At 39.9% G+C, this 62,500-nt stretch overlaps 2 protein-coding genes across 2 annotated transcripts; both read left to right on the plus strand.

The window, feature by feature from the left end:
- Positions 1–7,525: 7,525 nt before the first annotated feature.
- On the plus strand, positions 7,526–8,626 carry LOC143033711 (serine/threonine-protein kinase pim-3-like). The gene has a single exon (XM_076199196.1). The coding sequence runs from the start codon at positions 7,526–7,528 to the stop codon at positions 8,624–8,626; it is 1,101 nt and encodes a 366-aa protein (XP_076055311.1).
- Positions 8,627–18,988: 10,362 nt separating this feature from the next.
- On the plus strand, positions 18,989–53,070 carry mus301 (mutagen-sensitive 301). The gene is made up of 20 exons (XM_076199986.1): positions 18,989–19,123; positions 26,957–28,005; positions 28,197–28,367; positions 28,487–28,665; positions 28,767–28,861; positions 29,150–29,325; positions 29,423–29,544; positions 32,815–32,898; positions 33,243–33,388; positions 33,504–33,631; positions 35,915–36,027; positions 38,713–38,853; positions 39,106–39,303; positions 39,704–39,878; positions 39,991–40,148; positions 40,690–40,785; positions 40,879–41,052; positions 49,669–49,779; positions 51,285–51,419; positions 52,889–53,070. The coding sequence occupies exons 1-20, from the start codon at positions 19,113–19,115 to the stop codon at positions 52,943–52,945; spliced, it is 3,519 nt and encodes a 1,172-aa protein (XP_076056101.1). The 5' UTR covers positions 18,989–19,112; the 3' UTR covers positions 52,946–53,070.
- The last annotated feature ends 9,430 nt before the right edge of the window (positions 53,071–62,500 follow it).

Here is a 62,500-nt window from a genome sequence, read left to right on the forward strand (position 1 = left end):
ATGTTCCACAACAAAACCAAGAAAGAATATACATAAAGAACTGGTACAACAAAAAATGTAGTGAAGCCAAGGATAAAAAAGACAAAGCCTGGAAAAAATGGAAAAAGGACAAAAAAAGGAGCAAATGGCAAACATACATCAAACTAAGAAATGATTATGTAAAGATACGCAGAGAAGAAAGGAGAAATTATGAAAAGGAAATAATAGAGAAATGCAAGGAACTATTTTACAGATATGTGAACGGTAAACTAAAAAAACAAACAAGAAATAGAAAAGTTGCGCCAGAAGAACAAGAAATGGGAGAAGTTATTAGCAACCACTTCAAATCGGTTTTCACAATTGAGAACACACCTATCTGCGAGGGAATAGAGAGACAGAAATCCTCCCAATTAAGAAAATGACTGTAACAAAGAAGGAAATCAGCGACCAAATAACAAAAAAACCTTGATGTCAGAAAATCGCATGGTCCGGATGGAATTGCAAATTGGATATTGAAGGAATGCGTAGAGGAATTAACAAGACTGGAAACATGCAAACATAGTACCAATATACAAAGGAGGAAAATAGGAAAATCCAACTAACTACAGACCGGTCTCCCTAACAAGCACAGTAGCTAAAATATGTGAAAAAATGATCAAAAGTAGATGGGTTAAACACTTGGAAGAAAAATCTATACTAAACCCAAGCCAATTTGGATTTAGACAAGGAAGATCATGTACAATAAACCTAATCTGCTTCTACTCGAGACTAATAGATACAGTATAATAGATGAGAGGGATGGATGGGCAGACTGTGCCTATCTAGACCTACAAAAGGCATTTGACAAAGTACCACACAAGAAATTAATAAGAAAATTAGAATCAATAGGTGGCATCGCAGGTAAATTATTAGAATGGATGGAAGATTTCCTGACTGGGAGAAAAATGAGAGTAGTAATTAGAGACAAATACTCGAAATGGGAAGAAATGATAAGTGGTGTTCCACAAGGGTCAGTGCTGGCTCCAATCATGTTTGCCATATACATAAACGACATGGATGAAGGAGTTGAATGTTATATGAATTTCTTCGCAGATGACGCAAAAATATTAAAGAAAGTAAGAACAGAAGAGGACTGTGATTCATTACAATCAGACCTGGACAAAATCTGGAAATGGACTCAAAAGTGGGAAGTGAACTTCAATATCAAGAAGTGTAGCATAATGGAGTTTGGAAAAAGCAAAAACAGAATTTCAAAAAATTACAAAATTGGCGAAGAAGAAATAAAAAAAGTGCACTCGGAAAGGGACCTTGGAGTATTAATCAGCAAAGACATGACACCGGATAAACATATAAACAAAATAGTCGGTGAAACCTACAACCTATTAAGGTCAATGAAAGTGGCATTTGACTACTTGGATGAAGAAATTATTAAAAAGATACTAGTTGCATTGATTAGACCAAAGCTGGAATATGCAGCGACACTATGGACACCCAGTACTAAAATGAATACAAGGAAATTAGAAGGAATACAGAGATCAACAACAAAGTTGGCACCAGCTCTTTCCAATTTAACATATGAACAAAGATTATCGAAATTGGAACTACCAACACTAGAGCAGAGAAGAGAAAGAGGTGATCTACTGACTATATTTAGAACCAAGAAAGGAATGGAAATCCTTGACAGGAATGATTTACTAAAAAATGACAATGAAAAAACAAGAGGTCATGAAAAGAAACTCAAAAAGGATAACTATAGAGGAGATCGGAAAAAGAATAGCTTCCCACACAGAGTGCTGGATATATGGAATAACCTAGATAAAGAAACAGTGTGTGCAAATACTATTCAAGATTTTAAGGAAAAAAATTATGCTGAAAGATACAAAGACGGGGCACTACGAGCATAGCTCCCTCCCCGTGTAATACAACTAGGTAAATACACACACACACACAGTCGCTGCACTGCGACCCAGCACTCCAACTTTGGTAGGCAAGGAGCTTTGTATGTGTGTATGGCGGCCGTGAACGCTACCTCTGCGCCATCGAGTGATATATATATATATATATATATAGATAGATAGAGAGAGAGAGAGAGAGAGAGAGAGAGAGAGAGAGAGAGAGAGAGAGAGAGAGAGAGAGAGAGAGAGAGTGTATGTGTGTGTGTGTGTGTGTGTGTGTGTGTGTTTACCTAGTTGTACCTAGTTATATTTTACGGGAAGGGGAGCTATGCTCGTGGTGTCCCGTCTTCATATCTCATTTTATCTAAACTGTTGCTATGTGTGTGTGTGTGTGTGTGTGTGTGTGTGTGTGTGTGTGTGTGTGTGTGTGTGTGTGTGTGTGTGTGTGTGTGTGTGTGTGTGTGTGTGTGTGTGTGTGTGTGTGTGTGTGTGTGTGTGTGTGTGTGTGTGTGTGTGTGTGTGTGTGTGTGTGTGTGTGTGTGTGTGTGTGTTGTACCTAGTTGTATTTTACGGGAAGGGGAGCTATGCTCGTGGTGTCCCGTCTTCATATCTTCTTTTACAAAGGATGACAAAGGTGGAGCATGCCGACAGGAGACCTTTTGGTCCATATCTAGGTCGGATGCGAAAAAAATCATAATAATAATAAAATAATAAATAAAAACTATAATAATAAAACACATAAATAAATGCATAGGTATAGTTAAATAATAAACAAACAGGTAAATAGTAAATGATAATAAATTGACATATAACTAATAATAAATGAAAATCAGACAGACAAATGATAACAAAACAAAAACAAATAATATAAAATAAATTATAATCATTACAGCATCTTGCTTAGGTGTTTATCTATATGATTCTTAAAGCTTCGAACTGAACTACATTGCACTACCTGTGCAGGAAGTTTATTCCATTCATTAACTACACGGTTGGCAAAGTTGTTTCTACCTACTTCCAAATTGAATCTATTTCCGGACAGTTTGAGACCATTGTTTCTTGTCTGATTCTCATTCAATGTGAAAATTTTATCACTTTTGATGTTGTCAATTCCCTTTAAAATCTTAAAGACCTGTATCAAGTCACCTCTAAACTGTTGCTGTGTGTGTGTGTGTGTGTGTGTGTGTGTGTGTGTGTGTGTGTGTGTGTGTGTGTGTGTGTGTGTGTGTGTGTGTGTGTGTGTGTGTGTGTGTGTGTGTGTGTGTGTGTGTGTGTGTGTGTGCGTGTGTGTGTGTGTGTATTTACCTAGTTGTATTTACCTAGTTGTATTTTACGGGAAGGGGAGCTATGCTCGTGATGTCCCGTCTTCATATCTCATTTTATCTAAACTATTTTTAAATTCATGTATTGTTTTTGCACACACTACTTTCTCATCTAACTTGTTCCAACTGTCTATTATTCTGTGAGGAAAGCTGTTTTTTTTCACATCTCTTCTATAGCTGTCTTTCTTGATTTTCTTTCCGTGCCCTCTTGTATTTCTATCATCCCATTTTATCAGATTCTCTCTATCAATAATTTCTATGCCTTTCATGATTCTGTAAATAGCTATCAAATCTCCTCTCTCTTCTTTGCTCTAGTGTCTGTAGTTCAAGTTTTGCTAGTCTCTCTTCATATGATAGTTTTGAGAGTGTTGGTACCAATTTTGTAATTGCTCTTTGTATTCTTTCAAGTTCTTTTATACATTTTTTTTGTACTTGGTGACCACATCGTTGCAGCATATTCCAATCTTGGTCTTATCAGAGTGATTAGAATTTTCTTCACCATTTCTTCATCCAGGTATGTGAATGCCACTTTGATTGTTCTTATTAAATTATAAGTTTCTCCAAAAATCTTATTTATATGTTTCTCAGGTGACATATTATTCATAACAATGACTCCCAGGTCCTTCTCATTTTCTACTTTTTTTTATTCCTTCTTCTCCCAATTTATATTATCCTGTTATTCTGTTTTTGCTTTTTCCAAATTCCATTATACTAGAACTTTTTAGTGTTGAACTCCATCTCCCACTTCCTACTCCACTCCCATACTTTATTTAGATCACTTACAATCTTCTTCCGTGTTCACTTTTTTTAATAGTTTTGCATCATCTGCAAAGAAGCTCATATAACTTTCAATTTCTTCATCCATATCATTAATATATATAGCAAACATTATTGGGGCCAGAACTGTTCCTTGTGGAACATCATTTATTACGTCATCCCATCTTGAGTGCTTGTCTCTAATCACTACTCTCATTTTTCTTTCTAGCAAAAAGTCTTCCATCCATTTAAGCAGGTTGCCCTGTATTCCTCCTTCAGTTTCTAATTTCTTAAGCAACTTCTTATGTGGTACTTTGTCAAAGGCTTTTTTTAGGTAAAGAAATGCACAATCAGCCCATCCATCTCTTGTATTATATCTATTAGCCTTGAATAGAAAAATATTAAATTAGTGACGCATGATCGTCCTTGTCTGAATCCAAATTGTCTTGGATTAAGCACGCTGTTGTTGTTTTTTTTTCTAAGTATTTCACCCATTTACTTTTGATAATTCTTTCACAAATTTTTGCTATTGTACTTGTTAGAGAGACTGGTCTGTAATTGGTAGGGTCTTCTTTATTTCCTCCTTTATATATGGGTACTATATTTGCATTTTTCCAATCTCCTGGAACTTTTCCTTCTTTCAAGGAACTATTTATTATGCTATGTATTTTGTCTGCCAGTTCATTTCTGCATTCTTTCAAAATCCAGTTTGCTATTTCATCTGGTCCATGCGATTTTCTAACATCAAGATTACTCAAGTGTTTCATTATTTCATTCTTTGTTACTTCTATTTCTTTCATAGGGGGGACTTTCTCTTTCCATTCGATCTCTTCCGGTTGTATATTCTCCCTTGTAAACACTGATTTAAAATGCTTGTTCATAATTTCCGCCATTTCTATTTCCTCTGTGTTTTCAACTCCTCATTGTCTTAATTTCTCTAAGTCTTGTTTGTTTTTCAGTTTGTTGTTTACAAATCTGTAGAATAGTTTTGGTTGATCTTTACATTTTTCTATGACATCTTTTTCATATTTTCTCTTTTCCTCTCTGCATGATTGTACATATTCATTTCTATAACAAGTATATGTTTTCCATTTTTCAGGTCTTTTGTGTTTCTTCCATTTGGTCCAAGCTTTGTCTTTTTTGTCTTTTAACACTCTACAACTTTTGTTGTACCAGCACTTTACATATTCTTTTTCTTGTTTTTGTCTTGGGACATACTTTTCCACTCCTTTTTTTATAAATTTTTGTCAAAATATTCCATTTCTCTTCTACTGTTGTATCTTCTTTATGTATTCTTTCCCAGTTTTCATTTTGAAAGAATTCTCTTATTTTATCAAAATTTGTTTTTTCACACATCAATCTTCTTTTTCTATATTTTTCATTTCTTTTCATGTATTTTTCTCATTTAGTTCTAGCTCTATCAATATGTGGTCACTTTTACTTATTGGTGCCTGGTATTCTATCTTTACCACTATTTCAGGTTCTGATGTGATTATTAGGTCTAGTCTCGATGGTTCTTCTTAATTTCTATACCTAGTGTTCTCTTGGATCCATTGTGTCATTGTGTGGTCAATAATCATCTCAAGTAGAACATTTCTTCTCCACCCTTTACGGTCATCTCTTCCCAGCAGATTTCTTTGCAATTAAAGTCGCCCATCATAACTATTCTTCCTCCATCTTCCATTATCTTGTTTAGTGTTATTCTTGTGTCTTCTAACATACTTTTATGTTCACTCTCTTCCCACGAGGCTGTTTTTGGGGGCACGTAGTTTATTACAAACTTTCTGCTCCTCTTATTTCTGTCTTCTACTTCTATCATAATCATCTCTACTCTGTTCTTTCCATATGTGACACTCTTCACGTTTATATCCTTCTTAGTCAGGAACATAACTCCACCCCTTTGTTTTATCTCTCTGTTTCTAATCCAATAATTATATGCATTGTGTCCTATGCTGTTGGGTGGTAGTGGACCTTTTAATTTTGTCTCAACAATTCCCATTATGTCCGGATCTTTTTCCTTCAGATACTCGTTCAGTTCATTTAGTCCTGTTATTAATCCATCTATATTTGTGTCGGATACTCTTAACTTTCTGTTATTTCCATTGTATTCTCTGTTTCTTTTTTGTTTCTCTCTATTATGGTCCATTTCTTCAATTTCATATTCACTACTCTTCAGTAGAATTCTTGTTTTTCTGACTCCGTTCTGGTCCCTTTTTTTTGTTTGTTTTTTTCATTAGCTTCTTTCCTTTTCATTTTTTCTTCCTCTCTTTCCTCTTTTTGCTATTAACAATGTCCAGACCATTCGTAATTGTTATTTCGAACTATGTGTTCTTTTCATTATCTGCACTTCATGCATATTGATTCATTGTCAAATTAAATTATTGTTATTATTATTATTATTGCTATTATTATTATCTACTGTACAAGAGCCAAGGTTACGTAGTCTGAGGCACTTCTAACAACGTCTGGTGGGAAATTCTCACCACCATCCTGTTTGTGTGTGAGTGTTGTGTTGTGTGTGTGTGTGTGTGTGTGTGTGTGTGTGTGTGTGTGTGTGTGTGTGTGTGTGTGTGTGTGTGTGTGTGTGTGTGTGTGTGTGTGTGTGTGTGTGTGTGTGTGTGTGTGTGTGTGTGTGTGTGTGTGTGTGTGTGTGTGTGTGTGTGTGTGTGTGCATGTGTTGTGTGTGCATGTGTTGTGTGTGTAGGTGTGTATATGTGTGTGTATTCGTATGTGTGTGTATGTGTTGTGTGTGCATTCGTATGTCTATGTGTTGTGTGTGTATATGTGTTTGTGTGTGTGAGTGTGTGTATTCGTATATGTGCGTATGTGTTGTGTGTGTGTGCATGTGTGTGTACTTGTATGTGTGTGTATGTGTGTATATGTGTTTGTGTGTGTGTGTGTGTGTGTGTGTGTGTGTGTGTGTGTGTGTGTGTGTGTGTGTGTGTGTGTGTGTGTGTGTGTGTGTGTGTGTGTGTGTGTGTGTGTGTGTGTGTGTGTGTGTGTGTGTGTGTGTGTGTGTGTGTGTGTGTGTGTGTGTGTGTGTAATAAAAATAATAATAATCAACGGTTTATTGGGTATAGCAGTATTACTGCTGAAAATATACATCCTACAAGAGATGTATATATGAGAGAGAGAGAGAGAGAGAGAGAGAGAGAGAGAGAGAGACAGAGAGAGAGAGAAAGAAACAATTATTGGTTTGAAGGTTGGCAAGTTACCATATTTTTAGAGAATTTGTAAGTTGATGTTTGGGTGGAACTTTCTGACTGAATGGATTTTAATATAATTTGAAAACCTTGTGTGTGCACATTTTTTCTTTATGTGCGCGCGCACATGCCCACAGTTTAGAGGGAACGTTAGTAATTATCAACGAAGAAATACTTAAAGGACTTCTTCCTACACATAAATACACCAACGTTGACATCAACAGATACTTTCGGTTTGGTCAGAAATTTGCGTTCCGTGCCCACCGAAGGACGTAACCACGAGCGCGCTGATTGACCCAATCTGTGATGCGAACTTGGGTCACGTGATCGGTCGCGTCGACCTCCAGGGTCGAAGACATTTAGGGAGAGATGAACAGAGACGAGAACACCAATTGGAGAGACCGATTTCAGCTGCAGGAACCTCTCGGCGAGGGAGGCTACGGGTGTGTTTACCTGGCGAAGGACCTCGCCAGCAGCACAAAGGTTGCGATCAAGAAAGTCCCCCTCTCCGGCGTCGACACCTGGGGGTGGCGCCAAGGAACGAGAGTGCCCATAGAAGCCTCTCTCCTACACAAAGTCCAAGCCGTTCCTGGGGTCATCCAACTTTACGAATGTTTCGTTATAGAGGGCAACTTTTTCATGGCAATGGAATTTGTACCTCAAGCAACTTCGATATATGATCATATGGAAAAATGCGGCAAACTCCCCCTTCCACAGATCAAAAGGATCTTTAGTGACATCGTAAGGACAGTACAAAGATGTCTAAACGCAGGCGTTTCTCACAAGGACATCAAACCAGAGAACGTCTTGCTATACGAAGATCCAGGCTCAGGTGACTTTAAGATCAAGTTAATCGACTTTGGATGCGGGGAAATGATTAAAGGTTACAGGGGAACACACACTGGCGGAACATCGTTTTACTGGCCACCAGAGTACATCGCCAAAGGAGAGTTCCTCCACGTCCCGGCGACAGTATGGAGTCTCGGGACCCTCCTGTATTACCTGGTGTGCCACGACGACCCGTTCTACGACGACAGCGAGATCGAAAAGGGTCGCCCGCCTTTCCCCGAAGACCTTCCCCGGCAGTGCCGCGACCTGATCACCAAGTGCTTCGCCATGGACCCATGGGAGCGGCCCACCCTCCACGGCATCTTGGACCACCCGTGGCTGAAGGGTTTCGGCCGCTCCGAGGACGGGAACGAGCTCGAGCCGCCCGATCCTAAGCTCTTTCCGCAAGAAATCTTAAGGAAATTCGAGGAGCGAGAGACGAAACAGAACCCCCAGGCCCCAGTGAACAATACCAAAAGTGGCTTAGAAGAAGAAAGTAAAAAGCAAAGTGCACCACAAAAAGAGAAGAAGCACAGAAAGAAGTGGTGGATACCACTGATAAAAATGAAGCCCATTAGACTCGTCAAGAAGCCATTTAAGTTGCTAAAGAGGACGAATATATTTTGCCTGACAACTGAATGAAGTATCAGACTCCCTCGGCTCAATGTAGTATTCAGCTGAGAACTGATCATATATACAAAACGTACACCAGAAATGTGGAAAGCCAAATGGAAGGTTTCCTTAAAGTCATAATAAGGACAAGGATGAAAAACATCGGTCTAAAAGTGCCATACATAGTTACATAGAAAGGGCATACATATATGGGCTACCAGAATGAAGGTAGACACCCACATAATATCTAGAAAGACACGTAAAAGAGCCTAAGAACAAAAACGCTCTTTATGTCATGACAGTGACAGATCTGAAAGAAGCCTTCGTCAGAAAGAGCCATGAAGAGTTAAAAAGAGGGCAAGAAAAAGTTCAGTAAAGGAATTAGTCTTAAAGAGCCACGCACAGGGGGAGATCACTCTCCCCTCAGCTGAATAAAATCGCCTGACGGCATAACAGAAGAATTACAAGATATTTAGAACGCAGTCGGAGGCCTGACCTTGAGAGGGGCCCCTCTCAGCTGAATGAAATTGGCTGGTTAGGGCGTCGTTACTTGCGGCGAAGGTCGAGGTGGCGGTTCGAATCCTGCCACCGGCAAAGTTGAATCAAGGGCATGGTTCATTAAATTCCACACTACAAAGTCCTTTGTAAGGGGCACCGTCCTAGCCTTCCAGTATTGGGGAGTTTGTGACGTTAAACCATATTATCATAACATATATATATATATATATATATATATATATATATATATATATATATATATATATATATATATATATATATATATATATATATATATATATATATATGATGATGGTGGTAGTCCGTCGATTACGACGATGACAGCTTCTTCTCAGGTTTTCTGGCGAGGAGGTTCGTCAACGCCTGTTATGGGTTCGGAGGTGGCTTATTATGAGGCCAATTCTCGAACGGCAGACGCGGGGGCAGGGGAAATGTTCTTTGCTTGGAGGCTGTGATGACGTGGCCTTGCGCCTCGCTCTTGCCTTCCTGGCGTTTTCCCTGCGTTGGTCCTCAAAAACGGTCTGGGCCTGCAGGCTGATGGAACGCCACTGAGGTCTTCTGTCCAAAGCTTCGGTTTCAAGCTTATTTGGTGGAATGTTAGTATGGGTGAGGTGTGTCTTGACGCAGTCTTTAAAGCAATTGCGTGGTCTACCTGTGTTTCTCTTGCCCCACCTGAGAGGAAATAGCTGTGCGGGAATGGTTTTAAGTGGGAAAGTGGTTGCACGGGGGCAATCCTACTCTCTCGGCCTCGAGAACCAGGCTACGGAGGCCGTCACAACCAGGGGCTCCTTTAGCTGCAGTGGAAGACCACAACGCCTTCTGTGCCTTGCCGTGCTCTCAACGTTCCACGACGCCTGCAGTCGCCGCCTTAATGACCGTTGGGACAACAAATTGACCTCTTCCGCTCATTCTGCCGACGGCAGTCTTCACATGCAAGGGTAGGCATACCCTTAACAACTCACCGGAGAGTTTCAAACCCAACCGGTTACCCTCACCTTGTTTAGCCCGTCTGCCAAAACGGTTACCGGGGTGTGGCCGCTGCGCATGCTACAGCTTCTAGGAGCCAAGGGTGAGAGCTGGTTGTCAGGCGGGAACCAAGGTAGTCGGAGCTATCCTAAAGGGACATGGCAGCCCCTTCTACAGAGGTACTATCCCTACCTAAACCCCCCCCCATATATATATATATATTATATATATATATATATATATATATATATATATATATATATATATATATATATATATATACACATATACATACTGATGAGAAAAACGTAACCATACAGTAGGTTCAAATAAGCTGAACACTTAATGAGTGGGGTTCAATCTCAAATATATAAGATAACATTGTGGTCGCCAGACCAGATGCATGAGATGTGCAAGACAAGAGGAAAGGTGCCTATGGACTATGCAACTGCTGAGGAACGAAGCCCCAAAGCGAGGAGACACTTCAACTTGATTTTTCGGCTTCCACAGATCTGAAGTCTCGGCCTACCCGACCGTCATTTCTCTTTTTATCCATACCTTTTTATATTGTTCACTTGCTGCTAGCTTCCCTGTTTTTGCTAAGATATTCTCTGCTGTTGTTTGTGATCTGAATTTAATCTTAATTGGTCTGGTCTTATCTGTACTATACTTTCCGAGTCTTAACTTCTCTTCAAATTGTTTCATTATTTCAAGTTCATCTTCCTGAACTAATTCTAGTAATCTGCTTACTTTTTCATTTTCCTCATTGATTCTTGTGGTTCTATCTGGGTTATGTTTCTCTTCCATTCCTAATCTAATTATACATTTCTTTTTATCTGCTAAGTCTCTTACAATATTCTCCTTCTGTCTCATCGCTTTGATAACTGAGTCTTCAGTTTGTTCTTTCATTTGCTGTTTAATTATATCAGTAAATGCAACTTTACTATTTTCCTGTATCTTCTTCCACCCCTGTGCCTCTTTTGCTATTGTTTTTTTATTGTCTTTATTGTTCCTTTTTAATTCTTCATTCTCCTCTTTTACTTCTCTTAACTGTCTTTTTAGTTCTTCTATTTCATCAGTTAAGTTTTTGTTCGCCTTCTCTAGTTCTTCCAATCTTTCAACCCTTTCCGCAATTTTTTACATTCTACCGAACCTAATCTCCCAATGTTCGGTTATTTGTTTAAGTTTTTCCTCCAGTTTTGCCAGTCGGGGGAGGTTGGTATCCGCCCCCCCTCCCTCATTAAATCAATGGAAATCATTATCCTCACCTTCCATTGTGCTACGCTTATCTATGTTTCTAATCTTTACATTTTTTTTAGTCCCTTCATCGTCACTAAATTGCTCTGGCCCGCGCTTGTTTACATGGCGTCTGCCTGCCTGGACCAAGTCCTCTCCTTCCTCATTTCCTTCCATTTCCCTCAGTAATCCCTCCCCGTCTCCCTTTTCCTCACTTTCCCACTACACCACGAGCAATCCCCTTCCACGAATATTTCACTTTTTCTTCAGGATGTCAATCCTCGCCGTCCGTCTGACGTGTGTGTGTGTGTGTGTGTGTGTGTGTGTGTGTGTGTGTGTGTGTGTGTGTGTGTGTGTGTGTGTGTGTGTGTGTGTGTATGATTCACCATGGTCTTGGATCACGTGTTGGACTCGTGATGAGCAGCTATTTCCCTCCCGGAAGAGAGCTCAGACATCATATATGACCGATCTATGGGTAATGCTCTGTGTGTGTGTGTGTGTGTGTGTGTGTGTGTGTGTGTGTGTGTGTGTGTGTGTGTGTGTGTGTGTGTGTGTGTGTGTGTGTGTGTGTGTTCACATTGGTCTTTGATTCACGTGCTGGGCTCGTGAACGACAGCTATTTCCCTCCCGGAAGAGAGCTTAGAGCTCGTATGACCGATCTATGTGTAATGCTGTGACCTTACACGCACACACACACACCCAACTCCCCGCCCACGAGAATTGGAGTAACGACTCGAAGCGCAGCGATACTGAAATTATTTCAGCCATAGGCAGGATTCGAACCCGGACCGCCGTAGTGACAGTCGAGTTGTGTGTGTGTGTGTGTGTGTGTGTGTGTGTGTGTGTGTGTGTGTGTGTGTGTGTGTGTGTGTGTGTGTGTGTGTGTGTGTGTGTGTGTGTGTGTGTGTGTGTGTGTGTGTGTTTACCTAGTTGTAACTTGCGGGAAGGGGAGCTATGCTCGTGGTGTCCTGCCTTTGTATCTCGCAGTGTCTAGTTTACTTTTAAACTCATGAATGGTTTTTGCGCATACTGTTTCATTATCCAGTTTGTTCCAAGTGTCCACTACTCTATGTGGAAAACTGTTTTTCTTCAGTTCTCTTCTGTTGCTATGTTTTTTTATTTTCTTTCCATGTCCTCTTGTGTTTCTCTTGTCCCAGTTTAGTAACTCCTCTCTATCGAGTATCTCTGTGACTTTCATGATTCTATAGATGGTCAGTAGGTCACCTCTCTCTCTTCTTTGCTCCAGCGTCGGTAACTCCAGTTTAGCCAATCTCTCCTCATATGATAGGTTTGCAAGTGCAGGTGCCATTTTTGTTGCTGCTCTCTGGATTCTTTCTATTTTCTTTATATTCTTTTTGGTACTGGGTGACCACAATGTCGCCGCATACTCTAGTCTAGGCCTTATCAATGTAACCAATATTTTTTATCATGTCTTCGTCCAAGTATGCAAATGCCACTTTTATTGATCTTAGCAAATTTTGAGCCTCCCCGACAATGTTGTTAATCTGTTTATCACAGGACAAGTAATTTATGATAATTACCTCCAAATCTTTTTCGGATCCTGCCTTCTTTACCTCCTTGGTTCCAATTGTATATTTTCCTGATATTCTGTTTTTGCTTTTTCCAAACTCCATTATGCTACACTTCTTAGTATTAAACTCCACTTCCCATTTCTGACTCCAGTTCCATACCTTATTCAGGTCTTCTTGTAGTGCTTCACAGTCCTTATCAGTTTCTACTTTCCTTAACAGTTTGGCGTCGTCTGCAAAGAAGCTCATGTAACATTACACATCCTCGTCCGTGTCATTCACATAAATAGCAAACATTATTGGTGCCAATACAGATCCTTGTGGTACTCCACTGATCACCTCTTTCCAATCTGAATATTTTTCTCTGAGCACTACTCTCATCTTTCTACCAGTCAGGAAGTCCTCCATCCATTTTAGTAGGTTCCCTTGTATTCCTCCTATGTGTTCTAGTTTTTTTTTAGTAATTTTCTCTGTGGTACTTTGTCAAAAGCTTTTTGACAAAGTGTGTGTGTGTGTGTGTGTGTGTGTGTGTGTGTGTATGTGTGTGTGTGTGTGTGTGAGTGTGTGTGTGTGTGTGTGTGTGTGTGTGTGTGTGTGTGTTTACCTAGTTGTATTTTGATGTGTGTGTGTGTGTGTGTGTGTGTGTGTGTGTGTGTGTGTGTGTGTGTGTGTGTGTGTGTGTGTGTGTGTGTGTGTATTCACTTGGTCTTTTGGTCTTTTGGTCTTTTGGATCACGTGTTCGACTCGTGATCGACAGCTATTTCCCTCCTGGAAGAGAGCTCAGAGCTCGTAGGTCCGATCTATGGGTAATGCTATGACCTTTCACACACACACACACCCAACTCCCCGCCCACGAGAGTCAGAGTAACGACCCGAAGCGCAGCTGTACCGAAATTAATTTCGGCCCTGGGCAGAATTCGAACCAAGCACTACGCGCACCACCATGCTAGTAGTTCATCGTTCTACCAACTGCGCCACCGAGTCGTGTGTGTGTGTGTGTGTGTGTGTGTGTGTGTGTGTGTGTGTGTGTGTGTGTGTGTGTGTGTGTGTGTGTGTGTGTGTGTGTGTGTGTGTGTGTGTGTGTGTGTGTGTGTATTTACCTAGTTGTATTTACCTAGTTGTATTTTACGGGAAGGGGAGCTATGCTCGTGGGGTCCCGTCTTCATATCTCATTTTATCTAAACTATTTTTAAATTCATGTATTGTTTTTGCACACACCACTTTCTCATCTAACTTGTTCCAACTGTCTATTACTCTGTGAGGAAAGCTGTTCTTTTTCAAATCTCTTCTATAGCTGTCTTTTTTTATTTTCTTTCCGTGTCCTCTTGTATTTCTGTCATCCCATTTTATCAGATTCTCTCTATCAGTAATTTATATGCCTTTCATGATTCTGTAAATAGCTATCAAATCTCCTCTCTCTCTTCTTTGCTCTAGTGTCTGTAGTTTAAGTTTTTGTAGTCTCTCTTCATATGATAGTTTTGAGAGTGTTGGTGCAGTTTTGTGATTGCTCTTTGTATTCTTTCAAGTTTTTTTATACATTTTTTTGTACTTGGTGACCATATCGTTGCTGCATATTCCAATCTTGGTCTTATCAGGGTGATTAGGATTTTCCTCACCATTTCTTCATCCAGGTATGTAAATGCCACTTTGATTGTTCTTATTAAATTATAAGTTTCTCCAAAAATCTTATTTATATGTTTCTCAGGTGACATATTATTCATAACAATGACTCCCAGGTCCTTCTCATTTTCTACTTTTTTTATTCCTTCTTCTCCCAAATTATATGATCCTGTTATTCTGTTTTTGCTTTTTCCAAATTCCATTATACTACACTTTTTTGTATTGAACTCCATCTCCCACTTCCTACTCCATTCTTGTACTTTATTTAGATCTCTCTGTAGTGATTCACAATCTTCTTCAGTTTTCACTCTTTTCAGTAGTTTTGTATCATCTGCAAAGAAGCTCATATAGCTTTCAATTCCTTCATCCATATCATTAATATATATAGCAAACATTATTGGGGCCAGAACTGTTCCCTGCGGGACACCGCTTATTACTTCATTCCATTTTGAGTGCTGATCTCTTATCACTACTCTCATTTTTCTTTCTTGCAAAAAGTCTTCCATCCAATTTAGCAATTTACCTTGTATTCCTCCTTCATATTCTAATTTCTTAAGCAACTTCTTATGTGGTACTTTGTCAAAAGCTTTTTTTAGGTCTAGAAATGCACAATCAGCCCATCCATCTCTTTCTTGTATTATATCTATTAGCCTTGAATAGAAACATATTAAATTGGTGACGCATGATCGTCCTTGTCTGAATCCAAATTGCCTTGGATTTAGTACGTTGTTTTTTTCCAAGTATTTTACCCATCTACTTTTGATAATTCTTTCACAAATTTTTGCTATTGTACTTGTTAGAGAGACTGGTCTATAGTTGGTAGGTTCTTCTTTATTTCCTCCTTTATATATAGGTACTATATTTGCTTTTTTCCAATCTTCTGGAACTTTTCCTTCTTTTAAGGAACTGCTTATTATGCTATGTATTTTGTCTGCCAGTTCATTCCTGCATTCTTTCAGAATCCAGTTTGCTATTTCATCTGGCCCATGCGATTTTCTGACATCAAAATTACCCAAGTGTGTCAATATTTCATTCTTTGTTACTTCTATTTCTTCCATAGGGGGGACTTTTTCTTTCCACTCAATCTCTTCAGGTTGTATATTTTCCCTTGTAAACACTGATTTAAAATGTTTGTTCATAATTTCTGCCATTTCCATTTCCTCAGTGTATTCAACTCCTCCTTGTCTTAATTTCTCCAAGTCTTGTTTGTTTTTCAGTTTATTGTTTACAAATCTGTAGAATAGTTTTGGTTGATCTTTACACTTTTCTATAACATCTTTTTCATATTTTCTTTTTTCCTCTCTGCACTTTTGTACATATTCATTTCTATAACCAGTATATATTTTCCATTTTTCAGGTCTTCTGTCTTTTTTCCATCTGTTCCAGGCTTTGTCTCTTTTGTCTTTTAACTCCCTACAACTTTTGTTGTACCAGCATTTTACATATTCTTTTTCTTGTTTTTGTCTTGGGACATACTTTTCCACTCCTTTTTTGTAATTTTTTGTCAAAATATTCCATTTCTCTTCCACTGATGTTTCTTCTTTGTATATTTCTTCCCAGTTTTCTTGTTGGAAGAATTCTCTTATTTTATCAAAGTTTGTTTTTTCATACATCATTCTTCCTTTTCTATATTGTTCATTTCTTTTCATATATTTTTCTTCATTAAGTTCCAGTTCAATCAATATGTGGTCACTTTTACCTATTGGTGTTTTATATTCAATCTTGTCCACTATTCTAGGTTCAGATGTAATTATTAAGTCTAGCCTCGATGGTTCTTCTTCATTTCTATACCTAGTGTTCTCTTGTATCCATTGTGTCATTGAATGGTCAGTAATCATCTCAAGTAGAGCATTTCCCCATGAGTCATCACCACTCTTTACTGTCATTTCTTCCCAGCAGATTTCTTTGCAATTAAAGTCGCCCATCATAACTATTCTTCCTCCGTCTTCCATTATTTTAGTTAATGCTATCTTTGTGTCCTCTAACATACTTTTATATTCACTCTCCTCCCATGAGGCTGTTTTCGGAGACACATAATTGATCACAAATTTTCTGCTCTTCTTATCTCTGTCTTCCACTTCTATCATAATCATCTCTACTGTATTCTTTCCATATATGACACCTTTCACGTTTATATCCTTCTTAGTCAGGAACATAACTCCACCCCCTTGCTTTTTCTCTCTGTTTCTAATCCAATAATTGTATGCATCATGTCCTACACTGTTGGGTGGTAGTGGGCCTTTTAATTTTGTTTCTACAATTCCCATTATGTCCGGTTCTTTTTCTTTCAAATAATCATTCAGCTCATTCAATCCTGTTATTAATCCATCTATATTTGTGTAAGACACTCTTAGTTTTCTGCCACTTCCATTGTGTTCTCTGTTTCCCTTATGTTTTTCTTTTGTATGTCGAACTTCCTTAGTTTCATGTTCACTACTCTCCAATAGAATCTCTCTTTCTCTGACTCCGTTCTGTTCTCGTTTTTTGCCTTAGCTTCCAGTCTTTTCTGCTTTTCTTCCTCTCTTTCCTCTTTATTCATTTCTCTTTTTATCCATATCTTTTTGTATTGTTCACTTGTTGCTAGTTTCCCTGTTTTGGATAAGATATACTCTGCCGTTGTTTGTGACTTGAATTTAATCTTAATTGGTCTGGTCTTGTCTGTGCTATACTTTCCGAGTCTAAATTTCTCTTCGATTTGTTTCATAATTTCTGGTTCATCTTCCTGAACTGATTCTAGTAATTGGCTTACTTTTTCATTTTCCTCTTTGATTCTTGTGGTTCTATCTGTGTTGTGTTTCTCTTCCATTCCTAATATAATTATACATTTCTTCTTGTCTGCTAAATCCCTTACTATATTCTCCTTTTGTCTCATCACTTTAATAATTGAGTCTTCAGTATGTTCTTTCAATTGCTGTTTGACTATGTCAGTGAATGAAACCTTATTTCCTTCTTGGGTTTTCTTCCAATTTTTACTTTCTTTAGCTATCGTTTCTCTGTTTTCTTTACTATTCTTCTTCAATTCCTCATTCTCCACCTTTACCTCTCTTAACTGTCTTTTTAGGTCTTCTATTTCATCAGTTAAGTTTTTATTCGCCTTTTCCAGTTCTTCCAATCTTTCAACCCTTTGTAAAATGGTGTTCATATGACCTAACCTACTCTCCAAGTCCTCGATCACCTTATCAACCTTCTTCTCTAGTCTTGTCAGTTTGTGTCCCCCCCACTCTCTTTAAATCCCTTGAAAATATTCTCATCACTTTCTACTGTATTGTTCCTATCTATACTTCTAATCTTTACATTCTTATTAGACATTCCGTCGTCCTCCAGCTCGTCTTGTGGTCGTTTGTTTACTTTACGGCGGTCTGTTTGGACCAAGTCCTCTACTTCCTCATTACCTTCCATTTTCCCAGCAATCCCTCCCCTTCTCCTCTTTCCTTACTTTCCCACTACCCCACGAGCAATTTCCCCCCACCCTGTAAATACAAAAAGGCACTTCTCTTTGCGTTGGGATCCACAATCTGCACTTTTCTTCAGAACGTTCTTCAAGCCGTCCGTTCGTTGAAAGTGTGTGTGTGTGTGTGTGTGTGTGTGTGTGTGTGTGTGTGTGTGTGCTGTGAAATTTGCATAGATATCACTCACACTTAAATTTAGAATAGAAGAAAATAGAATACGAGGAATTTGCCACATTTCACTCAAGATCATCCTCGTAAAATATATTGACCATATATGTATTAGTCAAACTTGAGCTATAACATTAATCATTACCCAGCTAAAATTGTACTTTACAACATTTTCTGGAAACTACTGTATAGCCCAGCAACATTATATATATATATATATATATATATATATACATATACATATATATATATATACATATATTCATATATGTATATACACACATGTATATATATATAATATATATATATATGTATATATACATATATATATGTACATATACATATATGTGTATATATATATATATATATATATATACACACACACACACACACACACACACACACACACACACACACACATATATATATATATATATATATATATATATATATAGGTATATATATATGTATATATATATATATATATATATATATATATGAATTAACGTCTTTTCCACCTGTCTTAGCAATCTTGTATATGATAAGTGGAAAAAAGTGTTCAGTGCATGATAAAGGTAATATCTTTCAAAGTTATTTTCTTTCCAACATTTGATAATTTTATCATCAATTTATGTGTCAAGTAATATTTATGATATTTATTTTTATATGAAATTGTACATAATACATATGCTCAGAGTTCAGTTACAATTGTTTTATTTCCTTGTTCTATGTTGTTTTGATAAGAATAATAATTGTATTTAATAATATCAGAATATCTCTGTAGTAGTTTTTTTTATTATTTGTTTGAAGTATAAATGAATGTTCACTCAGAAATTCTTGAGTTGTGACTAGCGGAAACGCTCCTAAAATTTTCGCTAAAATCTAGCCATTCTTGTAAACAAGCTTCCAAACAAGTCTTCACGTTTAACTTTAAAAGCAAAGCAATGGCTAGCAGAAAGTTGAGAAACATTTTTGTTGTATGATGAAGAAAATGGTGGCTACTTCACTCACTGCAATAAAAGTAGGAAGATGACGCAAAGGTTAGTAAGATTATTAAAAAGAAGTTTACAGGTAATAGCAAACGACAGGTATCGTTGCATGTTCCTTGCTGTAGCGATATCCCTCCAATTTCATGTTTCTTGATTGTTTATTTGTTAAATTACGATGTCGTCAGTTAAGGTACTGAGAGGTTAGACCCTATAATTAGTGTGAAGGTACACCATAAATACAAAGTTGAAAGTAAGTTTACCCCGTAAATATTGACTACGTATAATTGTAGCTAATACACCAGTACAGAGACAGACTTACAGAGTTTGGTATTTATAAAGATGTTTGGCAGTCTCACTGATCCAGTCCTTACCTATATGTCATCGGATAGCTCGTATGATTCTGATTATTATAAACACCATAGGTAAGTACTGCAAGTTGATTAGTAATGTCAGTAGCAATTTATTTTAAATTGAGTGTCTTGTTGGGGGCTAAGCCTAATGTAAATGTTACTGTACACAATGAATGGAAATAAGCTCGCATACTTTTTTGTGTTATCCTCAGCAAGTGTAATAGTGATTTCGAACTATGTGTTTTTTTCTTTATCTGTATTTGATGTATTTGTTTTATTGCCACATAAACTTGTATTATATAATTATTATTACACTTGCATGTCAAAGAGACATTAACTAAGGGGTGGACAAGGCGGCATGGGATATAAGCCATGATAATAAGGCAAATTCATCGCAATATTTTGCCAGATATTCATCAAGTCCACAAAGAGCAAACACTCATCCATGCTTTCTTCACCCAGGTGGTACAGTAACAGTGCCATCTCCCACAGGATGACCAGTGTTGTCAGCTATGATATGCAGAACTTCCCCTTGATGCTTCAAGCATTGAGGAAGCTGGCAACAAATAGAAAATGATAGGATTTTTTTTTTTTTGGGGGGGGGAAACCTCTATAATTATCAGGTTAGGTTAGGTGTAGGTGTGCTATTCTACACTGCTAAGGGGAGAGAGTGGGGGAATATCGGATCAATTTTTGGTGGAAGGTAAGCTGAGAGTGGAGGATAGATGGAGAAAGAGGAAGGTAGGGAGGTGCTTAGAGTGAACTGCTTAAATGAGAAAGAAAAGGAGAAGTACAAGAAGTTTAGAGAGGAGTGGGAAGGAGTGAAGGATAGAGCAGAACCTAGGAGTGGAGGAATGGGGATGGTTCAGGGAGGGAGTCACAAGGTGTGCAAAGATGGTGTGTGGAGCAAGGAGGACAGGAGGAAAGAGAAGGAAAGTTAGTGGGTGGTGGGATGAAGAAGCAAAGAAAGTTGTAGAAGAGAAGAAATGAGCTTTCACCGATTGTTTACAAAATAGGACAAGGGAATCGTATGAGAGGTATAAATAAAAGAGAAGTCAAGCCTAAGATAAAGGAGGCAAAGAGGAGAGCAGATGTGAAATGGGGTAAGAGTATGAAATTTTTTTTTGAAAGTAATAAAAGATGTTTTGGAAAGAAATTAAAAGAGGAAGAGGAGGCGAATCAAGTAGAGAAGAAAAGGTAAAAGCTGCAGATGGAGAGATGATAATGGAAGAGAAGGCAGTGAGAGGAAGGTGGGCAGAGTATTTAAGGGAGTTGCTAAATGTGAAGGAGGATAGGGAGGGAAAGGTAGTTGCAGTGGGAAGCGCTAAGAAAATGACAGTGATGAGTGAGGAAAATGGAGGAGAAATAAGGAAGGATGAAATGAAGGCAGTTGTTAAGATGATGAGACCAGGTAAGGCACCTGGTCTGGATGGATGCCATGCAGAATGTCTGAAAAAAGTAGGTACAGTGATGGTGGACTGGCCAGTGAGGTTATTTAATGTGTGTTTAAGAGAGGGCAGAGTGCCTGTATAGTTCCACTTTACAAGAGAAAAGGGGGCAAGTGTGAGTGTAGTAGTTTCAGAGGGATCAGCTTGTTAAGTGTAGTTGTGAGGGCTTAGGAGAGGAACAGAGGGAGTAAATGATGAGAAACAGTGTGGGTTTAGGATAGGTAGAGGTTGCGTAGATCAGATTTTTGTGGTAAGACAGGTATGTGAGAAAGCTTTAGGAAAGGGTAAGGATGTTTTTTGGGCTTTTATGGATCTGGAAAAGGCTCATGACGGTAGACATGAAGGCACTGTAGGAGGTATTGTAGACATATGGGATAGAAGGAAAGCTTTTAAGAGTAGTCGAGAGTTTTTACGAGAGTAGTAGAACTTGTGTCAGGATTAGAAATGGAGAGAGTGAGTGGTTCGAGGTAAAGGTGGGACATCGTCAGGGATGTGTTATGTCACCCTGGCCATTCATTTCATACATGGATGGGGTAGGATATAATGTCAGTGAAGGCCAAAATGTAATTTTAGGAAGGGATACCGGACAGAATGTCAATGAAGGCCAAAATATCATGATAGGATGTAATGTCGCTAGAGGACGAAATGACACATTAGGATGTAATGTCACAATGGGATGTAATGACAGTGCAGGACAAAAGATCACGATGGGAAGTAATGATAGCGGAGAACAAAATATCACGATAGGATGTAATGATAATGGAGGAGAAAATATCACGGTAGGATATAATGTCAGTGAAGGACAAAATATAATTTTAGGAAGAGATTCCGGACAGAATGTCAATGAAGGCCAAAATATCAAGATAGGATGTAATGACAGTGGAAGACAAAAGATCACGATGGGATGTAATTATAGTGGAGGAAAAAATATCACGGTAGGATATAATGTCACTGGAGGACAAAATATAATTTTAGAAAGGGATGCTGGACATAATGTCACTGAACGACAGGAGGCCGGCATGAATCACGGTGACGTAGGGGGACAAAATGTTCAAAATAGATCGGATGACCGTAATCGACCAGATGTCCGTGATGGGGGAAATGTTAATTTTGATAGAAGAAATGTTAATGAGGCATTGAATGTCAATGAAGGACCAAATAATAATAATATAGAGCAAGGCATAAATAAAAAACAAAATGATAATATAAGACATGATATTGAAACTCAAAATGTGTCAAAAAGAAATAATCACGAGTTTCTTAAAACTATGTACTTTAATGCTCGTAGTATTAGGAACAAATTTCAAGAAATACAGGCGTATGTCAAAAGCGAAAATCTCGATATGATAGGAATAACTGAAACATGGTTAAATGGTACAGAGTTCGAAGCTGAATTTAATATTGCGGGATTTAAACACTTTCATCAGGATAGAAACCACAAGAAAGGTGGGGGTGTTCTATTGTATGTTAAAAACAATGTTCATGCTTGTGTTTTAGAGAAAGTGAAACAGGATGCATATGACAGTTTGTGGGTTGAGTTAACCCAAACAAATGGACAAAAAATGAATATAGGTGTAATATATAGGCCAAAGACATTATCATTAGCAGGTGACAAACTGTTATTTCAAGAACTGTCTAGTTTCTGCAACCGGGATTTATTGATAATGGGTGATTTTAATTTTACTGACATTGATTGGATGACCCTTGAACATGGCCATATAGGTAGTCGCTTGATTGATTCTCTTGGTGACAATTACTTAATTCAGCATGTAAAAGAGCCCACAAGATATGGAAACTTACTTGATCTATTGATCACTAGCCGCGAAAGCATGGTAACTGATGTAGAAGTCGGTGAATCTGTTGCAAATAGCGATCACAACTTAGTCAGATTCAAACTCCTAAACAATTTTAGAATAGATACTTGTGCTTCTAAAATACCCGATTTCAGTAAAGCTCAGTTCATAGAACTACGTCAGGAGATTCAGCTTACAGATTGGGAGGCAAAATTAAACGAAAGGCCTGTAGATCAGATGTGGGAAATATTTCAAAATACGCTCACTAAGATGATTCAAACTTACATTCCTTTTAAGGACAGACGTCCCCCAAATCAGGCTCGCCCAAAGTGGCTCGACAAAGAAACTGAAAAAAGTATTGCTAAAAAGAGACAGGCTTATAAGAAATATAAGTACTCGGAGGCATCTAATGACTATGAAAGTTATGTATCAATACAGAGAGATTTAAAAAAAAAAAACAATATAAAATGAACATCGCTGATAAATCCAAAGAGAATCCCAATGAATTCTATAGTTACATTAGAGATAAAAAGGTTGTTAGGAATCACATTGGTCCACTATTATCTGCTGACGGTCAACTTGAATATTCAAATGAAGGAATGTGTAATATCTTAAACAATTATTTTAGCTCGGTATTCGTAAACGAAACACCTCAAAGTGAATTCCAAACTGAAACCTATGAAAAGTCTAGGGTAAACTTACTACGGTAAATATAACAAAAGAAAAAATTAAAAGGTGTATAGACAAACTCAAAGTTAATAAAACACCAGGGCCTGACGGTTGGCATCCAAGAATCTTAAAGGAAATGAAAAATGAGATTGTTGTTCCATTAGAAATTATTTTCAAGAAATCCATCATATCCGGAGATGTCCCAAGAGAATGGAAGCTAGCTAACGTTACTCCCATATTCAAAAAAGGTGACAAAAAGAAACCAAATAACTATAGGCCTATAAATTTGACTTCAATCGTAGGAAAAATAATGGAAACTATCATCAGAGATGCTATCGAATATCATTTAGAAAGTAACCGTTTGATAAATGATAGCCAGCATGGTTTCAGACGGAAACGTTCTTGCGTGACTAACTTACTCGAATTCTACAACACAGTTATCTCAAATTATGACAAAAGAAACAATATAGATTTAATATATCTAGACTTTGCAAAAGCTTTTGATACCGTCCCACACGAAAGACTACTTACTAAATTAGCTTTGCATGGAATAAGTGGTAGCCTATTAGGTTGGACTAGTAATTGGTTGAAAGGTCGAAAACAGAGAGTTGTTTTAAATGGAAAAACTTCTGGATGGAAAAGTGTTGCAAGTGGAGTTCCTCAGGGTTCCGTTCTTGGGCCACTTCTATTCATAGTATATATAAATGATATAGACCATGGACTAAAATCTACTGTTTCCAAATTTGCTGATGATACAAAACTGTGCGGAGTGGCAAATGATCACTCAAACCAATTAGATATTCAAGAAGATTTAGATCAATTACAGCAATGGTCTGAAAAGTGGCTAATGAAATTTAACACAAGTAAATGCAAGGTAATGCACATAGGTAAAAATAACAGTAAGTACGATTACAAGTTATTTGGAAATTCGTTAACAAAAGTGGATAGTGAAAAAGATCTCGGCATAATTATCAGTAACGACCTCAAATCATCCAAGCAATGTATTTCAGCCTCTGAGAAAGCAAATAAGATTCTGGGATTGATTGCGCGATCTTTTGATTTCAAAAGTCCATCACTCATTAACAAGCTATATAAATCGTTAGTTCGTCCACATTTGGAATATGCTGTTTCCGTATGGTCACCGAATCTCATTAAAGACATTGACAGACTGGAAAAAGTACAACGGCGAGCCACAAAACTGATTCCAAATATCAAAAATAAATCATACGAAAATCGACTTAAGCACATGAATCTGTTTTCCCTAAAAAAGCGTAGACTCAGAGGTGACTTGATACAGGTCTTTAAGATTTTAAAGGGAATTGACAACATCAAAAGTGACCAAATTTTCACATTGAATGAGAATCAGACAAGAAACAATGGTCTCAAACTGTCCGGAAATAGATTCAATTTGGAAGTAGGTAGAAACAACTTTGCCAACCGTGTAGTTAATGAATGGAATAAACTTCCTGCACAGGTAGTGCAATGTAGTTCAGTTCGAAGCTTTAAGAATCATTTAGATAAATACCTAAGAAAGATGCTGTAATGATTATAATTTATGTTATATTATTTGTTTTTGTTTTGTTATCATTTGTCTGTCTGATTTTCATTTATTATTAGTTATATGTCAATTTATTATCATTTACTATTTACCTGTTTGTTTGTTATTCAACTATACCTATGCATTTATTTATGTGTTTTATTTGTTATTTACATTATTATATTTTTTATTTATTATTAATATGATTTTTTTTTTTGCATCCGACCTAGATATGGATCAAAAGGTCTCCTGTCGGCATGCTCCGCCTTTGTAATCCTTTGTAAATGCAAGGGTAGTGGGTCAGGGATATGAGATGATTAAAGAAAATGGAGAAAAGTGGGAGATAAGCCAGTTGTTGTTTGCTGAGACACTGCACTTATTGTAGGATCAGAGAAAGGATTGAGGAAGTCAGTGACAGAGTTTGAGAAGGCGTGCGAAAGAAGGAAGTTGAAGATAAATGTGGGTAAAAGTAAGGTGCTGAGATGTACAAGGGGAGAAAGTGGCTGTAGACTGGAAGTGAGTATTAAGGGAGAAAGACTGGAGGAAGTGGATAGTTTAAGATACATGCATGTGAATGTGGCAGGAAAGGGAGGAGTGGAGGTGGAGATAGAATGTAGATTGAGAGAAGTGAGTAAAGCCTTGGTGGATTAAGAAGTGTAATGAGAAATAGACACTAGGGAATGGATGCTAAGAGGAGATTGTATGAAAGAGTGTGCCGACAGCACTGTATGGGGCAGAAACATGGAACATAAGAGAGGAGTTTGAATGTGTTTGAGATGAGGTGCCTGAGCAAGTATGATAGGGGTTACTAGGCTGGATAGGGTGTGAAACAAGGAGATGAGGAGGAGAATGGGGGTGGAAAGGGGATTGGGAGATAGGGTTGATGAAAGAGTATTGGTTTGGACACATGGAAAGAATGAGTGAAGAAAGACTAGTAAAAGAGGTGTGGAAGGAGTGAACATGAGGGGGCGACCTAGGATGAGATGGATGGGGTAAAAGGGGCTTTGGGAAAGAGGGGAATGTCAGTTGAGGACAGAAGATGGGTGAATGGAGAAGGGTTGTGTATGGATGATGCTGTGATACTCGAGGTGGAATGGATGGGGGGTGAGGGAGTATGTGTGAGAAATAAATTGATGCAGCCCAAAGGGATTTCTCCCTGTCTTCTTTTCTGCATGAGAGGACAGAGAGGGGGGGTCACCGATTTTATGAAGCAGCCTTGCTGTGGATGTGCTGTGTCTTGCAACACTACCTCTGACCCAGGGCATTGGGCAAGATGCAGGGATGACCCATCATCCAGGAGCCAAGATAAGAGGGAGGGAGGGTGGTAAATGGCAGTGGAGTATGTTTGTTCCACTGCTACTAACACTTTCAGTAAGTCCAAGTCCATAGTCACTTACAATTTTCTTCACTTTCTTTTATCCACTTATATTTGTATATTATTCATCTGTTGGCCCCATGCCTCTTTCATCCTACTTAGCCAAGTTCCATTATTCAGTACAAAGGTGAATTAAACGTATTTTTCTTTTCTTCCAAATAATATTACACTTCTACAACTTAGTTGAGTAAGTGCACCATAGGACTCCCAGTTGGGATTTTTGTACATCCCACCAAGCCAAGTCTGCTTTGACATCACTATTTAATTCATCCAATAACTTTGAATGTTACAAATAAGTGCCACCCTATAAGGGCATGATTTTACCTCCGTGCACCAATAATTTCTCTCCTCCTCCACCCTTTTCTCCAATCAGAAAGGCTGTTATACTGTCTCAAGCAATACTGCTTACGTAAACACTTCTGTCACAAGCTTGAGTGGCTTAGTGTTTACATTTCGTCACAGCGCCAATATCAATACCCTAGCTGGTGTTTACAAACTTTAGGCGAGATTATGCAACTCAGCAAATTCCTCACCACTTACCCCTCTATCTACTTGTCTACCTCAATCTACTGGCCATTTACAGAGTATGTTGGGGATGGAATGGGTGAGAGTGGATTGTATGCATTTGTTTTTGACTACCTCCCTTGTAAAAGGGGAAAAACCTTTGGTATATGTATGTATTTTTTATTTATTTTATTTATTTATTTTTCAGATTTGAAAATGATCCAGAAAACAGACATAGAAGAGGCAAGCATAAGCTCAGACTGGGCCAGGGTCAGGCACTGAAACCATCTAACACAATGAGTGCTGAACAGGAAGCTGAGGATGGAAGTACATCCCCAGTTCTCCAGAGCAGAAGAAAAAACTTTGGTCAAAGTCTGAGGCTATCTCAAGCTTTTTGTTCATTAAGTACCCAGTCCCAACAATCCCATTCTCAGTCATCAGTAAGTAGCCAGGGCAACGCTGATATTAGCGTAATGTCGACACCAGTACGACATAGAAGGGGAAAAATTAGAAGAGTCAGTCAAAGCCCAGTAACGAGCTTCATGAATGCTTCGGATTCATTTAGTAGGTGCCTTGATTTTGACGAGATTGATACATTGTGTTCATTGCCGAAATCTCCTTGGGAGGATGGTACTTGCAAAGTGAGAACTTCACAAAATAATGTTAAGACGTCCACTCAGAAAAAAAAATCTAATGAGGTCAGTGACAATGTATGCCCTTCATATAATGCTCACAATAGGAAAAAAGTTGCTCATTATGAAGTAGACGAACTTGATTTTTCAGTGGACTTTAATGATAAAACTATAAATATACCTGAGAAAATATCTGATCAAGCCTATGTTTGTAGGACAAGCAGTTCCCAATTTGATGAGTTAAAAAGTTCAGGTGAATTTGAACCAGTGTGTCATTACCACAAAGAGAAAAGGTGTAACTGTGCTAAATATTTGAAAGAGAGTGGGTCAAGTATATTGCCTGATAATGTTCCTGGTGAATCAGTTAACAGATCCCAGGAGATAGCTTCCACACCATGTAATAGCAGTCCAGACATGTTTAGTCCCAAATCCTCTGCAAAAGGTGAACAAAGCCCAGATTTATTTAGCCCTAAATCATCATTGAGTGGAGTTTCCATCACTTCTCAAAGAACCATTTCTCAAAGAACCACATCTCAAACAAGTGTTCTCAGTACGCCAGGGTCTCAGCCATTACTTGGAAGGTTGCAGCAGAAGCTAGGGAAGAATGAGGGTGTAACGCCTAAAGGTTAGTTTTTTATTCTTAACTGACAAAGCCATTGATTATACTTGAACTTTCATTATCTTACCAGGGATTTTATTCATCATAAAAATTGTCCACAAACTGAAGTGAATAAAGGTATATCAGAGTTTATGCAAAAATTATGTGAGTTTTAGTGGTTCTTTTATATCTAACCAAAGATACCCTTAAATTTTCAGAACTTGTCTTTGCTAAAGCAAGAGAAAGAAGTAAATACATAAAGTCTCTTCTAGAAGAAGAATTTCATAACCATAATTCTAATGCTTCATTTCAACTGGGCCCATTTTATGGATTACCATCAAAAGTCCAAGACTTGTTAAGGTCTCATAGAGGCATCACACAGCTGTACAGTAGGTATAACATGTCACAATAAGAAAAAAAAAAGAATAAAAACTTGTTTATATCTACAGAAAGCTGAAGGCATATTTGGAGAGAATTGAAACGGAATTTGAATTTTTATTTCTTACAGAATGGCAAGAAGAATGCCTTAGACTGGAAGCTGTTGAGCTTCACAAGAACCTCCTGTATTGTTTACCCACAAGTGGTGGGAAAACACTTGTAGCAGAGATTCTTCTTATGAGAGAGGTGTTGCTGCACAGGAAGGATGCCATTTTTATCCTGCCTTATATAGCAATAGTACAAGAAAAGGTATGGATTGTTTATTTGACTCTTTTCTCTCTCTCTTTCTTTCTTAAACAACATTTTCTCTTATAAATATGCACTGATATTTATCATTCCATACGTCTCAGGTTCGAGGTTTGGCTCCCTTTGCTGTAGAAATGAATTTCCTCACAGAAGAATATGCTGGCAGTAAAGGGACATATCCCCCTCCTCATAGAAATAGGTTTGCAAATATTGATATACATAGGTGTTTTTTTCCTCTATAATGGAATACTACATATATATATATATATACAATTTTTTCCTTCTTCTTCTTCTTCTTCTTCCTCTTCTTCTTCCTCCTCCCTTTATAAGGGTGGTAGCCAATGTAATACTAGAAATTGATATTTGAGTAACCTCTTCCACCCTTAGTACTTCCTCTCTATTATTTATATCAGTCAGAATCCTTTGTAGAAATCAATTTTTTCTCTTATTTTCATTAGCTAATTTAGATGTTTTCACAAACTTTCAGGAATATTGTATATGTTGCTACCATAGAAAAAGCAGAGGGAATTCTCAACTCCTTGATACAGACTGGAAGATTGAAAGAACTGGGTTTAGTGGTAGTTGATGAAGCGCATATGGTAGGAGAAAAGCAGCGTGGAGGAGTTCTGGAAGCTACTCTAACAAAGCTCATGTATATACAGAGTAAGTCAACAATTACAACCTTATGAAGACATGTAAATATATTCATTAGTAGTACTACAGTCCAGTTGTATACATTTGTCCTTTTCTGCTTTTACAGATAATATTCAGATTGTTGCCATGAGTGCTACTATCGGTAACATCGAGGAATTAGGAAGGTTCCTCAAGGCAGAAATATATAAAGGAAATTTCAGACCCATTGAGTTAAAGGAGTATGTTAAAGTAAGTATTCTTAAAATTGCATCCATATTCCACTTCATACACATGTAATGCCCCTCCTATCTCAGCATTTCATGAATGAAGTCTCTGTCCCCAGCCACAGTGCTTGAGACAGGACAATGCAGTGAGGCATAGCACTTTCATAGCAGGCCCCATTGGCCAAACCACTACTGCTGAACAGTAATGGTAATCATTGTTGCCTCAAATTTCATTGTATATCTACAACCCCACAATGGTTGGTAACTGCTTTTGAGCTCTCCCTTATATTTCAATCAATCTGTTGCTTCAAGTCTCTTGCAGGAGAACTATGGCATCCAGGTAACCTACAACAACCACTGGACAGGCCCATAGATTGCTCAGGGAAGAAATGTTGAACTTGTCTGTGATATGTGTGAGACCGTTTCCATGCAACTGGCTAATGTAAGTATAGTAGTAGAAGGAAAGGAGCAGTTGCCAGTTGTCAGTTCTTCTTGTGTGCAAAGGTGAAGGAAGCTCGGCTGAAATTGACAGAGAAAGATCTTGATCCAGGTCTTGAGACATAGAGTCAGCCCCTCGGGACTGTATCTCTGTATGAGTGAGGGTGTTCAAGGTTTTGAAGACATGCAGCATAGAGACTATTCTGATGTCCATCTTACAAGACCACCTCTTGGAGGTACCCATCACTCCCAAGTATGCTGTAGGTGGGCATGTAGTTTAATTTTAGTTAAATGTACTGAAAGGGTAGGTCAGTTGGTCAGCCTGTTGCTCCATTTCTCTTCAAGGAAACTCATGACTACCAGGTACCTGACATTGGCCATCAGGTAGACCAATAGGGAAGAAATATTATTCTCTTGTCTATACACGTTTTGTGTGTGGCTGAGGTGTTTGTCTTATTTGGTGGTTGCATCTTGTGGTGGCTGAGGTGTTTAGTGTCTTATTTGGTGGTTGCATCTAAGAAAGTTTGGCATGTACAATCAGCACCATCAGAATTTACACACATTATATTCATGCACAAAACAACAAAATTAGACTTCATGTTGAAGACCTGCAAACTTTTAGCACTTGGTGGATCCACCCTTATTCTTCAAGCAAGACCTTAGGCGACATGGAGCAGGGAGAGCAAGATTTTGGAGAATGGATGGGAAGAAATTAGCCCAGATGTTTTGAAGGGCGGCAATAAGTTTTGGCACACTTGATGTGTCATGCTTCCTCAACTGGGCTTTCATCAAAGCCCACAAATTTTCTTTTGGAGAAAGGTCAGGATTGTTGCCAGGCAAATCCTTTATATATTCAATTCCACACAATCCAGCTATTAATTTTGCTCTGTGAGCAGATGGCCCATCCTGCTGGTACACTTCACTTGGACAGGTGTCAAAGCAGTCCTCAAGATGGTCTGCCAAGAGCTCCAGGTACCTCTCCTTAGATGTAATGTTCTTTGGTAAGACTATGACTGAGGGTGTTTGACAGTCCCCTTGCTGTACCTGGGGGTAGAGGGATCTTGATCACTGCATAGCCTTATCTTTGCTCCTCGGTTGCTAGTGATGGTAAAGGTGGCCTCATCAGACCATAACATTTCCTACCACTTGTCCTGATCCCAGGCAAGGTGTTTCAGGCAAAAATGAATTCATTCATCATTGCCTGGCTGTAATAATTCGTTTTCTTTGAGGTGTGCCGTACTTATACCCAAGGTCATTGTGGAGGTGACCCTGCATGGTCCTCAGAGACGCATTGGCCAGCAGTTGAGGGTTTGTGCTTTAATTCTTTAGCAGAATTGTGAGGTACCCCCATCAACTTGGCATTGATGGACCTTCAAGGTCCTAAGTGTAGTCACGCAAACTCAAGGCCTTTTTCTTCATAGCTCTGGGTCAGTGCTGCCAATGTCATGGAAACACTTTGTCCACTTCTGCACAGAATGCAGTTAAATACCAGTGATGCTTGACATTCTTTTGTAGACTTTCTTCCCTTTACTAGGGCAGCAGTACTTGCCAGTTGGTCCTTCAAGACCTTTCCCAAGCCCATTTCTCAATGGGCTTGTTCTTATGTAATAGCATAGAGGGATAAGGGAGGAAAAACATGCGAATTGCAAAGAAGAGCAAAACCCATTCGTCTGCCACAAAGGCCAATTGTGATTGATCTACTTATGGCTGCATGGCGACATCCTGGGCTTCTGTAATGCTGTCATCCAGCCTCTTCTGGTAGCTTGGAAGACATGGATGGTGGCTGCATCAAAGTCTGGCCAGGTGGACTCTCTCCTTTCATGGGAGAGAGGATTCAGAGAGATGGGTATCGGGGTCTGGCATGCAGTGATGAATTGTCTTTTAGTTTGTCACTGGAGTAGTGAGTGATATGATTATGGATATACTTCTGGAGGGTGGTGGTTGTGGAGGGAGAGGAGAGAGTATTTGCATGCACATGCATATACCAAGGACTGTTTCCTCCATACAAGAGAGGTAGTCAAAAGTCAAAAGGAATAATTCCACTCCACTCCCATTCACCACCCCTCCCTCCCTCTTTCCTTGTCTCCTCCTGGATGACTGGTATTTGTATGCAATATAGGTATTTGGTTGTTTAGAGGTTTCTTGATGTGTGTGGGTGTTCTACTATGTACTGTAGTGGGTGTGCTGTGTTTGTGTGCCTCTCATATCAAGGTGGTCCTTGACTTTGAGGACTTTAATTTCATTGTTTAAATGGTCTGTAGTTGTTGTATTTGTGCAGCCTGTAATTATCTTAGGGCTGTTTTGTATGATCTATATGGTGTTGTAGTGTGTCTTAGTGAGATTAGGCACCCATGCAGGGATCGCATAATTCATCACTGAGTGTATACATTGTATACCACAGTCATAGTTTCTTTGTTTTGTCTGAATGTTGTTCCTGCAATTGATTTAAGTGCATAAAGTCTAGGTGTGTATTTAGTCCATAGCGTTGCACCTCTGACACACCAATTTTCCAGTCATATTTGAACCACTATTTTATGGGTGGTCTTTGTCATCAGAATTGGTACAAGGCATGATGCACCAGTTCTGGTAGCACTGACTGTACATATGTTTTACTTCATTATCACCTGTGTCCAGAAAATTGAAGGCTAACGAGTAAATCACTCTGAAGAGGTGCCATATAAATAAATAAAAAGTTGGTATGCAGCTACAAAAAGTGCTGCCTGGTATATAAGAGCCTATAAATTAATTTTACGTAGATTATTTAAACTTATCAATATAATAGTTGAATGGATGTGTACATATGAGCTGACTATGTAGTTTAATTATTTTTTAACTTAAGTGTAAACAATGTCTACAGGTGGAAAGTCAATTGCACGAGATCAATCCAACAGCATTAGATGAAGCCACACTCTTCAGCTCTCGCCAGCAGCTCTTGTTTCCAGTAAGTTAGTCTTTGTTTTATATTAGTGTGCATGTCTCTCTCTCTCTCTTTCTCTTTCACTCTTTCTCTCTTCCTTTCAAAAATATGTCCAGTGTGTGTATTAGTTGTCAATTCCAAAATGCATTGCACTCTATTTTATTTTCTTCTTGTTTGTATGCCTGACATTTGACAAACAGCTAATTAATACATTTTCCCTCTAAAACGGGAATTCCTTCACTTCCCAGATATTCTTCAACAATTGTCACTTGCACATCTTTCTGGGTGTTAAGGATTTAAGCTTGTACAGTTTGATCTATTTTTTTGTTTGGCTTTGTGTAATTATATTACACAAACTTCTTTTCCAGTACTCCAAGCAACAGAAAAAAATTGATATTGACATGGTAGGAGCCCTAGTGTTGGAAGTTGTTCCACAGAACTCTTGTCTTGTGTTTTGTCCAACAAAGAAAAATTGTGAAAATGTTAGTCAAGTCATCTGCAGAATACTACCAAAGTAAGGGTTTTTGTTTTTCTGATGAAGAGTATTATTTTCTTAAATTATGAACATATAAGTCATACCATAGAATGTTGTCATCCATTTTCTAATAGGATTACATTTGGCTGCTCAGGGCCCTAAGGAGGTTCAAGCACAAAGAGAAGTTAGCGCTGTATAAGGCTCTTGTTGAAGAGGGAAATGGGGCTGTTTGTCCAATTTTGAAGAAAACTCTGTCCTATGGTATAGCGTATCATCATTCAGGTGAGAAAGACCCTGCATATTTTTTATCAATGCATCTGTGTTACTTGTATATATGTATGCAAAGGAAATTTTTATTTTCATTCACTTAGGATGTCAATCCCGTTAATAGAAGTAAAAGTTAAGAATTATGAAAAAAGTTGACAACTTGCTGAAAAATAGTTTCAAGTGTTGGTAACAATGTCCCCAAGTTTTAAACTGAAACAGCAATTTTTGCTATGAATAATTAACATTTCAATATAAATATCATATGCTGGCAACCCTTTGCTTACATGTAGCATCAGAACACATGTATATATCTGCCTTGTTATTATTTTGACCACAGCTTTGCTCCTTTTTTCTCTTTTCTTTTCTTTCTTTTGTTTGTCCTTTTAGATAATATATTTGGCAGCAACTCTGGTGTGTGTGTGTGTGAGAGAGAGAGAGAAAAGGAGGAGAGTGCATCAGTTCCTGCCACAACATGAGTAGGGACGCACATGTGGTCCATGTGGCTGTGTTGATATTTACTATGCACCCTATTTTCTTTGCTTCCACTTGGTTTCAAACAGCCTAAAAACACGTACAAGTGTTTGCAATACCTGGACCATTGAAGCAGAAGAGGGATGCAGCAGAGAAGGGGGAAAACCAGGCATAAGTATGAAGAGGAGAGAGCTAGTGTTGTCACTCCCAGCCTATCGGCTGTTGCTGCTACACACCAGTGACACCACCCACAACTACACAAGACTTCCGAGACTCAAGTGCATCAAAGAAGCAGAAAGAAGAAGAAGAACAGGAAAAAAGAGGCTGAGACGGCAGCAGCAGAAGGAACACATTCATTTCATGGAAGTAAAGCACCAACACTGAAGATGACACCTCTCCCCTCCCACAACACTATGAAGATCAGAATCAATGCTTTGTATAGCATACATACATACATATACCAAGGCTTTTTCCCCCTTACAAGGGAGGTAGCCAAAAAGGAAAAGGCATAAAATCATTCCCACCCATTCCATCCCTGAATACACTCCACACCCCTCCACCCTCCCTGTGGTGGGGGAAAAGAATACTGCCACCAAGTATTTCCACTTGGATCGTAAGAGGCGAGAAGAAAGGGACGGGGATTGGGACTAGGCATCCTTCTCCTTGTAGCCCCACAGGGGACATTCCTAAAAAAATTAAAGGCTTTGTATAGCAGCCTAACAAAAGCTTTGCCCAAAAGTCAAGACCCTGAACAAGGTTACTTGAACATATAATGGTTCATAACTGACGGAATGGAAGCTTTATGACAGACAGCAGTAGTAGCATTACTTGCACTAGATAACCGTGAACTTTTGAAAAGCACCCAAGAGTAAAATTGAATAACTAAACCTTCCATTGAAAAAAGAACCCAAAAACTCGATGCCTCGCATTATATATTCATATGACTTTCATCCCACATATAAGAGACCTGACAACAAAAATCAACAAGAAAACAAACATGCTTAAATCCATTGCAAGCAAATCATTTTGGACAATAGGAAGAAACTCGTTACCATCTACAAGCAATTCATAAGAACCACCCGCAGCTACACCTCCACAGTATGGTTCCCACCAATCAGCAACACAAACACAAACTTTACAGACTGGAGCATTAAGAGTTCAGTTCATCATTCCAAGCATTCATGGTATCCTGCAGCACTACATGAGATTTAGTGATGAGCGCAATATCATCAGTATAAGCTAAAGTAGTCCCCTCTGCCTCAAATCTCAATCTCTTCATGCACCTGTCCTTGAACAGCACAAACTGTAATGGAGATATCACACTACCCTGTCCTACACCCTCAGGGTCCATGCTGACACTGTTTCTGTAAAGAAATATATATATGTGTGTGTGTGTGTAATTTACGTATGTGATTTGACTTGGCCAATCTATCCCCACTACTTTAAGGGGATTTTGGTATTTGTATTTGAAGTAGTGTGAAAGGAAGTATGATAGTACTATCTGAAATTAAGGTCTTTTGTACCATGTAGTGTTGGGATATTTGTTGTCACATTAAAAAAAGTGTAACATTATTCTTCTGAAGATTTAGTACTTGATATTTTTTCATACATGATGAATACAAACTTGATACTTTTTTCATACATGATGAATACAAAGGCGAATGTGAATGTTTGAGCTCCAAGTGTTCCTTTATTAAAGATTACATTTGTTGAGTTCACATTATGAACGGTAGCAAAATTCTGATCCTTTAATTCTATATATATATATATGTGTGTGTGTGTGTTCAGTTGATATATCACCTAATTTCTGTTGTTCATTGATTGCAGGCCTTACAATGGATGAACGTCACCTGCTGGAGAAAGGCTTCCTTGATGGTGTGGTATGCTGTTTGTGTTGCACATCAACGCTTGCAACAGGGATCAATTTACCAGCCAGAAGGGTCAGTTGTGTAGCAATATATTATGACAATTAGGGGACCAACAAAGAGTACACCTAAGTCTTAATCCAACACTTGCCATCTGCCACTTATGTGGATGTTTTGGCCCAGGACATAAACCCACTTCAGGAAATGGTCGTTTTGTGTCCTGTGCCCAAAATGTCCACATAAGTGGTGGTCAGTGAGTGCTGGATTAAGAGACCTACATGAACCTATGGGTGCATGTGGTGGTCCTGCAAGATGAACCATGAAACTGCCCTTTTTCAAAACCCACAAACCCTCTTGCATCCATCAGGAGTTGCAGCCCTGAGGGGCTGATGCATAATCTCTAAATTGAGCCCAAGATACATCTCCCATTCTCTCTATCATTGTCAACTGTATTTCTTACTTTTTTGCACATGGAGAACTGATGATCAGCAACTGGTCCCCTTCCCCTACCACTTTCAGCTAATGATATAGAAACTATTCCACACACATTCAACAGTATGGAATTTCCCCCCAAGAGATCTGTGGAAGAACCCAAGAACTATTGCCAGTTGCTGTGGGGGCTGCAGATTTTCCATTCTGAAATTTAAGGTAGTATATAATGACAAGTGAAATGTCTCTAGAAAATTATTCATTTGTATGTTATTAACCAGGGGCAGTGGATCAGGGATGATCCTTCATCCATAAGGAGCAGAGAGGGAGGCAAGGATGGTGGATGGGAGTAGGTGCATGCCTTTTGACTTGGCTACCTCCATTGTACGGGGGGGAAAAAGCCCTTGGTATATAGATAAATGGTGTTGATCTATCTCTGATTATAATTAATATGTTTTTCTCAATCTGAGGAAGTGTCATTTGGAAATTGTTTACATTTGTTATTACATCACTTTATTTCCCATGGAACCTGTGATTGGAACCTATGAAATGTGATCCTACAAGATAGATGTCAAAGAGAAAATCATCTCTCAGTCAGTCATCCTCAAATCCTATACAGGATGTTTGGGATAAATTTGAAATTTTTTCAGAAAAGAAAGAAAAATGTCATATCTTGGCCAAAAATTGATGTATTCTCAAAATTCAAAGTGCATCTCATAGAGGACCTTTTGCCAAATACAGCTCACTCAAAGAAGCCACCATGGCCTCCAGGTGGGACCTAAACCTTCAAGAGGTGCCTGAACACCAGTTTGATCCTGGCAATCAGCTCATCCTTGGTGTTGCAGGCGGTATGATTGGTGTCTTTTTGAACAGCACCACACACATAATAGTCCATGGGGTTTCAATCAGGCAATTTGGGGGGAGGCAGATGTTGGGACTGGTGAAGTTATAGAAGTTCTCAGACAGCCACTTCTGGATTTTCCCGGACGTGTGACACGAAACTGAGTCCTGCAGCCACCCTCTCCACCCAGCACTTGACAACAGTGGACAGCAACTCAATATAGCCATCTGAAGTGAGTCTGAGTCCCTCTTCAAAGATGTGGGGCAGCATGACGTGGCCTTCGCTGGAAACACACCCAAAGACCATCACAGTTTGAGGGAACTTGGTCTTCATGAAGCATGGGACTTCATGCAGACTGTAGGCTAGCCACCTGTTGTTCTGTGCATTGTGCAACTGGTCCTGGCAGAAGTTCTTCTCATCTGAGAAGAACCAGAGCATCCCCAGCTCGACTGGGTGTTTGACCTTGTTGAGGAGTTTCTTGGCTTTCATAAGGCAGTTCTCTTGGGCCTTGGTGGTGAGTAGTTGGCCCTTGCACCTCTTGTATGAGGAGTAGTGAAGATCCTCATCCAGTGCTTTCTTCATGGTCACCATTCCAACCCCTATTCCTCTCGCCAAGGTCTGCATTGCCTTGCCTAGATCTTGCAGCATCTTTTTTTGTTGCTTCTCGACAAATTTCCTTGTGCAGACAGTCAGAATACCTGCTAGCCACTGCTTCCACATCTCCTTTGCAATTCTCCAGCTCACATCTCACAGCCTTCACGGTATTCAAGGAGCACTGAAATGCAGCTAAGTTTTTGGAATTTTTTAATCTGGCGCAGATCATCATGATGCAGGTCACTCTCTTCCAATATTCCAGTACTTCCCAGTTGTCCATGCTAGTTCTCACACCCACTAATAGTATGCAGAATCAGGTATCCATTGCACTTTACTGCTATTAAATCCTTCATATGGTTCTGAAATGACAGAAAATAAAAAATGATCAAATTTATCCCAAAGACCATGTATGTAAACTCACCTTTATATGGAGTTGCACATCACTCATTTTCTGGAACAGATAGTTCTTTGTATTAGTCAAGTGTTTTCTTCCTCCAACCAACCAGTGACATACAAACCAACCCACTCAACTACAACACTTTTCTTCCTGGTGAGATCTGTGGGAAGGGGACCAATGACTAATACCTCATCTTTGTCAGGAGGTGCTTACAAATGGTCTCCAGATATAGTCATGAGAGAAAAAGAGAGTTGTGTGTGGTGGGGACTGACCTACATATTACAACACAGACAGCAGTGTAATGTTTCTTTCTAGTAGCCTTTGGGAAAGCCCAAGGACCACTGCAAGTCACTATTCAGCTATGGGTATCCAGTGAATGAAACTCCTGGGAAGGTATTGTCATTTATGAGAGAGCCTAAAGATTTGCTTGTTACTATGCAGCTTCAGTTTCTGGTCAATGAAAGTTATGAAACTGTTGTCATCGTTTTTCCCTCTCCAGGTAATCCTCCGATCACCGTACATTGGAATAGAGTTTTTGTCAAGAACAAGATACAAACAGATGGCAGGACGAGCAGGTAGAGCAGGCTTAGACACGTATGGGGAGAGCATCCTGATTGCTCAGCCTCATGAGATGAACTTGGTAAGTGAATATTCCAGAGATGATTACTGTCATTATAAATCCAGAGATGATTACTGTCATTATAAGAGAGAGGGTGGAGGGGTGTGGAGTGTATTCAGGGATGGAATGGGTGGGAATGATTTTATGCCTTTTCCTTTTTGGCTACCTCCCTTGTAAGGGGGAAAAAGCCTTGGTATATGGTATGTATAAATCCTTGATGACTTCTACAGTACTTTCCATGCAAGTGTAAACAATGTATTTTAACAAAACCAGGTTATGAATATGCTGACGTCACCGATGGAACGCTGCACTTCATCTTTACTTCTGGAGGAGGAACAGGGTTTTGCTTCTTTGATCTTAAGCACTGTGGGTCTTGGTTTGGCCAAGACACACAGTGATCTCATGTGTCTGTTGGAGCATACGTTACTCTGGCAAAACACAGTCATTATAAGAGAACAAATGAAAGAGAAGGCAGGTATTGAAAATATTTGTTTTAAGTATGTAAAGATTACTGCATTAGTACATTGTTTGCAAATCTAACCCAGCAGATCCTATAGTCCATAGTAAATGCTACAAAACATAAAAGTACTGGCATTTGTGTAAATGAACGACACTTTTCCCATGTGTCTTAAAACATAGATGACAAGATTTCAGTAAATTTCCAAACAGGCAGCCAAATCCAGTGACATAAAATAAGTACATCTCCAAAACTAAGAAAATGTGCAATGATGGGCTTCAAAATACAATACTCTCTTCATTTTTTCCATGCACAGTCTCATTAATCCAAATCCATAACATATCAAAACATGCATATTCAGACAATCTGACTGGATAACACCACAAGTCTTAGATTCCATTATCATTATTTCAGGTTGCAGAAAAAGTGGAACAACTTTGTCAGCTTGATTTAATGTTTGTTCAAAAGACACCTAGTTCTCAAACTGACCATGGACATAGTAGTACATCAAGTTTAGACAGCTCGCTTGGTAGCCCTACTGCAAGTAAGGAACTTATTATCAGCAGGCTAGGGAGAGCTGTTATACAGGGTAAGTTATTAACCTTAAAATATGAGTCATACCATTGTTAATATTGATCATATTTCTAAAAAAAAAAATCTTAATATTCAATGGCTATCTCTTAACAATTATTCCCCCTCAGGTAATGTTGATATAAGATATGCAAAAGTATTATATGAAGAATTGTGTTCTGCACAAGAGAGTGTGGCAGTAGGGAATCATCTGTACCTGATATACTTGGTTGTGCCGTACAATGTCACAGAAAGCATCAGACCTGTCGCTTCAGTCCTACATTCTCAGGTAAAATCTGGAGGTACTCGTTATCTTTAAAGTTAGGCATGGTACTTAACAGAGCATCCCGTTCAAGTCTCAGCCGGATGTCTAAGCGGGTACCTAGAGCAAAGGTTAATATGGAATAAATTGTGTTCAAGCTTTGAGAAGTTGTGAATACATTCCTTTAACAACAGTTTGTTTCTGGCCAATGATGACTTTCTGCGCGACCTATTGCAGTAAAACATCTGGTTCATTACTGGGTTTTTACTCAAAATGAGGACTAGGTTTTCAAACTGAGGCATTTGACAACAGGCATGTACACAGGAGGGGGGTTGGGGTGCTTGAGACTGAATATTTATCACATATATTGTAAAATTCTTTGTGGTTCTTTGTGTGTTTGTCCATATATAGCCTATATGGCATTGCTTTTCTTCTTCTTCTCCAGCTGAGCCCCAGCCCATCTGAAATTCTGTGGACATCACTGTTTGATTAAGTTGATACAGTATGTTTCTTTGTAATATATGCAGTAGATCAAAATATGTTCATTTATATCCATTTTGTTTTCAAGTACATGAAATTGAATACAGAAGAAAATGAGGTAGCTAGACACCTGGGTATTACAGAAGTTGCTGTTGTCAACCACTTAACAGGACAGAAGAACAAGGTGAGCCATATAGTGATTCAGTTTTGATGTCAGAGGTGCTTCACTTATCTGTTCTTCCACAAAGTAATTTTTCTTTTTGCATTGTTTATTCAGGCCCTAAGGGAAGGTGTCTTGGCACGGTTTTATATTGCTTTACTCCTGTACAATATATGGAAAGAAAAAGACGTATGGAAAGCAAGTGCTGAGTTCCAGGTTCACCGAGGCATAGTTCAGCAGATTCTCACTTCATCTGCTGCCTTTGCAGTTAGCATATGTCACTTTTGTCAGGTAAGTGCTCTTTAGGAAGAAATGTTGCACTGCTTTCTGTTTTGTATTAGTGTAAGGGATTTCTCCCAGTCTTCTCTATTTTCTGCATGAAGGGACAGAGGGGTCACTAGTTACGTGTAACGATCTTGCTTTGGACATACAGTTGTCTTGCTGCATTGTTTCTGACCCAGTGCAGTGGGCAGAATACACTGATGTCCCTTCATCCACAAGGTTCTAAGATGAGAGGGAGGAAAAGGTGGTGAATGGGAGTGGATACGTGCTTTTAGACTCTGCTACTACCCTCATAAGTGGGGAAAAAACCCTTGGTATATAGATAAAGGTAGATAATGTTTCTTTGTCACTAGATAGCAGGAAGAGGAGAAGAGTTGTTGGTTGTCAGCTCTGTTTATGTGGAAAAATAGGGAAGAAAATCATAATTGATATGGTTTGACCACATAGGTAATGGAAGTGTGGGTGTTGAAAGGATTTTGAAGCTGAGTCACCATAAGATTCTCTAACATTTCTCATGCAGAACAACTACAGCCAGATATCCATCATTGATTTATATGTACTTGTTGAAGAAAGTTTTTAAGGAAATGCAAAGTAATTAGGGCGAAAGACTTGTTCATTTAGTCTCCATGAGAATCTTGTGTATAGTTGCTGATTAAGTGAAGCACCCTTCATGTGGATGCCCTGTGTCTTGCTGCATTGCTTTTGACCCAGGGCAACGGACGGAATACAGGGATGACCTGTCATCCATGAGGAGCAAAAATGAGATTTTTGCAGACCCACACTTGACCAAAAAGCTGGAAAGCAAAGAGGAAAAAAACAAGAACTTGTATTGTTAGAACAGAAGATACAAAACATAATATATAATAACCTATGCTAATTCCAGACGTCCACAAAATTTTCACTGAATTATTTGGTCTGAACCAGTAGTTCTGAGTAGATTCCAGTCACAGATTTGACAGTAGTGAAGGGGTAATGGATTGATTGAGTGAATGCATCATGATATGAAATCAAAAGAGTGAAGCAAGGAAACTTAGAAATAATAAACAGTGTAGGTTAAGACTTCTTATTAAGTTGTAAGAAGTCTACTTTTTCATTTAGGAATGTCCCCTGTGGCACTACAAGGAGAAGGATGCCTAGTCCCACTCCCCGTCCCCTTCTTCTTGCCTCTTACGATCCAAGTGGAATACTTGGTGGCAGTATTCTTTTCCCCCACCACAGGGACTATAAGAGAGTGGATATAAGAGAATGGAACATAAGAGAGAAGGAGTTTGAATGTGTTTGAGATGAGGTGTGAGAAGTATGATGGGGGTTACTAGGCTAGATAGAGTAAGAAATGAGGAGGTGAGGAGAAGAATGGGGGTGGAAAGGGAGTTGTTGTTGTTGTTGTCGTTCCCTAGACTGTCTGTCCGAGCAGTCCCGTCTCCCCAAGGAATGCCATAGCCAAAACTGGGTTTTCCCACAAATCCTTTATAGAGCATATGTTGTGTTGTTTGCATGCATGATTGTGTATAATGCAGTCTTCCATTATGTGTTGTATGGTATGGGGTGAAGTGGTACATCCTGGGCAGCTGTTCACAACGCGGTCATCCAGCCTCTTCTGGTAGCTTAGAAGTGCTGGGTGGTGACCGCACCGCAGTCTGGCCAAGTGGACTCTGTCCTTTCGTGGGAGAGAGGATTCAGAAGGGTGGATATCAGGGGGTCTGGCATGCAGCAGTGTGTTGTCTTTCAGTGTGTTAACCCCTTCCATACGGTGCCGCACACGTAGGCGTCATGAGGAGCAAGTGGATTCGCGACGCTGCCACATCGGCGTCTTGATTATATTTATTGTAGTCGCCCCTGTGTTTTTACATTCTCCCAAATGCGCCCTGAATCCCATTCTCTGTGGTTTTCAAAATTCGCGGGTAAAAGGGAGAACGATCGATATAAGCCGTGACTATATTTTATGATGCGAGTATTATTACGACACGTCGTACGGCTGGCATTGGCTGCTGCCCGCGAGATTTAAGTTCCGTACCGAAGTGGTTAATGGAGCGGTGAGTGATATGATTATGAATATGTTTCCGGAGGCTGGTATTTGGTGGTTGTGGAGGAAGAGAAGAGAGTATCTGTGCGTGATAAAGGTCTTTGGGTGTTGTTTTAATGTTTCTTGGTGTGTGTGGGTGTTCTGCTATGTAGTGTAGCGGGTGTGATGTGTTTGTGTGCCTCTCATGTCGAGGTGGTCCTTGACTTTGAGGACTTTTGTTTCATGGTGTAAATGGTCTGTAGGTGTTGTTTTTGTGCAGCCTGTAATTGTTTTTAGGGCTTTGTTTTGTATGATTTGAAAGGTGTTGTGGTGTGTCTCACTGAGATTAGGAGCCCATGCAGGACTCGCATAATTCAACACTGAGCGTATGCATTGTTTGTATATTGTTATATTAGTTTCTTTGTTTTGTCCAAATGTTGTTCCAGTGATTGACTTAAGTGCGTTAAGTCTGGGTGTGCATTTGTTTTTTATGTTTGTGATGTGTTGTTTGAAAGACATGGATGTATCGTATGTTACACCAAGAATTTTTGGTGTGTTTGTGTGTGGTATTAGAGTGTTGTTGATGTAGAGATGAGGTATGTATTTGTGTTCTTTTGTCCAGTTGGTGAGAAGTGTTGCTGTAGATTTGGTTGGAGCTATTTTGAGTCTGTAATGAACCATGTGTTGAGTGTGTCAAGGTATGGCTGGATTATTTCTGCAGCTTTGTCTGTGTTACGATGTGTGCATGTGCAGGTACTCGTTATCTTTAAGGTTAGGCATGGTACTTATCAGAGCATCCCGTTCAAGTCTCAGCTGGATGTCTAAGCGGGTACCTAGAGCAAAGGTTAATATGGAATAAATTGTGTTCAAGCATTGAGAAGTTGTTGTGAATACATTCCTTTAACAACAGTTTGTTTCTGGCCAATTATGACTTTCTGCGTGACCTATTGCAGTAAAATATCTGTTGGGGGCCAAACGGCAGCAACCACCCCTGGCCATCAGCTCTACGCAGGTGGCACCGATCCCCAAGAGGAGCTACGCCTACCTTGGGGAGTACCACAATCCTTTTTCCCAACATGGAAAGGGAGTTGGGAGATAGGGTTGATGAAAGAGTATTAGGATGGTTTGGACACATGGAAAGAATGAGTGAAGAAAGACTAATAAAAGAGGTATGGAAGGCAGATGTGTAGGTAGTGAACATGAGGGGACGTCCTAGGATGAGGTGGATGGATGGGGTGAAGGGGGCTTTGGGGAAGAGGGGAATGTCTGTTGAGGAAGGACGGGAGAGGACAGAAGACAGGGGTGAATGGAGAATGGTTGTATATGGATGATGTTGTGATGCATGAGGTGGAATGGGGAGGGGGATGGGGGGTGAGGTAGTATGTGTGAACAAAATTTGACGCAGCCTGAAGGGATTTCTCCCCGTCTTCTCCTTTTATGCATCGGGGGACGGAGAGGGGGGGTCGGTGATTTAATGAAGTGGCCTTGCTGTGAATGTGCTGTGTCTTGCGACACTGCTTCTGACCCAGGGCAGTGGACAAGGTGCAGGGATGACCCGTCATCCAGGAGGTGCTAAGATAAGAGGGAGGGTGGAGGGGTGTGGAGTGTATTCAGGGATGGAATGGGTGGAAATGATTTTATGCCTTTTCCTTTTTGGCTACCTCCCTTGTAAGGGGGAAAAAGCCTTGGTATATGTATGTATGTATGTAAGAAGTCTTAACTTACTGTTTATAATTTCTTTCAAGTTTCCATGCTTCATTCTTTTGATTTCATTTCATGTTGCATTCACTCCATCAATCTATTGCCCTCTTTCTACTGTCAAATCCATAGCAGGAAACCAGCCAGAACTATGGAACCCAGAACAGAATGGATTATATGAAGGGGTGATTGTGCTGACAGCACTGTATGAGGCAGAGACTTGGAATTTAAGAGAGGCAGAGAGGAGTTTAAATGTGTTTGAGATGAAATTTCTGAGAAGTGTGGTAGGGGATACAAGGTTGGATAGAATGAGGAGGTGAGGAGGAGACTGGGAATGGAAAAGGAGATGGCAGATAGGGCTGATGAAAGATTATTGGGATGGTTTGGACACACGGAAAGAATGGGTGAAGAAAGATTAGTAAAAGAGTTGTGGAAGACAGAGGTGGATGGAGTAATCTTGAGGGGATGACAGAACAAGATGGGTGGATGTGGTGAAAAGGGTGTTGAGCTAGGAAGGAAGAAGGCGGTGTATAAGTGATAATGTGATGCAAGGAAGGGAGGGGTGGATAGGGAGTTCTTGTTGTTGTTGTCGTTCCCTAGACTGTCTGTCCGAGCAGTCCCTTCTCCCCAAGGAATGCCACAGCCGAAACTGGGTTTTCCCACAAATCCTTTATAGAGTGTATGTTGTGTTGTTTGTGTGCATGATTGTGTATAATGCAGTCTTCCATTATGTATTGTATGGTATGGGGTGAAGTGTTACATCCTGGGCAGCTGTTCACAATGCGGTTATCCAGCCGTAAATGATATTTTGACAGCATGAAGGAATTTCTTCCCATCTCTTTTTCTGCATGAGGGGACAGAGAAGGGGTCTTTGATTAAATGAAGTGGCCTTGTTGCGGATGTACTGTGTCTTGTTACTGTACTTTGTTTTTGACTTAGGGCAGTGAGTAGGATACAGGGATGACCCTTCATCCCCTGAGGAGCAAAGATGAGAGGGAGGAAGGGTGGTGGAATGTTAGTGGGTATGTGCATTTTGACTTTGCTACCTCCCTTGTAAAGGGGAAAAAATCTTTGTGTATAGATAGGTTGAGAATACAGAAAATACTGTGATTTTTGTAAACCTGGTAAAATTGAAGGAGAAATTCAAAGATGTTTAAATTGTAATTTTATCAGAATCCATGCAATTTGTAGGATTGTGTCAAAACTCAATGGGAGAGATGTATTTTGTTACTGATGATACCAAATACTCCATATTTAATGACAACAACACACTAAAGAGGAGTAACCATAGAGGAATCTGAGGAGGGATAGCAGAAGTTCTATTTATTGTTCTCTTTTTTACTGGAGATAAATCCACAGTCATGAAACATTGTGTGACTTATTGAGGTCTCACTGAAGCCCCAATATTGGCAGCATAAAACTTTTGCAGTCAGTTGTCCATTACAGATATAATGTGAGGCAAAGCTTGAGTAATATGGGCACAGCATAATGTCCCCCAAATATCGATTTTGTTTGTTTATTACATGGGGATTGGAGATGGTTAAAGATATAGAGAAAAGTGAAGTGGGAGATGAGCTAGTTGTTTTTTGTGGATGTTAATGCAGTTGTGGCAGGGTCAGAGGAGGGGAGATTAAGGCAGTTAGTGATGGAGTTTAGGAAGGTATGTGATAGAAAGTTGAAGGTAAATGTGTGAAAGTAAGGTAATGAGATGTACAAGGGGAGAAAATGGCAGTGATTTGGGAGTAAGTCTTAAAGTATTTGGTGTCACATGTTGCAGGAAAGGAAGAGTTGGGATGGAGGTAAATTGTAGATTAAAAGAAGCAAGTAAATGTCTTACGGAATTGAAAAGTGTCACAAGAAAATTGCATCTGGGAATGGATGCAAAGAGCATGAAGGAGTGATTGTGCCTGCAACACTGTATGGGGCAGAGACTTGGAATTTAAGAAGTAGAAAGGAGAAGTTTAAATATGTTTAAGATGAAGTATCTGAGAAGCATGGTAGGGTTACAAGTTTGAATACAGTGAGAAATGAGGAGGGGAAAGAGAGCTGGCAGATAGTGGTAATGTAAGAATATTGGGGTGGTTTGGACACATGGAAAAAATAAATGAAGAAAGATTAGCAAAATATGTTTGAAAGGCAGAGGTGGACAGAGTGAACTTTAGGGGACAACTGAGGACGAGATGAATGGATGGGGGTGATAGGGCCTTGGAGCAAGAGGTGGATGTATGTTGATCAAGGAAGGGAGAAGGCAGGGATAGGGGTGAGTAGAGAACAGTTGTGTATGGATATTTTGATGCAGCCCGTAGGGATTTTCTCCCCATCTCCCCTTTTTTCTATGGTTGTCAAGGAAGGAAGGGAGAGGGATCAGGGAGGTGTGGAATGGTTGTGTGTGGATAATATTTTGACCCAGCCCGAAGGGATTTCTCCCCGTCTCCTCTAATTTCTGCATGAGAGGATGGAGAGGGGGGTCACCATCTAAGTGAAGCAGCCTTGCTGTGGATGTGCTATCTTGCTGCATTGCCTCTGTCCCAGGCATCCACAAGGAGCTAAAATGAAAGGAAAACAAGGGTGGTGGTTGGGAGAGGAATGGATGTGTGTCTATGACTTGCAACCTCCGTCATAAGGGTGAAGAAGCCCTTGATATATAGATAGGTAGGTTACAAAATTACAACACATTTGAAGCTTTTGTATTGTAGCGATGCTACTATTGGTGAAGAGAAAGTGGTTTTGGGTGAGTTTGTCTTCCTTTATTGTAAAGTACAAGTGAACTGGTTTTACATGCGGCGGGAACCACTATACAGGTATATACCGCATGGGTAAGTTACCCGTGGTGCGTAATTACATAATTGCTCTGGGTCAGGTTAGGTCGGGTCAAGCAGGGTCACACTGGCAGAGAAGCGTCAGGTCATGTGCAACCATGCACACTCCATGCCACATGACTGTCGCTGCTGTACAATATCATCATATAATGAAGAAGCTTCATTTCATGTTCCACCTAACTAGGTACAGAAAAAACTATAGAAACCTGTAGTTATAAAATACATTCGGGATATATTAGCACTAGTTTAAATATTGTCTTATTTCACCTCCCCTTGTCACTGTCACCACTGTCAGACCTCTCCCTCTATTCTATTAGTAGTCACTTAATTTCCCCTCACGTCTTTTCTTATAAGTATCCAGTAGTTTTCCAGTACTTTTTAAGCAGTAGGCCCCATGCCTAGTTTCCTTTAGTCTCACTAGTTTCCAAGTGCATTAGGCCCCTTGCCTAGTTCTTGTCATGTACTTCAAATCAGTCCTGGGGTAAAGAAATTGCACTTTTCTTCTTTCACTGTAATTTCACAGTCTTGTTACACTCAGGATCTCTCTCTCTCGTCTCCCCACATCGTCTCTCGAGATCCCCGTATCCTACGCTAAGCTACCTTCGTCTGACGTCACTAATTTTTCTAATCCAATCTCCTCTGACTTCTCAAATAAATGTCACTCCTTATGGGCGTGACTTTGAATTCATGCACCAATAGTTTTTTTCTCCTTCTCCACCTTGCTCCAATCCGGAAAGCCATTGCAATGCCACTAGCAATATCGTTTACCTCAGCATTAGTCAAACGAAGCTAACCTGCGCTTACAGAGTTTTGATTACATCATCGATTATAAAACAGTCACCACCGTCGGTGTGTTTACATAGACAGAACGACGCCTTGGATGTTATCAAACAGCAGGCAAGCAGGCGTCGAGTCTGAATTGTTGAGTCAGCATTCTAATGCCCTAGTGTTTCCCAAGCTCATTTCCATTCGTACAACTACCGGCCTCTTACACTTAAGATACTTGATTATTCAACAGAGCCCACATTTGTGCCAAATTGGTAAAACATCTGTGTTTTTCAATAGTGGCATCATCTTTGTTGTTGTTAAGGAGTTTACCAACATTTCTATCCTTGTGGACAGTCTTGTGCCACTGTTATTGAAGTTGGTATAATTGTCACAAATTTAGATGGACCAAAGATAAATGTGAGTATGTGGTTGACTATCTTTTTAATCATACTCAAATGGTACAAGAAGATGTATTGAAGAAGAGATCACAAGACTTGAGACTCCACTGGAAAAACAAATTGGTTTGCGGTCAATTAATTGGAATCGTTAGTTGGAGGTGGATAGGACATGTGGAAATTTTTGAAGTGATAATTTAGGTAATCAACCTTTATATTTGAGCAATGGTGATGAAACTACTACAAATACAGTGAGAGAGGCAAGTGATAGGATTTCATACTTAACTGTCAGAGAAGCACATGGCAAAACACTGCATAAAAGACTCATAAAAAGCAAGTCATCTGCATTAAATGATTGTTATTTGAAATTAAATGTATACTTCATCCTTTCCTTGTCTTTTGGATTGCTGGGAAGTAATATCTTTGGGGAAGAGGGGAATGTCTGTTGAGGAAGGACGGGAGAGGACAGAAGACAGGGGTGAATGGAGAATGGTTGTATATGGATGATGTTGTGATTGCATGAGGTGGAATGGGCGGGGGAATGGGGGGTGAGGTAGTATGTGTGAGCAAAACTTGACGCAGCCCGAAGGGATTTTCTCCTCGTCCTCTCCTTTTATGCAATGGGGGGTCGCCGATTTAATGAAGCGGCCTTGCTGTGGATGTGCTGTGTCTTGCGACACTGCTTCTGACACAGGGCAGTGGACAAGGTGCAGGGATGACACGTCATCCAGGAGGTGCTCAGATAAGAGGGAGGGTGGAGGGGTGTGGCGTGTATTCAGGGATGGAATGGGTGGAAATGGTTTTATGCCTTTCCCTTTTTGGCTACCTCCCTTGTAAGGGGGAAAAAGCCTCGGTATATGTATGTATATAATGATGACATCTTTTAGAAGTACTTGTTATGAAGTCAATGATTGTTCATTTAATTGAACTTGAATATTTCCAGGAACTGGATGAGCTGAGTGCCTTCTGTGATGTCTTGCCTACATTTGCTAGACAGTTATCCATATGTGCTACAGAGATAGCAGCACTTGTGGACTTATCAGCAGTGAAAAAGGTTTGTTTACGGCTTAAGAATGATAGATTGTATGTGTACATGTGCATAGAGTTGTGCCATGTCACTATGATTATTCAGCATGTATATTGATGAAGTGGTGAGAGTTGATAAGAGTAGAGGGAAGTAGATGAGCCAGTTGTTTGCAGGTGACACCGCACTTACATCTGAATGGGAGGATTGACTGAAGGAGTTCATGGCAGAGTTTAGGAGGATGTATGAGAAGAGGAAACTGATAGTAAACGTGAGCAAAAGTAAGGTGATGAAATGTGTGAGGGATGATGGTAGTAGTTGGTGTAAAGTGTATGTAAAGGGTGAGAACCTAGTGAAAGTGGAGAGCTTTAAGTATATGGGGTCACATGAAGGGAATGGAAGAGTGGATGTGAATTATTGAAAAAGGGAAGCAAGTAAATGTCTAGGAAGAGGGGTCGAAAAGTGTTGTGCTATGAGAAATGAGTATCTGGGGATAAATGGAGAGAGATAGTGTGAGGGAGTGATTGTGCCCATAGTACTCTATGTAGCAAACTTGGAATTTGAAGGCAGCAAAAATAAAAAGACTAAGCATGTTTGAGAAGTGTGGTAGGTGTCAGTCAATCAATCAGTCTGTTGCCCCTGGTCTCACTTGCAGAAGACCCGTGCCATCCAAGAAACTGGCAACAGCTCTTGGGCGGGATGCAGGGATGACCCGTCATCCAGGATGTGCCAAGATAAGGAGGGTGGAGGGGAGTGGAATATATAGGAAATGGAATGGGTGGGAGTGGTTTCTGTGCCTTTTTCTTTTTGGCTACCCCCCGTGTAGGGGGAAAAACATACATATACCAAGGCTATTTCCCCCTTACAAGGGAGGTAGCCAAAAAGGAAAAGGCATAAAATCATTCCCACCCATTCCATCCCTGAATACACACCACACCCCTCCACCCTCCCTCTTATCTTAGCACCTCCTGGATGACAGGTCATCGCTGCACCTTTGGTATATGTATGTATGTAAGGATATAATGAGAAAAATAAGGTAGGTCAGAGTGGAAGGAGCTTCCTGATAGAGTAAATTAAAGTGCACCAAGATGGTGTGAGCATATGGAAAGAATGAATGACTAGCAAAACAAGTGCATAAAGCATAAGTGGATGGATTGTCCTTGAGAGGAAGACCAATGGGGTGAAAGGGGCAATGGAACAAGAGAAATTGCTGTTGAGCAAGAAAGAATGAGTTCATAGCATAGGAGTTAATGGAGAGCTGTTAATTGGTTAAGAAATGACAGTCCAAAAGGACGTTATTTTCTGTTCCATAATCTTTTTCAAGTGGATGGATGGGAGGAGAGATGTCATCGGGAGTAAACCAGCTGCATCTGTTGGGCATTACAGTGAAACTGCTTTGTCATGCTGACCTGAGCAGTGTGGTAACTTGTGTGTCATAGTACCTAAGAGAATGGATAAAAATTATTGAGAATATGAGTTTGTATTTTCCGAACTGCTGTTTTGCACATTTTATATTATTTGAATCATTTCTTCAGGGTTGTGCTCGCCAGATGTATTCCTGTGGTTACACAAGCATAGCAGATGTTGCTGGTGCAGATCCTGAGGAATTGGCTAAACAGATTGACAATCTCACAGTCAAAGAGGCAGAACAAATTATCTGTTCAGCAAAGGTAAGTTTGGGATATACAGTCAGCACCATCAGAACTGGTGCAAAGCATGATGTCCTAGTTCTGATGGCAAGAAAGAGACCACCCCCTTAAACAGTGGCTCAAATATGCCTGGGCAAATGGCACACAAGAGGTGGGTACAGACTAGCAAGGCCGATGATGTTACGCAGCCTTGAGTAGGTTAGTTATCATTGGCCTTTGTGGTGGACTGATGAGTTTTGCTCTTCTACAAATCACGTGTTTTTTTTCTCCCTTGCCCCTTTGCACTGTTGTGTTCATAATTGAGCTATGGGCTTCGGAAAGGATGTAAGAAGCATGAGCTTACAAGTATTGCTGCCTTGGTAAAGGAAGGAAAGTCTAACAAAAATTTCAAACATCACTGGTATCCCACTGCATTTTGTGCAGAGGTGGACCAAGCATTGCTGTGATGCTGGCGCCTCCAACCAACACTCCCAAGAAAAAGGCCAGGAGGAATTCATAAGACTACACCCAAGACCTTGAAGGTCCTGCAGTGCCAAGGTAAGAAGGAACCTCACAGTTCTGATAAAGAATTAAAACACAAGAACCCACAATTGCTGGCCAATGTGTCTCTGAGAACCGTACAGCATTGCCTCTATGATTACCTTCGGTATAAGTACCACACACCTCAAAGAAAACAGATTATTACAGCCAGATAAAAGAAGAATTGAATTAATTTTTGCCTGAAATACCTTGCCTGGGATCTGGACAAGTGGAAGAAAGTGTTATGGCCTGATAAGACTGCCTTTACCATCACTAGCAACCAAGGAGAGAAAATAAGGATATGCAGTGGTCAAGATACCCCCTTCCCCTGGTACAGTGAGCGGAATGTCAAATACCCTGACTCGGTCATGGTCTGGGGTGCTTTTGGGTACCATAGTGTTGGGAAGCTAGTGGTCCTACCAAGGAATGTTACAGTCAACAAGGAGAGGTACCTAGAACTTTTGGTATACCCTCTTGAGGACTGTTTTGACATCTGTCAAAGTGAAGTGTACCAGCAGGACGGGCCACCTGCTCACAGAGCAAAATTGCCAGCTGGTTGGCTGGATTTTGTGGGAATTGAATATATAAAGGATTGGCCAGGCAACAGTCTCCAATAGAAATTTTTTAGGCTTTGATAAAAGCCCAGTTGAGGAAGCATGACACACCAAGTGTGCCAGAACTTGTTGCCACCCTTCAAAATATCTGGGCTAACTGCTCTCCATCCATCCTCCAAAACCTCTTCCTCTGTTCCCAGTTGTTGCCTCAGGTCTTACTTGAATAATAAAGGATACACCAAGTACCAAAAGTTAGAGAGCCCCCAATATAAAGTCTTCTTGTTTAGTGCATGAATATAAAGTGACTGATACAAAATGACACATGCCAATTCTGATGGTGCTAACTGTGCTTACTAATTTTATATTGAAAATATGTTGCACTAAAACAACTTTTCACATTAACTTTTTCTTTTTCAGGTTCTTTTACAGGGGAGAGACAGCCTGGATAATATTTCCATTGGACCACAGACCTGAGAGGAATTCTATATTGAATGTACATAAATTATCTTTAGTCATCAGCCAAGTATCCTATGTTCAATTTAATATATTCTTTTGTATTTATGTTTTTATAAAAACTTTAAATAAAAGATATAAATAATTATCTTGTATGTTTCTGTACTTGATGTAGACAAAAACAAGGGAATGTCCATGTTTGACATGGCTGTGTGAATATATGTATATATACCAAGAGCCTTTTTCCCTTTACAAGGGAGGTAGCCAAAGTCAGAGGTATAAATCCACTCTTAACAGTTTTCCTCCTATCCCATATATCTGCAATACCGCCTACAGTGCCTTTTCCAAATCCATAAATGCCCAAAAACATCCTTATAATTTCTTAAAGCTTTCTCACATCTGCCTTACCACAAAAAACTGATCCATGCAACTCCCTACCTTTCCTAAACTCACATTATTACCAATTACTCCTTCAGTTCCTCTCTTAATCCATCCTAACTACACTCAGGAAATTGATCCCTCTGAAACTACTACATTCACTTGTCCCCTTTTACATTGTAAAGTGAGCTATACAGGCAGTCCTCTGGCACTCTACCCTCTTAGATAAACATCCTCACCACCCAGTCCACCATCATTCCGCATGACACCCATCTAACCCAGGTGCATTACCTGCTCTCATTATTGTAATAACTTCTTTCACCTCATCTTTTCACAAGAACCCTCAACTGTTGTAGTGAATAAATATACAACCACTATATGGCTGTAGTGAATAATCCACTAATTAATCAGTGATGTAAATTTCACATAATGGTCATTACCACAGTCAACATGAGTTCATCCATCATCAAAACCAAAAATAGGGGTGGTACTGGTTTCTTTGCCTTAAAGATAAAACAAATCTCATGCATACTGTGCATGTGTGTATATATATATATATCACTATATGTCGGGAAGTGCTTTGCTTCACTGCCAGCCTGGCAGATAAACTATACAAGAAAAGACTAAAACCACCAAGTCTGCCAACTTTGAAAGATCAAAGGGAAAGGTGATAGGATTACAGTATTCAGGTCTCCAAATGTGGTTAGATTGCATTGACAAGAGATCTGATTAAAGATGGGAGGGTTTTAGGAGATCATGGATGCAAATTAAGAAATACCACAACTCTAAAGGATGTGAAGAAATACATTTTCCATATAAATATATAAATACCTGGAATAGCATAGGAGATATAGGCCAAGCTCAGACAATACACAAGTTCAAATCTAAATATGATAATTGGAAATCAAAGATATAGATTAAGTTAGAACTACATATTGAGGCTAGGTAGGATAAATAATGAGAATAGGAGATGGGACCCAGCAAGTGTTGCTCCTTTTCCTGTATACTACAATTGATTAAAAATGTGCTGTCACCTGCCCCTCCAGTCAACCCAAACAACACCATGCAGTGACCCTTCCCACTCCAAACAACTCTAAGCAGGTTTCATCAACTTGTCCCTGCTATGAATTCTGTGGATGTCCCCTTCATCTCCAGTATGGGTCATCTCCACGGGAGAACCCTGTGAGTGGGATCAACTTCAGGGAAACAAACTACATGCCCATATAGCTGGAGTTGATGTTCACGAGTTGTGCTGATAACAGGCCTGGACCAAGTGTCACAGTACAGTCTGGTTTCATATAAAGTCATTCCAGTGATACCCCATGAGTCTCCAAAGGCATTCAGTCTCCATGTCACACAGCTGTACAGTAGGACAAGGAAGATTCAGATCTTAGTCCTGCATATTGACAATGCTACATACTTTGGTTGAATGTGTCCGTAACACCACAGCAATGCCAATCCTTTGTAGTACTTCATGACATGACCCACCATTGTCATGCACCACACCACCAAAGTATCCAAAGCTTTCCAAGGCCTCAGTACCCTCACTGTATGCATGGATAGACTGAAATGTGTCATCCAGTAAGCCCCTAAATGCTTTGATCATGGTCTGGGTCCAGGAAACCTGGAGTTTAAGTGGTCATGCCTCCCTATGCAGTGACTCAATGACTGCAAGAAGGACAGTACATTAGCAAAGACCACGTTAATGGCCATAGTGTTGCTAATAGAAACCCCTATTGAAACTTGCATCAATGCAGCACAAGAAAGCAAAGTGCTATGATCTGATCAGTTGTTGACTTATCTAATGTGAAGTGAGACTGCTCAGGCCTCTGAAACTAGCAGATGTGAATGATCACATGTCAGCAACAAATGGGCAAGCAACTTACCTATTACACTGAGCAATGTGATAAGGCAGTAGTTGTTGCTGTCCTAATGGTCTCCTTTCCCCTTCCAGATAGGGATAACTGGATCCTTTTACCAGTCAGAGGGAATTTGTACTGGTTAACCAGACAGTACCACATGCAACCCTCATATCATAGCTTCACCTCTGGCTTTCATTAACTATACAGATGTTGCAGATGCTAGATGCCTTTCCACCCTTCAACTTATTAACAGCCTATTTGACCTATGTCATAGAGGGTGGAGATTCTTCTATCAGTGGATCTGCAACTGCCACTCAAACACCATCAAGGGGAACTGTATGCTTGGAGGGTCACCCATGAACAACTGTGCCAAGTACTTTACAAAAGGGCTACACCCCTCCATGCCTGACACTCGCTGGCCATTACCTGTTTGGACTATACCTCTCTGTGTCACAGATTTAGAGCAGAGTTTTTTTCAGGGTTCAGTAATCAGGCCTGAGGTCATTTGTATCAAAATTGTCCTCTATATCCTCGGTGGTTCCCATGACATAACTGCTTATTCATCTTCATGAGAGATCTAGTTCATCGTTTCTGAGTCCTGTATTGGTCCAGGTCCCCAGCCATTCCATCAGCACAGCCCAACCCTATACACTCCAGTGTTTCCTGCAATGCTACCCCACTCCACGACCTTAGGTGCTGTCTAATGCACTCCTTGGCAGCTAGAGTTTCATGTTCAAAGGTATCCCACAGCTCTACAGGGTCCTCAAGAGTGCCAAGTAACTGATTAGAGATTACTATCACATACTCCTGGGCACACGCATCATCCCAGAGCTTCTCTAGATGAAATTTAGATTGGTTACATCCTAGAATTCTTTGGATTTGATATGCAGTCTGAGTGTTACAACCACAATTCTGTGATGAGTCTCAAAAGTCAGCACTGATAAACCCAGCAGTTTTGTAGGATCTTCCAACAAGTACTAGCAAGTATGTGATGAATCACCATGGCCATTCTTCCAGCATTACTATACCATGTCCATTGGTATGGCTCTTGTCTCTGGAACCAGGAACCACCAATCATCATCCTTCTGGACTTTGCAAAGTTCAGAAGGAGAGAAATGTTAAAGTTCCTGGTTCCAGAACCATTAGGGCCATTACATACCTCATAGCCAGCTGTGTCTCCCAAAACAATGTGTGTCTCATAGTGAAATGCTACTCTTATTTTTCCAGTGAATTATAAGTTTTCTATTGTTTTCTTTATGTGACTTTCAGGTGATATATTGTTCCTGATTAAAATCCCTGAATATTTTTCCTCTTCTGTATTTGTTATCATATCAATACCCACTATATATTTCTTATTAGCTAGATTCCAGACTACATTTCTCTGTGTTGAAATTCATTTTCCACTCCTGACTACATACATATACATATACCAAAGGCTTTTTCCCCTTTACATGGGGGGTAGCCAAAAAGAAAAAGGTATAGAAATCACTGCCACCCATTTAATTTCCCATATATTCCACTCCCCTCCACCCTCCTCCCTCCCTCCCATCTCGGCACCTCCTGGATGACGGGACATCCCTGCATCCTGTCCACTGCCCTGGGTCAGAAGCAGTGTCGCCAGACACAGCACATTCACAGCAAGGCCGCTTCATAAATTCGGAGACCCCCCTCTCCATCCCCTCATGCAGAAAAGGAGAAGACGGGGAGATATCCCTTCGGGCTGCATCAAATTTTTACTCATACATACTTCCTCACCCCCAATCCCCCACCCACTCCCCCTCATGCATCACAGCCTCATCTATACACAACCCTTCTCCATTCACCCCTATCTTCTGTCCTCTCCCATCCTTCCTCTACACCCCATCCATCCATCTCATCCTAGGACGCCCCCTCATATTCACTCCTTCCACCTCCGCCTTCCACACTTCTTTTACTAATCTTTCTTCACTTATTCTTTCCATGTGTCCAAACCATCCCAATGCTCTTTCATCAACCCTATCTCCCAGCTCCCTTTCCATCCCTGTTCTCCTCCTCACCTCCTCATTTCTCACTCTATCTATCCTAGTAATACCTACCATATTTCTCAGACATTTCATCTCAAACAAATTCAAACTCCTTATCTCTTCCTCTCTCATCTTCCATGTTTCTGTCCCGTACATTGCTGTTGGCAGAACCACTCCTTCATATAACCTCCTCTTAGCATCCATTTGCAGATGTCAATTTCTCATTACACTTTTTAATCCACCAAGGCATTTACTCGCTTCTCTCAATCTACATTCTACCTCCACCCCCACTCCTCCCTTTCCTGCCACATTCGCACCCAAGTATCTGAAAATATCCACTTCCTCCAGTTTCTCACCCTTGCTCACTTCCAGCCTACTGTCACTTTCTCCCCTCGCACATCTCATCACCTTACTTTTGCCCACATTTATCTTCAGCTTCCTTCTTGCGCACACCTTCTCAAACTCTGCCACAAACTTCCTCAATCCCTCCTCTGATCCTGCTACAAGCGCAGTATCGTCAGCAAACAACAGTTGGCTCACCTCCCACTTTTCTCCATTTTCTTTAATCATCTCCAACCCCTGACCCACTACCCTTGCATTCACCTCTCGCACCACCCCATCCATGTAAAGATTGAACAGCCAGGGCGACATAACACACCCCTGACGAAGTCCCACCTTTACCTCAAACCATTCACTCTCTCTATTTCTAATCCTAACACAAGCTCTACTACTCTCATAAATAATCTTGACTGTTCTTAACAGCCTTCCTCCCATCCCATATATCTGCAGTACCTCCCAGTGCCTTCCTGTCTACCCTGTCGTAAGCCTTTTCCAGATCCATAAAAGCCCAAAAAACATCCTTACCTTTTCCTATAGCTTTCTCATATATCTGTCTTACCACAAAAATCTGATCTACCTGTCCTAAAACCACACTGTTCCTCACCAATTACTCCTGTTCCTCTCCTAATCCTCTCAGTTAAGACCCTCCCATAAGCCTTCCCAACTATACTCCACTAGCTGATCCCTCTGTAACTACTACACTCACACTTGTCCCCCTTTCCTTTGTAAAGCGGAACTATACAGGCACTCCTCCAGTCCTCCGGCACTCTACCCTCTCTTAAACAAACATTATATAATCTCACCAGCCAGTCCACCATAACTGTACCTCCTTTCTTCAGACATTCTGCATGGCATCCATCCAACCCAGGTGCCTTACCTGCTCTCATCATCTTAACAGCTGCTTTCACTTCATCTTTCTCTATTTCTCCTCCATTTTCCTCACTCATCACGGTCATTTTCTTAGCGCTTCCCACTGCAACTACCTTTCCCTCCCTATCCTCCTTCACATTTAGCAACTCCCTAAAATACTCTGCCCACATTCCTCTCACTGCCTTCTCTTCCATTATCATCTCTCCATCTGCACGTTTTACCTTTTCTTCTTTACTTGATTCGCCTCCTCTTCCTCTTTTAATTTCCTTCCAAATCATCTTTTTATTACTTTCAAAATTTTCTGTCATACTCTTTCCCCATTTCACATCTGCTCTCCTCTTCGCTTCCTTTATCTTATGCTTAATTTTCTTTCTTTTTACTTTGCACCTCTCATACAATTCCCTCGTCCTAATTTGTAGCCAATCTATGAATGCCTGTTTCTTCTCTTCTACACCCTTCTTTGCTTCCTCATCCCACCACTCACTACCCTTCCGTCTATTTCCTCCCGCCCTCCTTGTTCCACACACCATCTTTGCACACATTATGACTCCCTCCTTGAACCATCCCCATTCCTCCTCCACTCCTTGTTCTACTCTATCCTTTACTCTCTCCCACTCCTCTCTCAACTTCTTTTTATACTCATTTTCCTTTTTTTCCTCGTTTAAGCAGTTCACTCTAAGTACTTCCCTACCTTCTGCCCTTTTCCTCTTTCTCCACCTATTCTCCACTCTCAATTTACCTTCCACCAGGAAATGATCTGATATTCCCCCACTCTCTCCCCTTAGAACATGTACATCCTTAACTCTTCTTACCATACTCCTGGTCACCACTATATAGTCCATTAATGCTCTATCTGCCACCCTTCCATCCACCACCCTCTCCCATGTGTACTTATGCTTGACTTTCTTCCGAAACACTGTATTTGCTATCATCAACTCTCTTTCAAGAGACATCTCTACCATCAATTCTCCACTAAGATTTCTACCTGGAACTCCATACTTCCCAATCATTCCATCAATTGGTTCATTTCCTACCCTAGCATTTAGGTCTCCCAATACAACTACATTGACATTTCTCCTTAATCCCTCTATGCACTCATATCTACCCAAAAAGCCTCCCTTTCCTCTACGCTCTTCTCACTACCAGGCCCATACACATTTACAAAAACCCACATCTCCCTTCCCAGCTTCACCTTCATCCACATCAACTTTGATGACACCTTCCACTACCCGCTTACTTATCTCTTTACTTACTAGTATAGCCACCCCTTTTCTCCCTCGTCCCCTCTTCACTCCTGAATACCTCCCAACTACACTCCCAAACTCACTGTTGCCCTTTCCTTTCATTTTAGTTTCACTCAAAGCCAGTACATCCATCTTTCTTCTCACAAACATACTGCCTATCTCTTCCCTTTTACTCTCATCTGTACCACATCCACACACGTTAAAAGACCCAAACCTTAGGGTACTGGTTGGAAAGCTCCCAGACCCTCTTATGCCTTTACTTTCGTTTTTAGGAATGTCCCCTTTTGGGGCTACAGGTAATAGGACTCCTAATCCCATCCCCCGTCCCTTTTTTGTCGCCTTTTACGACTCAAGTGGAAATACTTGGTGGCAGTATTCTTTTGCCCCCACCACAGTGTAGGTAGGCGAAAAAAGGAAATGAATATTCAGAGAAATGGTACAGGTCAGTAACAAGGGATTGGGGGACAGCATAACGGAGGGACAGTCGTAGTATAAAAGTGTCATCATTTCTCTATGTACAGAGTTTCCTCTATCACACACAAAATGATGTGTGGCTCTGGTCCGTAGGGGCGCCCCATATAGACCCTAAAGTATCAACTGTATGCCACAATAACATGCAGCCAATACCCCAGACGGGTCTTTGGCAGTTTACAATGTTCGTCTTTCACTTCATTATTTTGGTATCATCTTCAGATGGGTTTGTATAACTGCCTGTTCCATTCACGTCATTTATATTAAGAATACTACTGGTGCTAGGACTGAGCCTTGTGGTACCCCACTAGTCACTCCTTTCCAGTCCAACACTACTGTTCTCATACACCTATCACTTAAAAAGTTATCTCGCGTATTTCCATTGAGACATACACTTATCAATTCCATATAAAAAAAATTGTGTGGCACTTTGTCAGATGCTTTTTCCAAATCTATGTATACACATTCCAATCACCTGTTTTTCAGGTGTAAATTTATCAGGTTGGTTACACAGGTATTTCCTTTTCTAAATCAAAATTGGTCATCAGCTAAAATTCTTTTCTCCAAATATATTATCAATCTGTATTATACAATTTTCTCACATGTTTTTGGCTTCTTAAATTGCCAAGGACTCTGGTTTATAATTTTGCATTCTCCTTTGACTATTGGTACCATATTTGTAGATTTCCATCCTGGTGGTACTTTCCTCTCATCCAGTAAGCATATTATCAGGTTATTATGTTATCTTGGCCACTAATTGTTCTCTGCATTCTTTCAGAATATAATTTTAGACCCCATCAGGCCCTGAGGTATTTTTTTGTCCAGTTTCTTGACCAATTCAAATACTTTCACTGTTATGCTGTGTATAACATCTCATTTCATGATGATGAGTTGGAAGGATAAACTTCGATCAAACTCATCATCCATATTGAATACTGACTGGAAACTTTCATTATTTAAATGATAATGATAATAGGTCTATTGAGTTAACAGTGATACACTGACAATGTACAATTTGAGCTAATTCTAGGACTAGACTAAATTGAGTTAATATGCACTATGGGCAGTATGGCACTGTTCTTATGGTAGACAGTCCTCAGCACTCTGATGGGCATAAGTTTGTTGTTTTGCCTGGTAGTATGTCATGGTAGGGAAGTATCGGGTGGAAGGAAGTGTCAGTGATGAGAGTGAGTGAGTAGATCTTCCCCAAATTTCCCCATTACTTCCCAATTCCTCTCAGCCAGCCTTGGGAGATTCAGGCTGGTTATGACGTCATAGGCAGGTCCCAAGATAATCTTGCATGCCCTTTTCTGTGTTCACTCTAGTTGTTGCTTTTGTGGAGGGTGAGCGAGGAAGAGCACACTGGGGGAAGTGTACAGCTTGCGCATGCATGCATGTGTTTAGGTTTAAATTAATGTAATATGCACTCATAGAGTCCTGTCTCTTTTTCTCCAGTTATTGTACCTATTTTAATTATTTATTTATTTGCTTTGGCTTTATAATTTTCTAACCTCTATTTGGAAATCTTTATTTTAACTTTCTTTGTACAAATTTTCTTGGCTGAGAACCAACTTGGTCACTGCTGTCCATGTTATATTGAATTTGTTTACATTATTTCGCTCTGAGCGGGAGCCATACACTGCTGCATATAATCTTGGGTGGGTCAGGCATTCTGCGATATTTTTTTTTTTATGTATTTAATTTACTTATTTATTTATCTTATTTTTATTTGTTTTATTTTATTTATTTATTCATTTTTCCATTTCGTCCATGTAGTGAAAAGCCACTATGTGTTAGTCAGTCGTCTTTATGTTTCACCTACGATTTTGCAGTTAAGTTTGCAAGGTGACTAACATTCCCAGTCATTTCTATTCTCAAGCATGTATTCACCTTGGTCTTTGGATCACGTGCTGGACTCGTGATCAACAGCTAATTCCCTCCCGGAAGAGAGCTCAGAGCTCGTATGACCGATCTATGGGTAATGCTGTGACCTTACACGCACACACACACCCAACTCCCTGCCCACGAGAGTTTGAGTAACGACTCGAAGCGCAGCGCTACTGAAATTATTTCAGCCCTGGGCAGGATTCGAACCCGGACCACCTTAGCGACAGTCAGGGACTCTACCAACCGCGTGTGTATGTGTGTTTACCAAATTGTAAAATATAGGCGTTCTGGTCGTCCGATGCCATTTCGACTGTGTCTCCAGTTATCAATCTTTGTTCATGTATATCATCCTGAATTATTTCTTCTAATTCATTGACCAAATTAAAGCACCAATGTTTTCTTTTTCAAACACATTTTTCTTTATATGCCTTCTTGATATTCTTTCGTCTCACAGTAATAGATATTCTTTCTTTATATTGTTTGCACCCTTCATAAATTTAAATCCAATTAATCTACTATGAC

The sequence above is a fragment of the Oratosquilla oratoria genome, chromosome 16 (assembly GCF_046742065.1).
Source record: "Oratosquilla oratoria isolate Oo_2021 chromosome 16, ASM4674206v1, whole genome shotgun sequence".
Lineage (NCBI taxonomy): Eukaryota > Metazoa > Arthropoda > Malacostraca > Stomatopoda > Squillidae > Oratosquilla > Oratosquilla oratoria.

What these genes read in the sequence shown, in the direction of transcription:
- mus301 (XM_076199986.1), top strand. An exon ending in AGTTAAAGGAGTATGTTAAA is followed by an intron (nt 29,545 to 32,814) that starts GTAAGTATTCTT and finishes CAATGTCTACAG; the next exon opens with GTGGAAAGTCAATTGCACGA. An exon ending in GCCAGCAGCTCTTGTTTCCA is followed by an intron (nt 32,899 to 33,242) that starts GTAAGTTAGTCT and finishes CTTCTTTTCCAG; the next exon opens with TACTCCAAGCAACAGAAAAA.
- LOC143033711 (XM_076199196.1), top strand. Translation starts at nt 7,526, where the DNA reads ATGAACAGAGACGAGAACACCAATTGGAGAGACCGATTTCAGCTGCAG.